We start from the raw sequence: 72,089 nt of genomic DNA, 5'->3' as shown, positions 1-72,089 counted from the left end.
TAAACAAGCAAATCTCTCCCTGACTCAGCAGCAGCTCTCCCTACTCTGCCTGTTTCCGGGGTAGACTGTGACAAGCCTAGCGTCACTGGGTCCTAAATAGACCCAATGATGCTATGCGACCAGCCAGTCACTGTAATGCCACAACCAACATGGCTACGGCATTACAGTGTGTGGCAAGCAATCCCTGCATGTTCATTGGCTCTCTAAAGAGAGCCAAACATGCAGGGCGGGGACCCGAACTCCCGCCCGAGCAACCCGGAAATACTCACCCGAGCTTGTCGAGCATCGTGATGCTCGGGCGAATACCAAGTAGTGGAGAGACCGTTCGCTCATCACTATTTACTACTGTTCAATAGTGCATAAGTTTCTGTCTCTATCAATAGTGTTATATTGCCAGTAAAGCGCTGTTAAAAAAAAAACAGGAAGTTCCTGTTCACTCACTGTGTGTGTAGCTGGAGCACACTTTACTTTCAGTTAGCAAACTGACAGACAAAATGCTAAGATCCTAAGCTATAAGAAATACCCGTTGTAAGCTATGTTATTTTTGTTCGTGAATAATTATATTCACTGTTGAACGACTGGACAGTACAGAGATTAATCCGCTGCCAACAGTTTTGTGGCAAGAGAAAGAGGAAATCGGGACAGAGATAGCGTGATCCTGAAGATCAGACTGAGACAGAGAGAGAAGGACAGTGCCAGCTGAGCGTACTGACCAGAGAACAAAGTGACTAAGTGAGACAGGTCCGGAGAAGGCACGCCTAGCAGCAAGGCCCTGAATAGCTTACGGAGCTTAACCCCTTTAAAGCCCATGACGTACTAATACGCGTCTGTGCCCTGGGACTTAAGAGCCTGACCCGTATTAGTACGTCATCGCGCGCGCACACAGGCTGTGCGGGCGCGATCGCCGCCGGGTGTCAGCTGATTGTCACAGCTGACACCCAGTACTATGTGCAGGGAGCGGTCCCGGCACATTAACCCCCGCAATGCTGCGATCGAAGTCGATCGCAGCATTGCGGTGGCTAAGGGGAGGTGATCGCAATACTCACCTCCTCTTCCGGCCTCCAGCGCGGTCTGCCGTGGCTTCCCGGGTGTTGCCATGATGACCAGATGTCGTCATGACAACATCCGGGTCACCAGACAGCAGGAAGATTGTTTGGTCATGCGCAGTGCATGACCAAACAATCTTCTCACTGTGCAGCGCTGACTGCCTGCATGGCACAGGGATGGTGCTCCATCCCTATGCTATGCAGGCGATCAGAATAAAAAAAGTGAAAGTCCCAGAGTGGGACAAAGTAAAAAAGTAAAAAAACTTTCAGAAAGTGAAAAAAAAAAAATTGTAAAAATATATAAAAAAAAAAATAAATAATCCACCAAAAATAAAAATATAATGTACCCATCACTAAATATTATTATGAAAAAAAAAACAAACAAACAATAAAAGTACACATATTAGGTATCGCTGCGTCCGTAACGACCTGACCTATAAAACTGTCCCACTAGTTAACCCCTTCAGTGAACACGGTAAAAAAAAAAAATGAAGCAAAAAACAATGCTTTATCATCATACCGCCAAACAAAAAATGGAATAACATGCGATCAAAAAGACGAATATAAATAAACGTCATCTTGTCCCGCAAAAAACAAGCTGCTATACATCTCCATCATACGAAAAATCAAAAAGTTATAGCTCTCAGAATAAAGCGATGCAAAAAAAAATTTTTTTCTATAAAATAGCTTTTATTGTGTAAAAGCGCCAAAACATAGAAAAACGATATAAATGTGGTACCGCTGTAAACGTACTGACCCGAAGAATAAAGCTACCTTATCAATTTTACCACACGCGGAGTAGAATAAAAAAATGAAAAAAAAAAAACAATTCCTGAATAGTTGGTTTTTATTTAGTCTGCCTCCCAAAAGCTGGAATAGAAAGCAATCAAAAAATGTCACTTGCCTGAAAATAGCACCAGTAAAAACGTCAACTCATCCCGCAAAAAACAAGCCGTCACATGACTCTGTCGGCCAAAATATGGAAAAATTATAGCTCTCAAAATATGGCGATGCAAAAACTAGATTTTACAAAATGTGTGTCTTTTAGTGTGTGACAGCTGTCAATCATAAAAACCCGATATCATTCTTGTATCTTTGTAGTCGCACCGACCCGAAGAATAAGGTCGTCTAATCACTTATACCGCACTAGGAACGGCGTAAAAAATAAACGCTAGGGCTGGGTTGGGGTTAGGGTTGTGCTAATGTTAGGGTTGGGGTTAGGGTTGTTTTTTTTTTTCAAAAGTATAAAAAAAAAAAAAAAAAGATGACGATATGGCAACTAGTGTTGAACGCAAGTGCTCGCTACTTGAGTTTGCATCGGGTGCTCGGGTATGCATTGAGTATCGCGGGTGCTCGAGTCTCCGCCCCATATGCTTCACGGCCAAAAAAACCTCGCGGGATTGCCTGCCATGCACGAGCGATCCCCGCATGGTTTTTTTGGGGTGTCTAATAACCGTGAAACATGCGGGCGGGGACTCGAGCATTTCACTTGAGCACCCGTGATACATGGTGCATACCTGAGTACCCGATGCAAACTCAAGTAGCGAGCACTTGCGCTCAAGACTAATGACAACTTATTCAATATGATGACCTAATGTCATCAAATTCTGTGTCGTACCTCTGGGTTCAAAATGTTTACTATACCCCTTGATAAAATCCTTAAGGGGTGTAGTTTCCAAAATGGGGACACTTGTGGGGGATTTCCACTGTTTAGGCACATCAGGGGCACATCCACTAATTATTCAAGCAAATTTTACAATCAAAAAGTCAAATGGAGCTCCTTCCCTTCCGAAGCCTGCCGCGCGCCCAAACAGTGCTTTTTCCCCACATATGGGGTATCTGCTAACCCAGGAGAAATTGCACAACAAACTGCATAGTACAATTTCTTCTGTTACCCTTATGAAAATGCAAAAGTGGGGGCTGAAAAACATTTTTGTTGGAAAAATGTGAAAATTGTATTTTTACGGCTCAATGTTATAAACTTCTGTGAAGCACCTGGGGGTTCAAGGTGCCACACATCTAGATAAGTTCCCTGAGGGATCTAGTTTCCGAAATGGTGTCACTTGTGGGGGGTTTCCACTGTTTAGGCACATCAAGGGCTCCCCAAATGCAACATGGCGTCCGCTAATTATTGAAGCAAATTTTACATTCAAAAAGTCAAATGGCGCTCCTTCCCTTCCAAACCCTGCCATGCGCCCAAACAGTGGTTTTCCCCCACATATGGGGTATCTGCTTACTCGGGAGAAATTGCACAACAAACTGCATGGTGCAATTTCTCCTGTTACCCTTATGAAAATGCAAAAGTGGGGGCTGAAAAACATTTTTGTGGGAAAAATGTGAAAATTTTATTTTTACGGCACAATGTTATAAACTTCTGTGAAGCACCTGGGGGTTCAAGGTGCACACCACACATCTAGATAAGTTCCCTGAGGGGTCTAGTTTCCAAAATGGTGTCACTTGTGGGGGGTTCCCACTGTTTAGGCACATCAGGGGCTCCCCAAATGCAACATGGCGTCCGCTAATTATTCAAGCAAATTTTACATTCAAAAAGTCAAATGGCGCTCCTTCCCTTCCGAACCCTGCCGTGCGCCCAAACAGTGGTTTTCCCCCACATATGGGGTATCTGCTTACTCAGGAGAAACGGCACAACAAATTTTGGGGTCCATTTTTTCCTGTTACCCCTGCGAAAATAAACAAAATTGGATCTAAAGTAACATTTTTGTGAAAAAAGTTAAATGTTAATTTTTTTCTTCCACATTCCAAAAATTCCTGTGAAGCACCTGAAGGGTTAATAAAGTTCCTGAATGTGGTTTTGAGCACCTTGAGGGGTGCAGTTTTTAGAATGGTGTCACTTTTGGATATTTTCTGTCATAAAGACCCCTCAAAGTGACTTTAAATATGATGTAGTCCCTTAAAAAATGGTTTTGTAATTTTTGTTGGAAAAATGAGAAATCGCTGGTCAACTTTTAACCCTTATAGCTCCCCAATAAAAAAAATGTTGGTTCCAAAATTGTGCTGATGTAAAGTAGACATGTGGGAAATGTTATTTATTAACTATTTTGTGTGACATATCTCTCTGATTTAAGGGCATAAAAATTCAAATTTTGAAAATTGCAAAATTTTCGCCAAATTTCCATTTTTTTCACAAATAAACGCAAGTTATATTGAAGAAATTTTACCACTATCATGAAGTACAATATGTCACGAAAAAAACAATCTCAGAATCAGTGGGATCCGTTGAAGCGTTCCAGAGTAATTACTTCATAAAGTGACAGTGGTCAGAATTGTAAAAATTGGCCTGGTCATTAACGTGCAAACCACCTTGGGTTGTAAAGGGGTTAAAGGTAACGGGCTAGGACGGAATAGAACGGGAGATGAAGTGAGTGTCCTGGGCGGGAGTTCCTTAAGCGCCAGAGAGCTTGAAGCTAAGTCCGGCCATATTGGTAAACCCTCTCCTCCATTAGGAGATTCAGACGCGGAAAGAGGAAATGACTTTCACGGACTGTACTGTGGTGTTAAGCTGGGTGGTGCTAAAGGAAATTAAACCAGTGGAGGCAGGAACGTGTGAGGCCGAGGAAGTAACATGATTGTATTAAGATACTCTGCATTAATGAAGAAAGGTGAAGGAGTTGTGTAACCCGCTATCCTGTGTACATAGCTGCCACGCAATGACTATTTAGTAAAGGTTCATTTGTTAAGAACTGGTGGTCTCCTTTCATGAACTGGTTAACATCTGGTCCTGGCAAACTAGTGTCATCGGTTGCATGTGGCCTGCACGGGGGTCCACACACCCAGCCAGGACCCCAACCTTCATGTAATGTGCCAGTACGCAACAGACAAGTATCTCGCTCATATTACCCTCACAATAACACATGACATTATACACATTACACTTCACATTGTACACAGCACCAATGTCTTCAAGGGGGAACAGGGCAGTATGTCCATCTTCTTACACATCAACTTCTGTATATATTGCACTCAAGCAGTATACAAGGAAGTGTATATTCAAAAAAAAGAATTAAAAAAAAAATTATGGAACATGTCTAACATGTAATGCACATGTAATGTCAGCAGACATTCTCCACATAGTATGAATATAAAAATACATGCACGTTCTAATAACTGGGCAATGTGTATCTAACCTGTTGAAGTGTACATATAGAATATACAGGTATCACTGTCACTCACTAGTTATTGTATAGAGGAAATACACTGAGATATTACTAATGATAGATGCAATGTGGCAGGTAAGTCAAAGATGGTAACAATAATTAAAGAGCAAAACCCATTGAAGGAAGTACCTTGCCTGATCCAGGTAGAAAGTGTGGCGCCTACCCCACTTTGTATATTGCTTGAGTGCGATATATAGTGAGCAAATATGGACCATTTGAGCAACTGTATATTATAATATCCTTACAATGAGTTGACTACTTCTCCCAATTACATTATCCTCATTGCTGTACCAATTTGTGGGCAGCATAAATCGCAGCCTGGCTGCACTATTGAAGTTTCAGAAAGAATATACTTTGAAGATCCGACCAGGGACCATAGCCGGAGACGAGGCTAGCTCGGCTCTTCCCTGCTCTGCTAGAGGTATAAATACTCATTCAGGAAAAACTCTGTAAAATATGCACATTTTAAAATCATTTTTAAGTGTGTTTTTGATGAGTTTTTACTTTTAGGCTACGTTCCCATTATGAGCTTTTATCGCGTTTTTGACTCTGCGTCTTTTCTCTGCTTCAAAAACACAACGTCTTACAGCTCCATCAAAGTGGATGGATTTATAGAAATCTCGTGCCCGCTGTGCTTCTTGTTTACTCGGCGTAAACTGACCTGCGATGCGCGTTTCAAATCCGCAAGATGGCAACTTCTCTTGAGGCTACGCTGAGTGTTTTGTGGCAGATTTTCCCCATAGACTTACATTATAAAATCTGCAGGTAAAAAATGCACATGCATTTTAAGTGCGTTTCTGCAATGAAAACGCCTCGAAAAGGCATGTAATCAGCACCCAAGAATATCAATAAAGTTCAGTGAAATCAAAATACCAGAAAGTTTAAAAAACAAGACAGCTTTATTTAAAGAATAACACACCAGACAGAAGCAAAAACCGCAGCGTCAAAAATGGGAAAAAACGCAAGTAAGAAAAAGGCAAGTAACCTGATTCAAATAATAGGTGCAGAAATGGTGCAACGTCAAAAACGCACCAAAAGCTCTCTGTGTGTGTCATGCTTTAAATAAAGCTGCTTTATTTTTGAAACTTCCTGTTACTTGGCTTTGGCAAAACTTTCTTGACATACTTGGGTGCGGATTACATGCCTTTTTGTTTCGTTTCTGACTACAGAAAGCTTCATGCTGCTAAGTGTAGGGCTATGTTCACACGTTGCGTTTTTGCAGCTTTTTTATGCTAATTTTCAGCAGCGTTTTACAGTGCCAGCAAAGTCTATGAGATTTCAGAAGCCTCATGCACACACGTTTTTTTTTTCCTGACTGATTTGGCAAACCGCTGCGTTTCTGCAAAATGCATCATGTCGCTTCTTCCAGCGTTTTTCACCCATAGGCTATGTTCACACATCATGTTTTTCTCAACGTTTTTTTTATGCTTTTTTTTAATGCAAATTTTCAGCTGCGTTTTGCAGTACCAGCAAAGTCTATGAGGTTCCAGAAATCTCATGCACACATCGTGGTTTTGTATGTTCAGGATTTTGTGCTTTGCATGTTTTTTTTTGCAGAATAGAGCATGTCACTTCTTTCAGCGTTTTTTCAACATTTTTTCACCCATTGGAAGTAATGGGTAGTGAAAAAAAATGCTGAAAAAAAGCAAGAAAAATCCTAAACAACCTCAAGGCAAAAGATCAGGTTTTGCTGCAGAAAAAAAAAATGCTGAAAAAAAACATGATGTGTGAACATAGCCATAGAAAGCAATGGGTAAGCGCAAAAACGCTGAAAAAAATGCAGCAACGCAGGTATCCGGTTTTGCAGCGTTTTTGGTGCAAAAACCTGAGGAAGTTGCATCATCTTTTTTTATGCACTAACTTTATCAGAATGCACAAGAGACAAATGTACCCTGACAAAAACGCAGAAAAAAAACAGCAAAAACGCAAGGTGTGAACATAGCCTAGCTCACAGAGGCTTGTGTCACAACTATAGCTTAAAAGGATATTGTGACGTAATAATTATATGATGACCATGGTGGTGACCAGTAGTGTTGAGCCACCCCCGTAGTGTTCGAGTTCGGTTCGGTTCGTCGAACACCCGTGTGTTCGCCGAACTGTTCGTCGAACTGTTCGTCGAACACCTTCGAACACCGTTAAAACCAATGGCAGGCAAACAAAAACACATAGAAACACATAGAAAACACCTTCAAAGGTGTCCAAAAGCTGACAAACTGCTCAGAAGACACAACTAACACATGGAAAAGTGACAAGTACATATAGTCATGCGAAAAGAAAAGAGGTGGAGGAGTAAAAGGAGGGGGAGACACAGATATAGGCATGTCATGCCCTTCTAAAATCCAAAAAGTGAGAAGCCGAGACGGCCAGTCCGCTCCTGCCCGTGCCACCTCCGTGTCGCCGGGTTTGTGCCAGAGCCGCGGTGAACCCTGACGGCCAGCCCCCCTCTCCCAATACTGGTGCCTGTCCGCTGGTGGGTCGAGAGAGCCCCCCTGTGGTGGAGGCAGCTCTAAGCTTTTTAATTTAAATTGTCCCTCTAATTTGAATGAATACACTTTAAATCCATTTACAAGGATCTATTGGAGGGCAAGTCTCATGCCAGCAGCCACGTAATTCCAGCTCCAGTAGCGTCCACTAAAGCTGCTGCAGTTAAAAAGCTTTTATAAGGATCGAGCTCGGCTGTCCACCGCAAGGCATCCTAGTGCCAGTCCCAGCCCCTATGCCTTGGGGTGCCTCCTGATGCTCTTCACTGAGTATCCCGTGGTCCCGAAGCATTTCCTTTGAAAAAATTAAGTGTCCAAACTACAGGTGGTGTAGCTTGCTTAACAGCCGGCATAATCCGCTGACTAGCAGACACTGCTACTAGGCACAAAGTATTTCCTGGGCTAGATGCAGTTAAAAATTTGTAAGTAGATACTCTCGTTGGATGCTGAGAAAGCATTCCATAGAGTCTCCTGGCACGCCATATATGATTCTCTTAAAAAGCTTGGGGTAGGGGTCTAGGGGACCCTTTTATAGCCAAAATCACGGCCCTGTATCACAATACGTCACCTAGGCTGAAGATAAATGGAACTGTAGCACCGAGGGCTCGGTTGCTACAGACGTATTGCACCTCACCCAGAGGTGTGATATCTCACTCTCAGATAAGGATGGAGTGTGGATCAGGACCCGACACCTGCATGCATTACACCACATTGCCGTGGGGCAGGGCGACCAATATGCCCCTGAGATGGGCACAACAGTCCCTGTCCCTGGCTGGAGTGGGGGGAGGGAACACTGAGGAAGGGGAACCCTGCAGTGCAGGAGCAGGGAGGAAGCAGTTCCTGGGTGCATTGAGAAGGGAGTATAAAAGGTGGGCACCATCTTAGTTCAGTGCAGAGAAGTCTGAGCAGAAGTGGCAGGGAGCAGGGGCTCTGCATGAGCTCTGCTCCGGAGGCGGGCCTAGTAACAGAGGCCCAGGCCTGCAAGAGGGAGAAGGAAGGAAGAGGAGCGGAGAAGGCTCCAGGAACGAGGAATGAAGGGATCCCAGGGGTGCGGACGGGCGAGTCGCCACCGCACGCCCGAATCCACCTGCGTGGAGGGGTCAGGCCAAAGGGGGAGACCGGTCCCCGAACTAGTGGAGGCAGGAAACGACCCTCAGCTAGAAACCGGAGGCTCTGACATTTTATGTGGCGCAGCCCCTTGCTCCACCCGCTAGGAAGGCACCACATAGGGTCAGGGAAACTGGCGCCAAGTTTACCAAGAGGAGGCCCGAGGCAGCCGGACAGAAGTGTTGGTAAGAAAGGCCAGACAAAGGACACACAAAGGGGGTCCTGTGAAGCGCTCAAAAGTTATCTGGGAGTTGTCTGAGCCCCTCACCTGGTGAGCACAGTACGACGTGGGCAGCCGTTACCTGCAGACGTGGTCTGGATAATAAGAACTGTGAGTAAAGGCCCTGAACTGCATCACTGACTCCGTGTCGTTACTGCTGCTGCCCTGCACCATCACCCCCATCCTCCGCATACACTGCCCTGAGGCTATACTCCTCCCGTGGGGAGTTATGCTACGCTCTGCTGCACCCACAACACCAGCCTTAGCGGTCTGCCCTGTAGCGGCGGTTCACTCTGACCGCAATCCACGGGTGGCGTAGTCAGACATTTAAACATCAAAACCACATAAATAGTTCCGCCACTGGTTTGACCGCCCTGAGCCACGGAACCGGATCGCCGCCACGAAGACTACAACCACCAGCATCCACCAAAAAGGGTCCGGCTCCGGGTGTCCCAAGGCCCAGGGGGTGCGTCAGAACATTTTCATCACCTTTCACAATCACCAATGGGACAAGGCAGGGATGTCCTCTGTCCCCTCTCTTATACATCCTAGTGACGGAGCACCTGCTCTCATCAATTCGCCATAACCCCAATATTAGGTGGATTGAGGTGGGAGGCACCGAGTACAAGTGCTCTCTATTTGCTGATGATGTCCTAGTATATATCACTCAATCACATATATCCATCCCTGCTGTTATGGCTGAAATAGATCACTTTGTTACATGGTAAAATTTTAAAATCAATGCAGCGAAGTCTGAGGCCCTCGATGTCTCCCTCCCTAAATCCATATAGGATTCCATCCAGTCCAACTTTCCCTTTGCCTGGCCCTCACAGGGTATCAAATACTTAGGAATTCCTATTCATAGAGACCTCTCCCATCTATGTTATCTTAATTTTGGGCCCTTTATTGAACAATTCCATACAGACCACGGTTGGCAAGTTAGAACTGTAAGATTCACTACGTGAACCACTGGTGTTTTGTGGAAAAGCACATGTACACCGCGTTCCAAATTATTATGCAAAAAGTGTTTAGGAGTGATAAGGGAAGAATTTGTTTGTTTGTCAGTTAAACTCATTGATGGTGATGTGTGTCAGGGCTCTTTATATCACTGTAAGCAATTGCAGACACCTGTGCTAATTAGTTTGGCAGGTGTGTCCAATGAAAGGCAAGACTACTTAAGAAGGCTCTCTCACATTATTAAGCAGCCTACATTTTCTGCCAAAATGGGAAAGAAAAAGGATGTGTCGGCTGCTGAGAAGCAACAAATTGTGGAGTGTTTAGGTCAAGGCATGACTACAATCAACATTGTGCGATGATCAGGATGAAGTGTCTTGGCAATCAAGAAGTATGTAGCTGATTCACAGTACACACGTGTGCGTGCTGATAAGGGCAAATTGAGGACTCTTTCCTACAGGCAATTACGTCAGGTTGAAAGAGCAGCGGCAAAAAAGCCTTGTCATAGCAGCAGACAAGTTTTTGAAGCTGCTTGTGCCTCCAACGTCCCCCGAACAACAAGATGCAGGGTCCTTCAGAGGTTTGCAGCTGTGCATACGCCATCCTGTCGACCTCCTCTATCCACTTCACACAAGCAGAAACGGCTCCAGTGGGCCAAACATTACATGAAGACTGATTTCAAAACTGTTTTGTTCACGGATGAGTGCCGTGCAGCGCTCGATGGTCCAGATGAATGGAGTGGAGGATGGCTGGTTGATGGACACCCCACGCAAACACGGCTACAGCGCCAACAAGGAGGAGGTGGAGTAATGTTTTGGGCTGGAATCATGGGGAGAGAGATTGTCGGCCCCTTTAGGATCCCTGAAGGCGCTAAAGATGAACTCCATAATGTATGTGGATTTTCTCAAACAGCACTTCCTGCCATGGTTCAAGAAGAAGAACCGTATATTTCACAGCAAGATCATTTTTCTGCATGATAATGCACCATCTCATGCTGCACATAAAACATCTGCATCTCTGGCTGATATGGGCATAAAAGGGGACAAACTTATGGTGTGACCCCCATGCTCCCCTGACCTCTACCCCATTCAGAACCTTTGGAGCATCATTAAAAGGAGTGTCTATGATGGCGGGAGGCAGTTCACATCTAAGCAACAGCTCTGGGAGGGTATTCTGTCCTCATGCAAAACAATTGAAGCAGAAACCATCCAAAACCTGACAAATTCAATGGACGAGAGAGTTCAGAAGCTCCTTTCGAACAAGGGGTCCTATGTGAAAATGTAACATCACCTAGAATAAAGTTTTGAGTTGAAAACTGTTTGATTTCAGTTTCTAACAACCTGCTAATGCTTATAATTTCAAAAATGACCATTTTTTTGGTCTTTATTAAAATGAAAAGGTTGATCGAAAAGTTTGGGGGATCTAAGAGTGTGGCAACCCAGTAGTCATGATTACTTCGAATTCTGACAATATGAGGGTCATGCTGCAGGTAGTGCAGCAAGAAGGCACTTATGTGTCTTGCGCATCTCGGAGCCCCAAAATTATTTTCCGGGCTAGATGCAGCTAAAAATTATTTTTAATTTTAAATCTGGTGAAGCTTATTATAGATGGCCTAATAGGATCAGTGCTGCACACTGCTACAAATCCCAAATTATTTTCCAGTCAAGATACAGATAAACATGATTAGTAATTTGAAAGCTTAAAACGGTTGGTAGGGTGATTTTAACCAATCATCAAGCTTTTACTCTCCCCAGGATGACACAGGGGTAGAAAAGTCGTTTCGGATCCATGATTTGTTCATCTTTATGAACGTGAGTCTGTCTACATTATCAGTGGAGAGCCGCGTGCGCTTATCTGTCAGCACACCACCAGCAGCGCTGAACACACGTTCAGACAGAACGCTGGCTGCGGGGCATGACAAGATCTCCAAGGCGTAAGTGTCTAGCTCCGGCCATTTATCCAGATTGGAAGCCCAAAAAGAGCAAGGGTCCAGTGATACAGTCGTGGCTTCAATGTTTACTTGGAGATACTCCTGTACCATCGTCTCTAGGCGTTGACTATGTGTCAGACTTCTTGTCTCCTGTGGCCTTGCAAAGGATGGGCTAAAAAAGTGGTGAAATGATTCCGCAAAATTGATGTTACCAGCAGATACTGTGGTTCTGTTACGGTTTGAGTGCTGAACACTTGACGGTCCCACGGTTGGCAAGTTGGAACTGTGAGATTCACTACGTGCACCACTGGTATTTTGTGGAAAAGCACATGTAAGATTCTGCAACAGTCTCTGCTGATACTCCTGCATGCGTGCATCCCTTTCTATGGCAGGAATAATTTCTGCAAATTTACTTTTGTACCGGGGATCTAACAGTGTGGCAACCCAGTAGTCAGGATTATTTCTAATTCTCACAATTCGAGGGTCATGTTGCAGGTAGTGCAGCAAGAAGGCACTCATGTGTGTTGCGCATCCAGGAGCACCAAGTCCCTGTTGTGTTGGTGGCGAGGTAACAATCATGCTTCCTTCCTCTGTCCGCTCCCCCCAACCTCGCACAACAGAAATGTGATCAAGGTCTCCCTCATCTGATGAGTCTTCCATCAGTTCGTCCTCCACTTCTTCCTGGGCTCCTGCACCTTCCTCACTAGTTTGGCTGCTACCATGCGCCCTGGTAAAATCATCTCCCCCACCCTCACATGCCTGCCGCCTTGGTGCTGCCGACCGTCTGGACCTTGCAGATGTTAGCCCTTCCGCATACAACTCCTCCTCCTCTACTTCCTCCACCTCCTCTTGTGCCACCACCTGACTCCGAATTCTGTTTAACATGTGCTCCAGCATGTAAATCACCGGAATAGTCATGCTGATAATGGCATCGTCAGCACTAAACATCTTCGTCGCCATTTCAAAACTGTGCAGAAGGGTGCATAGGTCCCTGATCTGAGACCACTCCTCCAGCGTGATTTGCCCCACCTCTGAATCTCGTTGGCCCAGGCTATACGTCAGAACGTATTGCACCAGGGCTTGTCGGTGCTGCCACAGTCGCTGCAACATGTGCAGAGTTGAATTCCACCGGGTAGGCACATCGCATTTTAGCCGGTGAAGTGGCAGGCCCAACGACTTCTGTAGAGATGTAAGTCGCTGAGCTGCGGGATGCGAACGGCGGAAGTGAGCACACAGCGACCGTGCCCTCTGCAGAAGGCCATCTAGTCTGGGATAGTGGGCTAAAAATTGCTGGACAACCAGGTTCAACACGTGAGCCATACAAGGCACGTGTGTGACATTGCCCCGGCGAAGGGCCGCACCCAGGTTTGCAGCATTGTCGCACACGGCCTTCCCTGGTTTCAGGTCCAGTGGAGACAACCATTCATGAAATTGGTTCTCCAGAGCTGACCACAACTCCTCAGCTGTGTGACTCACATTTCCCAGACATTTCAATGTAAAAACCGCCTGATGACGTTGAGCCCTACTGCCAGCATAGTAAGGAGGTGTGCAGGATCCCTTCTGCGCAGTTAGAAAGCTTGTGGCATGACCAGACAGGCTTTGGGTGCAGGTGGAAGACCGAGAGGAGGTTGAGGAGGCAGAAGCAGTGGAGGAACTTTGACATAAAGAGGATTGACGCACAACTCGTGGGGACGGCAAGACTTGGACAGCAGTCCCTTGTCCTGCTGTCACCATAGTTACCCAGTGCCCAGTCAGCGACATGTAACGCCCCTGTCCATGCCTACTCGTCCAAGTGTCTGTGGTGAAATGCACCCTGTCACACACAGAGTTTCTCAAAGAAGCGGTGATGTTGTGTGCGACATGCTGGTGGAGCGCAGGCACACCTTTCTTTGAGAAGTAGTGCCGACTGGGCATCTGGTACTGGGGCACTGCGACGGACATAAGGTCTCGAAAATCCTCTGTGTCCACCAGGCGGAAAGGCAGCATTTCTGTAGCCAAGAGCTTGCAGATGGTGAAATTCAACCTCTTAGCTTTCTCATGGCTAGGAGGAAATGGTCTTTTACTTGTCCACATCTGAGGGACCGAGGGCTGGCTATTGTGCTTAGACGGGGTTGATAAGGGTGTCCCCGGCAAACTGCCGGTCTGTGAGGAAGATGCAGGCGGACATGTTAGGTTGCCTTGATCCAAAGGTGGTGCTATCGATGTCGGACAGCGCTCAAGACCAGCTGGTGTTACCACCTCCAAAGAAAATGATGACCTGCCAATCACGCTGGCTGTTGCGGGTAAAGAGGTGGCAGGTCTGCGCCCCAAAACAGGTGTGACTGCTGTCCCCCCAGTCACAGAGGATGAAGAGGCCGCGGATGCACAAGATATGGCAGACGGTGGTTGGCCCGGCCGGCTAGGCCGCATTGTAGCACACTGAGCTTCCCACTGCAACTTATGCTTCATGTCCATGTGCCGGTTCATGCATGAAGTACTCAAACTATGTATTTTTTGGCCTCTACTTAGCTTTTGCTGACAAATGTTACAGATAACACGAGTTGGGTCATCTTTATCGATCTGAAAAAATGCCCAGGCTATGTAAGGCTTAGCACCCATGCGACCTGAAGAGCCACCACGACTTGTGGTGAGAGGCAGAGTTGTGTTTGAGGATGCAGTTGTTGACGTGCTTCCAGTACTACGTCTCTGTCCAGGAAGGCGCAACCTGACCTCGTCGTCACTAGCATCTTCCTCCACCTCCTCTGCTGACCTCATCTCTTGGCTGACTGTGGGTTGACAGTAAGTGGGATCTCCGACCTCATCATCATCACCCTGTGCGTTATCACACCCGTCGTCCTCAGAGCCAACCTGTTCCTGCCCTGACAAAAAACTAAAGTTGTCGCTCCAATCAGGTATTTGAGTCTTATCATCGTCTTCCTCATTGTCTCCACCAACAGGAGTTACAGTTTGGGAATGAGGGTCTACATTATGGTCAGAACCTTCTGCGTCTGGTCCTGGATCCGACTCATAAAGATTCTGGGCATCAGTGCAGATCATTTCCTCGTCTGGATTCACAGAAGCGCTGGAGTCGACCTCTGATTCCCAGGCTATAGTATGAGTAAACAGCTCTGCAGACTCAACCATCTGTTCTACCTCATACTCAGACGGGCAGCTGGAGATTTGGGAGCTGTGAGGAAGCAAGTGCGATTTGGGTGACACCTTTGAGGACTGGAGTATTTGTGATGTTGAAGTTGATGTGGAGGAGAGCCCACTTAAAGGAGCACTTGATATCCGTTGAAGCACCTGCTGTTTTTGTGCCTCATCTGGAATTTGTAGCGATTGGCGTGGCCGTAAGAAAGGGATCTTATCACATTGTCCGCTAAAAGAAGTAGACATTTTAGTTTGGCTGGAAGATGGTCTTTCTTCTGCACCTACCCCACGGACACAACCTTTTTTCCCCTTCCCAACACGCCTATTCCCCTTTCCACCAGCAGCAGGCCTTTTTCCACTCATTTTGGTGGTTAACTAATTCACAACTCTGGAGTTGTTTGCACAAAAAAACAATGGATGGTAACCGAGCAGAGCTGAGTGGCCAAACTGTGGTATTAGGCCAAAACTATTGGCTGGGTTAGATGCAGAAAAAAATTATTTTTAATTTGCAACCTGATGGAGGTCAGTATAGATGGACTAATAGACCAAGTCCCACACACCGCTAAAAGCCCAAATATTTTTTCAGAGCTAGATGCAGAAAATTTTTTTATTCAATTTGCAACCTGATGGAGGTCAGTATAGATGGACTAATAGACCAAGTCCCACACACTGCTAGAAGCCCAAATATTTTTTCAGAGCTAGATGCAGAAAAAAATTATTTTTAATTTGCAACCTGATGGAGGTCAGTATAGATGGACTAATAGACCAAGTCCCACACACCGCTAGAAGCCCAAATATTTTTTCAGAGCTAGATGCAGAAAAAAATTATATTCAATTTGCAACCTGCTGGAGGTCAGTATAGAAGGACTAATAGAACAAGTCCCACACACTGCTAGAAGCCCAAATATTTTTTCAGAGCTAAATGAAGAAAAAAATTATTTTTAATTTGCAACCTGATGGAGGTCAGTATAGATGGACTAATAGACCAAGTCCCACACACTGCTAGAAGCCCAAATATTTTTTCAGAGCTAGATGCAGAAAAAAATTATTTTTAATTTGCAACCTGATGGAGGTCAGTATAGATGGACTAATAGAACAAGTCCCACACGCTGCTAGAAGCCCAAATATTTTTTCAGAGATAAATGAAGAAAAAAATTATTTTTAATTTGCAACCTGATGGAGGTCAGTATAGATGGACTAATAGACCAAGTCCCACACACTGCTAGAAGCCCAAATATTTTTTCAGAGCTAGATGCAGAAAAAAATTATTTTTAATTTGCAACCTGATGGAGGTCAGTATAGATGGACTAATAGACCAAGTCCCACACACCGCTAGAAGCCCAAATATTTTTTCAGAGCTAGATGCAGAAAAAAATTATATTCAATTTGCAACCTGCTGGAGGTCAGTATAGAAGGACTAATAGAACAAGTCCCACACACTGCTAGAAGCCCAAATATTTTTTCAGAGCTAAATGAAGAAAAAAATTATTTTTAATTTGCAACCTGATGGAGGTCAGTATAGATGGACTAATAGACCAAGTCCCACACACTGCTAGAAGCCCAAATATTTTTTCAGAGCTAGATGCAGAAAAAAATTATTTTTAATTTGCAACCTGATGGAGGTCAGTATAGATGGACTAATAGACCAAGTCCCACACACCGCTAGAAGCCCAAATATTTTTTCAGAGCTAGATGCAGAAAAAAATTATATTCAATTTGCAACCTGCTGGAGGTCAGTATAGAAGGACTAATAGAACAAGTCCCACACACTGCTAGAAGCCCAAATATTTTTTCAGAGCTAAATGAAGAAAAAAATTACTTTTAATTTGCAACCTGATGGAGGTCAGTATAGATGGACTAATAGACCAAGTCCCACACACTGCTAGAAGCCCAAATATTTTTTCAGAGCTAGATGCAGAAAAAAATAATTTTTAATTTGCAACCTGATGGAGGTCAGTATAGATGGACTAATAGACCAAGTCCCACACACCGCTAGAAGCCCAAATATTTTTTCAGAGCTAGATGCAGAAATTTTTTTTATTCAATTTGCAACCTGATGGAGGTCAGTATAGAAGGACTAATAGAACAAGTCCCACACACTGCTAGAAGCCCAAATATTTTTTCAGAGCTAAATGAAGAAAAAAATTATTTTTAATTTGCAACCTGATGGAGGTCAGTATAGATGGACTAATAGAGAAAGTCCCACACACTGCTAGAAGGCCAAATATTTTTTCAGAGCTAGATGCAGAAAAAAATTATATTCAGTTTGCAACCTGATGGAGGTCAGTATAGATGGACTAATAGACCAAGTCCCACACACTGCTAGAAGCCCAAATATTTTTTCAGAGCTAGATGCAGAAAAAAATTATATTCAGTTTGCAACCTGATGGAGGTCAGTATAGATGGACTAATAGAATGATGCTATGCCCAAAAGATTTTACTTCACTAGGTGCAGTAAAAAAATTGGTATTCTATACACAGGTGGTATATCTTGCAACACAGATAGGCTACTCCACTGACTAACACACTCTGCAATAGGCCAAAAAGGATTAGCTTTGCTAGATTCAGCCAAATGCTGTGAAAAAAACTTGCACAGCACTGGCACAGACCTGCCTGGCAAAAACTGATAGGAACTCATGTAACCTAGTCCTGAAAAGGACTCCAATTACAATTAGTCTTTACTCCCACAACCTATCTATTTAAGAGCACAGACCTGCTTGATAAAAGTCGTAGGAAATGCTGTAACCTAGTCCTTAAAAGGACTGCAATCACAACTATTCCCTACTCCCAAGCTATCTGTATATTTGTGCGAAAATTGGCTTGAAATTAACAAGGTATAGCGCACACAGCAACAGCGGTGCCGTCTAACACGCAGCTGCAGCAGTGAGAAAATGGTGGCGACGGGGAAAATGGCTTGGTCTTATAGGGCAAGGACATGTGACATAGACTGCCAATCACACATGCCCTTGCTTGTGTGAAAAAAAGCACTTCGCTCCGTGTGTGCGCTGCTGATGGGCTGACAGATTGCACCTCCCCACTGCAAATGCGGGAAAGAGAAAAAAAAATGGAGATCTTCATTGTTCCTGCAGAGATCCATCCCCTGCCCCTCCCCCCGCCCCGCTGTACACTCAAACTGCGTATTAACATTAATTTTCATCATTACTGAGAAAAAATCCAGTTATGATTTTGGTGCACGAACAGTTATCGAACATAACCTCGAACAGCCGAATTTTTCTCAAATTGTTCGTGTTCGCCGACCGGCTCGAACACCGCCCAAAACAGCTCGAATTTGAGATTGGCGAACAGTTCGAGTAGAACAACGCTCATCTCTAGTGACCAGGACCTAGGTTGTCTCTTTTCTGCAGAGAAACAGCTATAAATCTAGCCAGGGGCGGAACTACCGCCCGTGCAGCCGGTTCATTGAACGGGGGCCCCGAGGGAGAGGGGGCCCCTCCAGCAGGGCCGCCATCAGGGCATGACTGCCCTGACTCCAGTATGGGGCCCAGCCGGTAGGGGCCCCCTTGGGGGCCCCCCTCTTGTGCGTCTCTCTCCTCATGGGGCCCCCGGCCCCATGCTAAGAGCCGGGTCCGGGACATCTCAGCGCTGCGCTGCTGCGGCAGTGCTTTCATGATTCCCCTGACTTCCGGTCATGTGACGGCGCCGTCACATGACCGGAAGTCAGGAGAACCTGGTGTCAGCGATTTGGACGAGCGCCAGGGTTCTGCAGGGATCGCATGGGGGTAAGTATAACAAGTTTTTTTTTTTTTTTAAATACAATTTACTAGGAGTGGGGGGAATGGGAGATGCACATGTGGTGGAGGGGGATGAGAGAGGTGCACATGTGGGGGAGGGGGATGAGAGAGGTGCACATGTGGGGAAGGGGGATGAGAGTTGCACATGGGGGGGATGAGAGAGGGGCACATGGGGGGGATGAGAGAGGGGCACATGTGGTGGAGGGGGATGAGAGAGGTGCACATGTGGTGGAGGGGGATGAGAGAGGTGCACATGGGGGGGATGAGAGAGGGGCACATGTGGTGGAGGGGGATGAGAGAGGTGCACATGTGGTGGAGGGGGATGAGAGAGGTGCACATGTGGTGGAGGGGGATGAGAGAGGTGCACGTGTGGTGGAGGGGGATGAGAGAGGTGCACATGTGGTGGAGGGGGATGAGAGAGGTGCACATGTGGGGGAGGGGAATGAGAGAGGTGCACATGTGGGGGAGGGGGATGAGAGAGGTGCACATGTGGGGGAGGGGGATGGGAGAGGCGCACATGTGGGGGAGGGGGATGAGAGAGGTGCACATGTGGGGGAGGGGGATGAGAGAGGTGCACATGTGGGGAAGGGGGATGAGAGAGGTGCACATGTGGGGGAGGGGGATGAGAGATGTGCACATGTGGGGGAGGGGGATGAGAGATGTGCACATGTGGGGGAGGGGGATGAGAGATGTGCACATGGGGGGGATGAGAGAGGGGCACATGTGGGGGAGGGGGATGAGAGATTTGCACATGGAGGGGTGAGTGCTGCACATGGGGGGATGAGAGCTGCACATGGGGGAATTGGGAGAAAATGAGCTGCACATGGGGGAATTGGGAGTAGGGGGATAACGAGCTGCACATAATGAATGTGGGGTGGGGGACAGTAAATGATAATTGATGATGGGGTGGGGAGAGCACGGACATGATATAATGAATTGGGGCAGGGGGTGCATGTAAATAATGAATGCGGGGAGCAGGAAGTATAGAGTAGGGGGCGTTGCGGATGCAGGAGTGTAACTGGTAACAAATTGGCGGAAAGAGTAGAGGTTCTAATTAAATTATATATTAAGTGCCTATTTACAGTTAATGGGGGCACCGTGGTGGATTACAATTTATATTTGGAATGGTAGGTTGCATAATAACTAACCATATATTGATGGTGGATGCACGTCTGTATTCAGCTGTGTAATGTAGAAGTTGGGGAATGTGCTCTAGATAACTGTGTTATTTTATGCAGAGACGAGTCCTGGCTGGAAGACGTGATGGCGGTCTGTGCTGGATGAAGGAGAAAAGCGTAGCTGAAGGACTTCACCTAGAGACGTCACCAGTGAGTCAGTGTATTACATGTACACTTACACTATATACTATGTACCGGGCTCCTGTGTATAATGTCACTGGTGATCACTGTATTACCTGTACACTATATACAGAGCTCCTGTGTATAATGTCACTGGTGATCACTGTATTACCTGTACACTGACACTATATACAGAGCTCCTGTGTATAATGTCACTGGTGATCACTAGATTACCTGGACACTTACATTATACATACCATGTATAGAGCTCCCGTGTATAATGACACTTATGGTAATATTAGTAATGTGGTGGTAATATTAGTAATGTGGTGGTAATATGTGGTCTGGTCATGGTGTGGCAGTTTTTCCCCCTTCTGTGTGGTATTATTCGGTCACTATGTTGTGGTAATATGTGGTCTGGTCATGGTGTGGCGGTATTCCTTGTATGTGGTATTATTGGTCATTTTAAAAAAAAAATGTATATGACACATTCCCTTAGAGAAAACTAAATAAAAATATATCTAAAAAGAGTATTGGATATTTTAAGAAAATTTTAATAGGTTAGAGTAGGGCCCGGCCAGAAGAGTCTACCTTATCGTGGTGGCGGCTTTAAAAATCTTTTGGCCAAAACAAAAGCTGATGGCTATGTATGTGGCACCGTCACATGGCCGAACGTCAGGAGAGCCTGGTGGCAGCGACGTGGACGAGCGCCAGGATTCTGCAGGGATCGCATGGGGGTAAGTATAACAAGTTTTATTTGTTTTAAATACAATTAATTAACTAGGAGTGGGGGGGATGAGAGATGCACATGGGGGGGTGAGAGATGCACATGGGGGGGTGAGAGATGCACATGGGGGGGATGAGAGATGCACATGGGGGGGATGAGAGATGCACATGGGGGGGATGGGAGATGCACGGGGGGGGGGGGGTGGGAGATGCACGGGGGGGGGTGAGCTGCACATGGGGGGGGCGAGAGATGCACATGGGGGGGTTATGTTTACATAACTTTGTTGCCTTATGAAGCGCAGGGGGGGGCCCCCAAAAATTTCTTGCACAGGGGCCCACTACAGTCTGTGTCCGCCCCTGAATCTAGCAGCATTCAGTCAGAGCTTCCCCCAGAGCTGCGCTCCCTCACACTTCTCCTCGGTCGGCCCCTCCCCCAGGGGGCGTGTCTGTACACAAGTTCCAGCTCTGTGACTGAGAGCGGCTGCTGTCCGGACACTGCAGGTACAGTGCGCACGGTGTATACACGGTGTCTATACGGTGTATGTGTGCTAATGGCGGCCTGTCCGTGCTGTAGGAGAGAGGCCGTTACCGCCTGCCTCTGTGGAGTTACCTGCACGTCCCACCCCCAGGATATCAGGAGCTGCAGGTGGAGGCGAATGTCGTGCAGTGGAGCAGAGACAGCCGCACTTCAGACTGGGGAAAGGTCCGCTGTGTGCAGAGCAGGAAGGTGAAGGCTGCCCTCACTGACCCTTCTGCCTCAAGGCTTTAGTGTGAGACTCTATTAGGAAAACTCTATTATATTACATCCCTGTGTGACGTCTGCGCCATTATTTCTTGTAATAGCACTTTAGGCACATGACCCATTACCACACTATAGTGCTGCTATAGTTACTATGGATTGTATGGGCAGATATGAGCAAGAAGTGTCAGCATTCAGAAGCATGAAGAGGAAGGGTCGCTGCTGTACGTTCAGATGTGCGCCCCAAAATGATCGCTGCCGTATTAGTAATCCCCTGTAATATAAATGCCACATGATGTTGGGGTGAGAACGGGAGGGACTATAGCCCTACTGTGTGTGTGTGTATGTGTATATATATATATATATATATATATATATATATATATATATATATATATATATATATATATATATATATATATATATATATATATATATATATATATATATATATGTGTATATATATATATATATATATATGTGTATATATATATATATATATATATAATTTTTTTTTTTTTTAGACCATAAGTGTTCAAAAAAAAAAAAACCAGGATACAATATAATTAAGAGACAATGTGATGACTAAAAAATAAGTATTTTATTAAACATATTTAATATATGTAAAAAGACACTCATTGTATGATTCCACATATTATCGGACATACACAGTTGGTATCAGATATAAACCAAAGATGCAGTCACATAGTCCAGCCAGAACAATCAATTGGTCACAGCAAAAGGTGTGTAGGTCAGATCACAATAGTAAAGATCATATGGCCCAAACAAAGGTCAAAATAATCAATCAAAAAATCAAATCCTACAACACACAATAATGCAAGTATCACACGAGGAGTAAGGCTGGATAAAGCATACTTAGTAACAGGTGAGAGATAACCACCAGTGTCAGGGGAAGCCCCGACACGTGTTTCCGTACTTCCTCAGGGGGCATATATTTCACTATTATACTAGTGTAGTATTCTGAAAACTTCATATATGCACTATGCATCTATACACTGATATGGATACATTGCTATACAATGCTGCTCAATCACTATATTAACTACACTATTTCTACACACAAAAAAACATGAGGCACTAAAAGGGGTTGTCCTGTGTTAAACTGCAAGTCTGCAGTCACTCTGTACTCTGACTGTAGACTTCTGAATCCTCATATCGCTGCACTGTGAGCTGTGAGGATTCTCTGGGATCGGGCGGTCATACTACCAGGGGCGATTGCATACTACTGGCCACCATCAGACTGGACTGTTTCTGGCTTCGCTCAGTACACTTGCATTCAGAGAGGCCGTGCTCAACTAGCTGGAATGTGTCCGACCCGGTAGTATGCATATTGCACGACCACCTGGCTATGTTCCCACGATGAGCTTTTCATGTGTTTTTGACACTGCATATTTTTGCTGCTTCTTACAGTTGCAGCTGAGTGGATGGGGTTGATTTTAAAGAAATCTCGTGCCCAATGTACTTTTTTTTTTACTCAGTGACCCTAACCTGCGGTGCGTGTTTCAAATCCACAGCAAGTAAATTACTTTTGCAGTTTTCTGTGTAGATTTCCCCATAGACCCGCATTAGATACGGAAAATCCGCAGGTAAAATACACATATGCGTTTTAGTGCGTTCCCATGGTGGAAATGCATCAAAAACCTCTTGTCAAAATCAAATACCAGTAAGTATCAAAAACAAAGCCATTTTATTTAAAGCATGACACATCAAACAAACAAAAAATGCATGGTAAAGAAATGTACACAAACGCAATGAAAAACCTAATTTAAATAATAAGGTGCAGAAATTCTGCAGCATCAAAAGCTCACCGTGGAAATGTAGCCTCACAGCACGCGGGATTCATAGGTCACATAGTGACTGCAGACTTGTAGTTTAAGACCAGACAACCCCTTTAACTTTATCAAAAAGTGTAAAAGCTGTCCAACCGCGTCAAGGTATACCTGTATATTGGGTGATCCCTACCTCTAATCACTACGCATATTAACTTACTACTGTCGGTGTGCAGGTATATAATATTTCTGTTACGCAGATCCTGTCCGCAATTATCCCCGTCCCCCAGTATTTACCCTATAGAGTGAACAGTTGTGACTATTTGAAGCACTGACCGTGATATTATTAGTGTAGGAGTGGGGGCTATGATAGTGTGTGTGTGACTTTAGGAACATCATGCTGAGAGGGTATTGTGTTGGGGGTATTGAGGGGTGTCATACTTTGCTGGAGGCAGTATGTAGTGATAATATTGTACTTGTGTGGGGTGGGGGATTAACTGTGGTGATATACACTGTGTGGGTGAGTTCATGTGTGACATGCAGAGGAAGTGTTGTGCTTCAGAAGCATCCAGCAACTAGAGGGGTTAACACAGTCACAGGAGACAGGGAGTGGTTAGCAGAGCCACAGGGGGTTTGTGGGGGAATTGTTTACTGTTCTTGCTGAAGTGAGAAAGGTGGTGTGTGATCTGTATCTCACAGAAGACAAGGGAACAGAATTCGGGTCAGGAGGGAAGCTAAACAAAGGTCGGATAGACTCCCTGAGCTAGCAGTGCAGAGTATTATTGGGCAGAAAGATAAGGACTGGAAGGAATCCTCATAGGGATTATCTCCCTCATCAACCCCCCCCCTCCATCTCCATGCAGGATAAAGAATGCTGTGTACTAGGGAGTCCTTGTGAAGGAAAAACCTATGGTTGTGTATGCATAGAAGTATGCTGCCAAGAGATATAATCTGTGCTGAATTATGCTACCGAAGAGACTGATGTTACTGTCCCTGCTTTGAGACTGTGCTGTAATGAAGATTGTTGCTGTAATATCCCTGAATTGCACTGGCCGTGCTTCAGATTAAATTCCACTGTAAAACTGTTGAAAAGACTCTTGTCAGATGTGTCTGATCAGCAATTGAATCTATCGTGTGCCTGAGAGAAGCTGCAGCCTATGGTCTCCCTGGGTAACGGTTACCCCAGAATTCCAAAGAATTCATGAAACCCGTCTCGCCCCATCTGAACCTAGCGGCGTGCGTATGGCACATGTTTGGCAGTGTGCTCTATACTGGCCATTAAAGGGGTATTGTAGGTGAGAACAGGAAGGGGCTTCAGTAGAGGGAATAATTACTGTATACGTGCCACAATGCACGTTCTTCTCCCTGTTTTATAAAAGTTGAGAGATATGACCTCACCTACTTTAACACGTTTTTTGGGGGGAGAGAGGTGGGGCCCAAACTAGAACTTTTTGCTATGTTTTCTAGGCACATGTCTGATTGGAAGGCTTCTGATTTGCATCCGTGTCTCATGGATCCACAAAGACTTTAATGTCAGTGTCTGATCTGCAGAATTGGGTAAGAATAGGACATGCCTTGCATCTCCCTCTTGAATCCGTTATTTTAGTGAATGTGTGAATACACCCATCTATATTTATCTAATAACCCCCCCACGACAGCACACTCAGGAAGATGTAACCCCACCCTAATAGGGACAGGAAATATGTAGAGGTTTAAATAGCCCCTCCCACCTCCTCCCTCCAGTGTTATTTCATGTCCCTATCAGGAATGAAGAGGTCATCCCTGGTGTGCTGGGCCGGCGACAGGCACTGGGGGAAAGCTATTAGCTGGGCAGCGGAGGATCGAGCGGTCTTTACCTCTTCTCCTCAGGGCGCTGCTTCCGTCTCCTCCTGATTCAGGATCCCCTCCTGCAGTCCGCGCTCTCGGGCACGGTCTGCAGGATCTTCTGACTGGAGGCCTCTCTGAGTTCTCCGGTCCATTTCCTCCTCCTCTCCCCCTCTGGATGCGCGGGCGATGCCGACTCCCGGATGTGGAGCGCGCGCCGCGACGCTAGAAGTGACGTCGGACGCCAGGCGGTGGATGATGACGTCATTTCCAGCAGTTGCGTTCCACTGTGAACCGCATAAAAAAAACTATGGGGGAAGAAGAGCGGAATGCCGCCGGTGATCAGAAATCTTCACCTGGACACCTGGGGGGAGGAGCCCTCTAAACAGAGGGAGGCACTGGTCCGATCGCCCATAAAAGGAGCCCTGGACAGGATGACATCTACAGGTAGGACAAAACCATGTCTGTTGAAGCTTCTCGCTCTGCATCTGTAGAGCCCAGCGCCGGTCCGTTCCCAGTAAGTATGGCACTGGTAGTCAATCTCCCAGATGCAGGAAATAGTGATTATAGCTCCCCTCCCCTTCTTCTCCCCTCTCTTGTAGGGGGACAAGGAACCTGCATCTGGAGAAAAAGTTAAACCGTCACGCAGATGTCCCATCTGTACAAAAAAACTACCGTCCTCCCATAGAAAGCCCCTATGCAAGGACTGTACGGAGAAGATTATCAGGCAGGAACAACCTTGCTTAATGGAGGAGATAAAGGGGATTGTATGCCAGGATATCAAATCCTCCTTAGCCTTGGTCACTCTCCCTACTCCCTGACCTAGTCAGGGTTCTACATCTACTCCCTCAGCAGCCAAAAAGAGGAAGATTAGCCCGCCAGAGGGAGAGGAGAAATACTCTCAAGATGAGATATATATCTCGGAAGATCTTCCAGAGGAAGGTGAACTAAGTCCAACCCCTGATAGCTCCCAATGAGAGAGATATTATTTTCCATCAGATAGTTTGGAGGAACTCCTCATGGCAGTAAGGAGAACTATGGAGGTCGAGGAAGAAAAAGTGCCCCAAACAGTATAGGATCAGATGTTTGGGGGGCTACGTTCCAGGAAAAAATTGGTGTTCCCTATACACCAGAGTATTAGGGACTTAGTCTTAGAGGTGTGGGAATCTCCAGAAAAGAGATTAAATACCCCTACAGAGTTAAGGGATAGATTTCCTGTGGACAATGACACGGCAAAATGCTGGTCTAAAGTCCAAAGAGTGGATGTCCAAATTGCACGAGTAGCAAAGAAAACCATGCTGCCCTTTGAAGATTCCTCTCAATTAAAAGACGCCTTGGAACGCAAAATGGAGGGACTACTAAAGAAATCCTGGGAGACCTTGGCAACACTATTAAGCACCAATACAGTCTCTACCAATGGAGAGGCATCTATAATATGCCCCTATTACTAACCCCATAGTGAAAGTTAAAAAAAACACCAACACCCAGAATAAAATCCTTTAAAGTATTCTGTCTTTATTTCAATTAAAGGATTTTATTCTGGGTGTTGGTGTTTTTTTTAACTTTCACTGTGGGGTTAGTAATGGGGGCGTCTTATACACGCCTCTCCATTGCTAACCTGGGCTTGATGTCAGCTGGCATTATAAGCTGACATCAACCCCAGCCCTATTACTCCACTGCCACTGCTACAGGGCAGTGGGAAGGGCGAGGCTAAGTGCCAGAATTGGTGCATCCTATGGATGCGCCATTTCTGGGGCGGCTGACTGGTGTTTCTAGCCTGGGAGGGGGCCAATATTCATGGCACCCTTCCTGGGCTATTAATATCAGCCCCCAGCTGTCTGCTTAGCCTTTGCTAGCTATTAAAATAGGGGGGGACTCCACATCTTTTTTTTTTTAATAGCTAGTAAAGGCTAGGTATTCAGCTGGGGGCTGATATTAGTAGCCTGGGAAGCTCCGTGGGTATTACCCCTTTCCCAGGCTTGAAACATCTGCCCCAGCCGTCTGCTTAACCTCCGCTAGAGTCTAAATTACGGGGGAACCCACAGCAATTTTTTTTTTTAATAAATCCTTTATTTTAACACTAAATGACAAGTACAGTAATCAACACTATCACTGTACTTCTTATATATGTGACTGACATGTTTCTATCTATCTAATCTATGTGTGATGCTCTATTCTTTCTGTTCTAACTTATCGGGTACCGATGTATGCCGCTGATGAATTGCCGGCTTTTCATGTTTCACTGTGAGCACTGTTCCCATCGATTTGGGCAATCACTGTAATGCCACAACCACCATGGCTGTGGCATTACAGTGAGTGGCAGACATTCCCTCGCTTGCCAAAAAGGAGTTGGTTCGGAACGTTAACCAGTCTGAGTGTGGAGAGCCCTCTAATCCTTCCTCCCATCAAGGATCTCCTTCTCCAGGGACCGATTCACCATCCGGATCCCGAGAGACTACACCTAACTGCCTGGCTTCTGAATTGCTGATATTAAAGAGAAGAGGCCTCGGAGAGAAAGTCATCAAAACTCTCCAGAAAAGCAGGAAACCTGTAACGAACATCATTTACCATAAGATCTGGAAAACCTTCTTAAGTTGGTGTGCACCCACTTGCCCAGACCCTCATAGGGCTGATGTGGCTCAGATTCTAGACTTTTTACAAGAAGGCCTGGACAAAGGTCTCAGACCTAGTACTCTTTAGGTCCAGGTAGCGACGTTAAGTTCTTCTATCAAAGACTAGCGGAACCTCAGTGGGTGAGAAGATTTATGACAGCAGCCACCCGCATCCACCCTAGAGTAACAGACCTGGTTCCCCCCTGGGACCTTAACATTGTTCTGAATGGGTTAACCCTTCCACCTTTTGAGCCCTTATCAACCATAAGACTGGACAGGCTGACCTGGGAAAACTGCTTTCCTGGTGGCAATAAATACAGCCGGAAGAGTGTGTGAACTACAGGCCCTTTCGATCAACGAACCCTACCTGAGAATCTTGGAAGATCGTCTAATTTTCCAACTTGACCCTTCATTTCTACCTAAGGTGGTCTCAAATTTCCACAGATCTCAGGAGATAATCCTTCCATCTTTTTGTGACAACCCAAAAGACAAAAAAGAGATGGAATTGCACACTCTGGACGTTCGGAGAATAGTACTGCACTATCTTCAGGAAACAGAAGAAGGAAGGAAAGACAAGAACTTATTTGTCCATACACAAGGTCCAAACAGAGGAAAGAAAGCCGCAAAATCCACAATAGCCAACTGGATTAAGAGGGCGATTACGGAGGCTTTCCAGATCCAGGATCTACCTCCTCCAGCAAAGCTCAAGGCCCATTCTACAAGGGCGATATCTGTCTCCTGGGCTGAAAAAGCCAGCGCATCCATCGAACAGATTTGCAGAGCTGCCACATACTTTCTCCAAACACTACTGATTAGACCTAATGTCTGTTGGAGATTTAGCCTTCGGAAGGAAGGTCCTTCAGGCTATTGTTCCTCCCTAGTATATCTTTGTTATACCTCTTGTGTGCTGTCGTGGGGGGTTATTAGAGAAAATAGAATTAGGATTACCGGTAATTCGGTTTCTAATAAACCACCATGACAGCACGGGTAATTCACTCCCCCTCGCTTATTGTTTCTATGACAGCTTGATCAGTAGAAATAAAAATTAATTTGAAGCATCTATACTCTTGTGGTCCTTTGTAATAACACTGGAGGGAGGATGTTGGAGGGGCTATTTTAACCTTCGTATTTCCTGCCCCTATTAGGGTGGGGTTACATCCTCCTGTGTGCTGTCGTGGTGGGTTATTAGAAACCGAATTACCAGTAAGTCTAATTCTATTTTCTCAGTGCTGTCCTACAAAATTTTGGTCAGCACTTGGACATGTCACACAGATGTGAGTGTAGCATTAGGGTGCTTTCACATTGCGTTCTGTGTCCCCGTCGGACATTTTTGGGAGTGTCCCGACTACTGGAGGCGGACACTCAGACGTGGTAGTCTGCGTCTGGGTGTCAGCCTCCAGTAGGCGTATACACCTGGAAATGATGCACGTTAGAGCACACGTTCCCTCTGTCTGCATCATTACAGTCTATGGTCCCGTCGGTGCATATGTCCAGACCCCGTTTTGTGGGGAATCTCGGACATATGCCCCGAAGGGACAGAAAGCAATGTGAAAGCAGCTTTATAATCATGAGGCTGACCTGAAATCAAGAGTACGTCTCTATCCAGACATTCCTCAGACTGTGAATGTCCGAAGTGTAAAGCCAGTCTAAAGCCTCATTCACAGGTCCATATGACACATTTTTTTTCAGATTGAACACATACACATTATGATCTAAGGTGCTATCTACATGTCTGTTTTTCACAGACCGTGTTTCCATGCAAAACTCATGGAGTTTTGTTTATTTTTTCCGGTATCACGAATGATAAGGGTCAATACAAGTCTATGGGTCCATGAAAACCACGTACAGCACACGGATGGCATCCGTATACAATTGGTGTGCTGTCCGTGTTTAACATTGCAAAGGATAGGAGAAGATTTGTTATTTATTTGTCCATCCTTGAAACCACTAATAACACACTGATGGGAAAAAATGACACACAAACTGTACACTGATGACACTGTGTTTAATCAGGGACGTGCGAATGTGGCCTAATACTAAGGAAATCCAGAAACCTAACCAAGTGGTACTTGACTAGAGATGACAAACATTGGGATAGGGCTCCACAGCAGCACTGCCCATGGATTACAGTAAAATCACACCATTACTACAGCTTGCACTACAAATGTAATGTTTCCCTATGGGAGAAAAAAAATCCAAGCAAGATTGAAGGCGTGAGTCATTGCAAGGCTGTGGTTTTACTGTGAATCACAGGTTTCCCTATGGAGCGCTAACCTTTGTGTGCCGCCAAGCAATAATAAAAAATGTTGCTTTTCTCCAAGATTTCTTATCAGTCATCTTGATATTTTGTGGCTTGTCTTCTAGGACTCAGCTGTCATATGCAGTCCTGTGACACACGAACGTTTGCATGTTCCTGTACATACTTCCTGCTTTATGCTGTGGCTCTACATAGAGCTCTCAGTGTGCTCAGTGGTCATGCGCTGTACTTGGACATTAAGCAGAAAAGCCGTTTTAAAGCACATCTGTCAGCGGGATTGTGCTTAGTAAACCACATACACTGTCAGGTGGGCGCCGTTACACTGAGTAAAATGATACCTTTGTTGATGAAATCCATCCAGTGGTTCTTTTATAATCTTTATTTTCATTTCTGACATATGCTCTTGCTTTGGGGTGGCCTGTGGGGAGGGGCTGTAACTGGTGCTCTGCTTATGTATTCATATTTCTGCCTTCTGACAGGTCACTGTGCTTTCAGTGACCTGCCTACTATTTTAAATACTGCCTGTGTAATTTGTGTGGCAAACCTGAAATTTACATGACCCAAAATTGCCCGCACATGCGTAGTAGCATCTATCGCTTGCCGATGCTACTGCTCACGTGCGGGCGCCATTTTTCTAGAGGAAAAAGAAATTTCCCTGCAGCAATATGGCCCCCGCCGCTTGCGCAGTAGCATTTCTCAGTTGCTGAGAGATGCTACTGCGCATACGCGGCGCCATATCGCTGCACCCAAATTATTTTTCTTCAAGCGAAAATGATGCTACTGCGCAGGCGGCGGGGGCTATATTGGGGCATGTAAATTTCATGTTTGCCACACAAATTACACAAGCAGTATTTAAAATAGTAGGCTGGTCACTGATGGCATAGTGACCTGTCATAAGGCAGATATATGAAAATAAATATCACTGCACTCCCTTTGTAGGTGCTCGAGCAGGGGCCGAACCCTTTAGGACACCGTTCAAGAAACCTCGGCACTCAAAACGTCCTTTATATGTGAAAATTTATTTTAGCATGATAAACACACAGCAATATTACAACAAAACGTTTCGGTCATGATGACCTTCTTCAGTTGGCAAATAGAACTGCTGGTGTAGGTAGAGGGATAGGGTCCCAAACGGGCTGCCTTAGAGGAGCGTGCGTTGGCTCCAGTTGCGCATCGCGGTGTCCACCGCTCGATGTCAAGGCAGATATATGAACACATAAGCAGAGCATCAGTTACACCCCCCCCCCCCAAGCACGAGCATCTCATGATGTCAGGAATGAAAATAAAGATTATAAAAGAACCACTGGACAGATTTCATCAGCAAAGGTATAATTTTACTCAGTGTAATGTCGCCCACCTGACAGTGTATGTAGTTTACTGAGCACAATCCTGCTGACAGGTGCGCTTTAACAGGACTTGTCACTTGCTCAAAATAAAAAAATACTTTTTTAAAAAAAAAAATCCCTTGCCTCCCTTTTTTCTACCGCTCTCCTTCTTTTTGTGCTGATATCTGCAGATGGTGAATTCCAGAAGAAACAAAACTGAATATCTAAAATCTCTGCTTTGCAGTCCAACTGGGTATTTCTTCATTCTTCTCTGGGGGAAAATGCTTTCACCCTTCCCTCTCAGACATTGCCAATCGCAGCTCAGCAGCGTCTAAGGCTTCCTTCACATGTCCGTATAAAACTGTACTGGTGTCATCAGTGTTTTTCATCAGTGTGTCATCCTTGTCAGTTTTTACAATTGGTGTGTCGTCCGTGGTTTTCCGGTATGGGTGAAAGAAATACAAAGCTTCTCATATACTTTGCAATGTTAAACACTGACTGTACACTGATGCCATCCTTGTGCTGTACATGTTTTTCACTGACCCATAGACTTGTATTGGCCCTTTTCATCTGAAGAAAAACTGATGTTTGTGTGATTTTGCACGGATACACTGACCGTGTAAAAACAGATGTGCATAGCACCATAGGTTATAATGGGTACATGTGGTATCCATTAAATAAACGAATACCGTGCGTACTGGAAACACGGACATGTGAATGAGACCTAAGACTGTTAGACTGCTAGATCAGCTGCTGACTTGTGACTGACAGCACCTGGGAAGGAGGGGTAAAAGCCATGTACCTAGAAAATACTGGAGAAATGTCTAGTTGGATGGTTTGTAAGCAGAGATTTCATATGCTGCACTCCAGAAGAAACAAATGTGAATATCTCTAGCAGCGCAAAACAGAAAAGAACTCCAGAATCAGGGGAGCTGAGAGATTTTTTTATGTTGTATTTAACTCGTTATTTTGAGAAAGCGACAACTTCTCTTTAATCTTGTGTTCCTTTAGTAGCTGAGTATCTTTCTGTCTGTCTGTATTTTTCATGTTTTGTTGTTGAACTTGGTGCACTTTTTTTTTTTTGCTAAGAGCTGATACTGCAGAAAGCAGATTCCTTCCTTCCCTTTCCTCTGTTTTTAATGGTTGTACATTTATCAGCTGTGTATAGGCAGTGATAGACCGTTCCCCAGTTGTGTATACTATGGGACAGGAGGTGGAGGATTTCTGCAGTTCTGTTATCAGTATGGATGACTTACAAATGTCTGTTTATATGAGGAGATATAATGGTGACAAACAGTCATTTTTAGATCCGCATAATTGATATGATCAATGACAAAAGAATATTATGGCTATGGTTGCTGCATATGCAGCGATTTCAAATCTTTGTTCGATCGATTTTTATGAGTGGATAATCTAGGTGTGTAAATGACCCTCTGTGATTCTGTTACTAAGTTGGAGACATATAAAACATGACGATGGTTACAGCTCACCCCCTCCCTCTCACTGCATGACCACTACTCTGTTCCATATACAGGTGTTTCTCACTAAATTAGAATATCATCAAAGTTAATTTATTTCAGTTTTTCAATACAAAAAGTGAAACTCATATATTATATAGTTGTTACATGTGACACCTTCCAAAACTATAAATAGCTGAACACTAGGGAAATATTAGACTTGTGATGGAAATCTGTGCAGTAGGAGCGACAGTCAACTTTGGATCTACAGGTGCTACTCACAAAATTAGAATATCATCGAAAATTTAATTTATTTGGCTGTGTGCCCACGATGTGTTTAAGTGTTTCCACAGCGGCAAAAACGCTGCAGAAACGCTTAAAAAACGCATGGTAGAAGGCCTGCCATGTTCCCCAATGATAATCCGCATGTGCTGTGCACATGCTGCGGAAATTTCCACTGCGGATTATCATTGCTGAAAAAAACGCAACACTACCAATTATTTTGCGGAAGTGCTGTGTTTTCGCCGCCATTGACTTGCATTGGAACGCATGGAATCCGCATCACTGCATCTGTAGATGCGTATTCCATGCGTTCCAATGTGCGGATGGTACCCGGGTGTGGAGGACAGGAGACTCTCCTCTGGGCCCGGATACCATAGAACCTGAAAAAAAAAAAAAAAAAAAAAAGAATAAAATAAAAAATGTTATATTTACCTTCTGATGGCCCCCGCTGCGCTTGTCCTCCCATGCCGGCAGCTCGCGATGGACTGAAGGACCTGCGCTGATGTCATAGTCATGTGACAGCAGGTCCTTCAGTGCAGTGTACCGTGAGCTGCCGGCAAGGGAGAACGGAGCGAAGCAAGACTGAGGGGGCCATGGGAAGGTAAGTATAGATTTATTTTTTATATTTAACCATTCTTTAAGGTCACAGCATATAAATCCATGCCGTTTGCATGGATTTATATAGTGTGACCAAGTTGACAAGCACTTTCCAAGTGATGCTAAAATCGCTTGGAAAGCGCTGGTCAACCCACATGCGGAAATGCATGTGAAGAACGCTTCACTTCCGTATGTCCCTGGCAGGAAAAACGCATGTACAATCCGCACGTGTTTTTTCTGCTAGGGAGATGCAGAAACGCTCAGGAAAAATCCAGAGCATGTCTGCATCGTGGGCACATAGCCTTTCAGTTCTTCAATACAAAAAGTGAAACTCATTATATAGAGTCATTACAAACAGAGTGATCTATTTCAAGTGTTTATTTCTGTTAATGTTGATGATTATGGCTTACAGCCCATGAAAACACAAAAGTCATTATCTCAGTAAATTAGAATACTTTATAACAACAACAGCTTGAAAAATGTTTTTAAAATCTGAAATGTTGGCCTACTGAAATGTATGTTCAGTAAATGCACTCAATACTTGGTCAGGGCTCCTTTTGCATCAATTACTGCATCAATGCAGCGTGGCATGGAGGCGATCAGCCTGTGGCACTGCTGAGGTGTTATGGAAGCCCAGGTTGCTTTGATAGCAGCCTTCAGCTCGTCTGCATTGTTGGGTCTGGTGTCTCTCATCGTCCTCTTGAAACCCCATAGAGAATCTATGGGGTATTAAGGTCAGGTGAATTTGCTGGCCAATCAAGCACAGTGATACTGTTGTTTTTAAACCAGGTATTGTTACTTTTGGCAGTGTGGATAGGTGCCAAGTCCTGCTGGAGAATGAAATTTCCATCTCCAAAAAGCTTGTTGGCAGAGGGAAGCTTGAATAGCTCTAAAATTTCCTGGTAGACGGCTGCGCTGACTTTGGTCTTGATAAAACACAGTGGACCTACACCAGCAGATGACATGGCTCCCCAAACCATCACTGATTGTGGAAACTTCACACTAGACCTCAAGCTGCTTGGATTGTGGCCTCTTCACTCTTCCTCCAGACTTTGGGACCTTGATTTCCAAATGAAATGCCAAATTTACTTTCATCTGAAAACAACACCTTGGACCACTGATCAACAGTCCAGGTCTTTTTCTCCTTGGCCCAGTTAAGACGCCTCTGTCTATTGGTCATGAGTGGCTTGACACAAGGAATACAACACTTGTAGCCCATGTCCTGGATACGTCTGTGTGTGGTGGCTCTTGAAGCAATGACTCCAGCAGCAGTCCACTCCTTGTGAATCTCCCCCAAATTTTTGTATGGCCTTTTCTTAACAATCCTTCCAAGGCTGTGGTTATCCCAGTTGCTTGTGCACTTTTTCCTTCCACTCAACTTTCCATTAATATGCTTGGATACAGCACTCTGTGAATAGCCATCTTTTTTAGCCATGACCTTTTGTGGCTTACCCTCCTTGTGGAGTGTGTCAATGACTACTGACTAGACAGATGTCCATAAGGCAGTCTTCCCATGATTGTGGAACCTACTGAAACAGACTAAGGGACATTTATAAATGCTTAGGAAGCCTTTGCAGGTGTTTTTTGTTAATTATTCTAAATTACTAAGCTAATCATTTTTGTGTTTTCATTGGCTGCAAGCCATAATCAACATTAACAGAAATAAACACTTGATCTAGATCACTCTGTAATGACTCTATATAATGAGTTTCACTTTTTGTATTGAAGAACTGAAATGAATTAAATTTTCGATGATATTCTAATTTTGTGAGTAGCACCTGTAGATTCAAAGTTGACTGTCGCTCCTGCTGCACAGGTTTCCATCACAAGTCTAATATTTCCCTAGTGTTCAGCTATTTATAGTTTTGGCAAGTGTCACATGTCTAACATTTGGATATAGATCTGGTATGACTGGTTAAGCAGCTTTCATATCTCTCCCCACAGCACAAAGCTGCCCAAATAATTACCGTGTATTTCTATTCAAACGTACCTAATATGTCCAGCAATGGACTTTCCTGATTTGTACAAAACATCCCTTGATGGCTCATTTTCTCTATGAAGTATGACCCCAATCTCCTAAGATGAATGTACTTTTATTTAAAGCAGACCAATCACTTGCAATAAATATTTTACCACCTGGTTTAAATTCCTAAATTCCTGTTCTCCTGAACCCCAATTGTTTACTTTTTTGTTCCGGTGCCTCTCTGTTCCTGAGATATCATATAACTCCTTCTTTCCTTCTATAGAAATCGAGTTTTCTTAGTCAACTGTTAGGGGTCCTCATAAGACTCCACTAAGGAAGCGTTAAGAATCACACCCACTTGGCTATCACGGCTATATTTATGTACAGGCAAGATGGGGTCATATCTCAGGAACTAAGAAAAATCAATTGCAGAGTCAGGAGAACATCAGCATTTACACCAGGTAAAAAATTACCATATTTTTCGGACTATAAGATGCACCTAGGTTTTAGAGGAGGAAAATAGAAAAAAAGTGTAAGCAAAAAATGTGGTCCTGATGCCCTGTTAATGGGGAGGGGGTATGCTGCTGACACTCTGTTATAGGGGTAATGTCCCCCTATTCTTTTAATATCCCCCATCCTAGTATATATGCCCCCCCTCCTTCCTGTTATACATGGCCCTCATCCCTCTTCCTGTTATGTATGGCACCCTTCATCCCTTATCCTGGTATGCTTGGCAGCCTTTATCCTGGTATGTATTGTCCCCTTTCATCCCTCATTCTGGTATGCGTGTGGCACCCTTTCATCCTTCATTCTGGTTTGCGTGTGGCACCTCTTGATCCTCCTCACGCACGCAATATGCAAAAAATAAACCATTATACTCCCCTCCTCTCTGCTCTAGCACTGCGTCCTGCTCTGCTGCCAACAGGGAGATCACTGTGTGAGCCGCGCTTGGCGTAACTGCCAACTCACACTGTGAAATGCTGTGCCAGAATATTCACTGCTCCCCACGTCGGGACTGTGTGCGTGGGGAGCAGTGACCATTCACTTTCCAAAGCGCGCACACTGTACCCGCAGTGCGGCTCCTGCTGCAGCCGGCGGTCACGTGTGCCCAATATTAAAGACGATGAATATTCACTACAACCCACTCCCATGTGAGTGGGTTGTAGTGAATATTCATGGTCTTTAATAGCGGGCACACAGACTGCAGCGCTGGAGCAGAGAGAAGGTGGGTATAATTGTTGTTTTTTTTTTGTGCAACATGATGAGGATCAGGGGGTGCCAAGCATACAAGGATGAGGGATGCAGGGTGCCATACATACCAGGAGCCGCGCTGCAAGTATAGTGTGCGCGCTATTAAGGAAAGTGAATATTCATTTTCTTTAGCAGCGGGCACAGTGTAGGATGCAGCAGCGGGCTACTGCCTCCTGTGCCCCGCTCCTTTGCCGCTGCAGCAAAATTTTGAAGGAAAAAAGTGCGTCTAAGGCTATTTGCCCACGATGCAGAAATGCTCAGGATTTTTTCCTGAGCGTGTCTGCATCTCCCTGGCAGAAAAAACGCATGTGGATTGTGCATGTGGATTGTGCATGTGGATTGTGCATGTGCATGTGGATTGTGCATGCGTTTTTCCTGCCAGGGACATGCGGATGTGAAGCGTTCTTCACATGCATTTCCACATGCGGGTTGACAAGCGCTTTCCAAGCGATTTTAGCATCACTTGGAAAGTGCTTGTCAACTTGGTCACACTATATAAATCCATGCAAACGGCATAGATTTATATAGTGTGACCTTAAAGAATGGTTAAAAATAAAAAAATCTATGCTTACCTTCTGATGGCCCCTGCAGTTTTGCTTCGTTCCGTCCTGGCTTGCCAGCAGATCACGGTACACTGCACTGAAGGACCTGCCGTCACATGACTATGACGTCAGCGCAGGTCTTTCACTCCACCGCTATCTGCCGGCAAGGGAGGACAAGCGCAGCGGGGGCCATCAGAAGGTAAATATCATATTTATTTTTTATTTTATTCTTTTTTTTTTTTTTTTTTTTTTTTTTTTTTTTACAGGTTCTATGGTACCCGGGTCCAGAGCAGTCTCCTGTCCTCCAGACCCGGGTACCGTCCGCACATTGAAACGCTTGGATTCGGCATCTACATATGCAGTGATGCGTAATCCAAGCGTTCCAATGCAAGTCAATGGCAGCGAAAACGCAGCACTTCGGCAAAATAATTGGTAGCGCTGCGTTTTTTTCTGCAATGATAATCCGCAGTGGAAATTTCCGCAGCATGTGCACAGCACATGCGGATTATCATTGGGGATCATGGCAGACCTTCTACCAAGCGTTTAAGTGTTTCTGCAGCATTTTTGCCGCTGCGGAAACGCTTAAAAAACGCATCGTGGGCACACAGCCTTATAGTCTGAAAAATACATATTTATGGCGAGTGACGGGTCCTCGTTAATGTGGTGTAGCCGGAGGCCTGTGCCCCGGGTACTGGGTTCTGACAAGCAAGTACATTTAGATACAGGCCTAGTGTCTGAACTGAATCTGATCCAGTGAAGAAGTACTTAGAACAGTGCAGACCTGCTTGCTTTATTATTACTAGCTGTTTACCTACTTGTGTAATGTCTCTTTTCTGTCCATTCTGTGGCTATAGGTGAGGTAAAATTTCAATGACATCATGCGAAAGGTGCTGACTGTTTTGAAGCCGCCACAAAACAGAGAGACAGAACCCATGTTGAACGGTCAAGGAAATGGGAGTCCTCCACCTTACATCAGTATTAACAGCAATGATGCCTCCACGTCCTGTAATTCTGTAGAAGAGACTGCTTCAGTCACCTGCCCTACCTGCAGAGGAACAGGCAGGATACCCAGAGGTACAGCGGGGAGAAACTATTCAGATATGTCATGAAATATGGAGGCACCCAATATAAATGAGCCCTACTGTTAATAGTATTGAAATTTTAATTGTTTAATCTATTACACTCCTTTCTACTTCTACTCTTTTTAGGCCAGGAAAAGGAGTTAGTCGCTCTAATCCCATACAGTGACCAGCGCCTGAAGCCACGAAGAACGTAAATATCACATTTATTTATTTATTTTTATTTCTTATGTGGGGTGTTCATTCATCGCCTCATTCTTCTCCTCTTAAAATATTTTGCTTAAGAGTTAACTAATATTGAATATGGGTAATAATTGTCTCATCGCTGTGTTTCCCACTGCAAAGACTGCTGTGGTCGCAAGAAGTGGGCTTCCATGTACCACTTTTGAATTAAATGATGGTGACAAATTAGCACTGCCTTTACATTCAAAGAGGTCAATTCATCAAGACCAGCTTTGTTCACGCTGATCTTGATGAGGCGTAGTGTCATGAATTGAACGAGCGGCAGTCGCTATGTCTGTCCTACCCCAGTTCCACCCATTTCGGCAGAAGTGTGAGAAAGTATTGTGAAGATGCCAGAAATCGCAAACCTTAGGTGCAGCTCCCAGTTGTGCCTAAACTTTGCGACTTTTTAAAGCTTTTACGCCAGAGTTCTTACGTGAAAGCTTTGAATCTGGCCCAAATTGTATATGATTGGAAAAGCTAGCCATTCAGTCCTGAACCATCTACATACAAGCTGCATGGAGCAGCAGAGCACATGCACAACACATTTTTCTTAATGTGTAAATGAGCTGTTAAAGGGGTTGTCCAGGCTTTGGTTTCAAGTCTGCAGTCACTTTATGGAAGTGTAGACTTGTTAATCCTCCCAGCGGGTAGGCAATTTGCATACATGTGGTCACGTGCTGACTGGACTTGCATGGCGTCGCTCAATACAAGTGAATTGAACGAGGCCGGATACGTCTAGTTGGAATGTTCCAGGATATACGCAAATCGCATCATAGCGGTCACATGACCGCCAGCACCAGAGAATTCTGACAGCGCACACTGTGATGATTCACAAATCTTGAGCCCCAAGCCTAGACAACTACTTTAAGATCTATTGGCCGGAAAATCTGCCTCCAGATCGTATTTTAAATAAAAGGGGGTGTTACCAGTGTGAGACATGTACAGTCTGCTTTCCTAATCTACATGCCTCATACTGATAACGCTCCTGACATTTAAAATAGGCTGTGGAAGCCCGTTCTCAAGAAGATCTGTGTCCGGCCCATAAATCTTAATAGCTAATCTAGATATTTAAAAAGCAAAAAAAAGTGAATAACTGGAATAAAACATTAAATCGCAGCTATCAAGGTATCATTTTATTCAATGTTCTATGACCTGCATGTCAATTTAGATAGCTTAGGAGGGTTGATCCTACTGTCAGATACCCTTTAAACAAGGCACACAGCACCTTCCTTGCTCTTGTGAATCAGTCACTTATGTACCGAGGATTGTTAATAAGTTGATTGTGAGACAATCCATTTAAAGTAATATTTTTCATTTATATTTATATTGGTCAGATCTTTGTTTTTCTGATTCAGCACTCAAAATAACTAGTATAATTTTGATTAGAGTTACCATGTTGCTGTGCCATTAGGAGTTTGCCGCTTACTGACTTATCGTTGAGTTTTGCTGTATAATAACTAATGGGCATTTTTCTTGCTTTTAACTTTATTTCCAGGAAGTTATATGTGGCTCTTGCTGTTTCCTGTTGCATTTTCATCTTCTTCCTTGTCGTATTCTTTCTGTATCCCCGCTCTGTAACGTTGTACCACGCTGGCGTGAATTCTTCCGTGGTTACCTATGACACCGCCAGTTTAACTGTGACTCTACATACAACAGTAAGTGTTATAGGTAGATGTATTTTGCTAATCTTTAATTGCGTGAAACGATTAACAATGGGAATGGTTTTTGAAAACTGGGAGACATAGCCATGAACAGAAATGGTGAAATCTTGCATGCAGAATTTTGAACAATGACCTCTAAAAATCATTATGCATGCTCTAAATATGAGATCCAGTGTAACCTGGACAACCCATTTTTAAATGCTGTAATACCTTTTAAGTAAAATAAAAAAAAAAAAAAAGTATACTCCCCTCCTGCACCATTTATCGATGATAGTATGGGGTTCCCCTCCGCTAGTGTGATAGTATGTCACATGAGTACTGCAGCCATTCAAGTGCCGCAAATGGGCTACTTCACTCACATTTCTCTTAGACTAAAATCTGACGTCTGGGTGAGGTGGAAGCGCTGCATTCCATTAGTGGCTGCTGATTGGCTGCAATGCTCACATAACAGAACAGTGTCACTCAAGTCCGACAATACTTGTAAGGTGCCACTGCGGGAGGTGAGTGAAAGGGTGTTTTTATAGTCTACATAATGGGACTACAGCATTTTAAGAAGAGGTTGTCTAAGTAGTGGCACCTTTTATGAAGCCAGCAACTGGGTACCTTGGATGGTCAGTCCTTTTTTTGCCTTTTCACTCCTGCCCTCCCACCATCCAAAGCATGGTGTATTGCATGGGGTCTGGACCTCCAGACGGGTAAAACCTCATGCTCCCCAGGGAAGACTAGCTTTTAATCCTACTCCATCCTGGCAGCCAGGCGACAAGGCCTCTAAGTCCAAGGCAACAGAGGGTCCACTCTGTGATGGACTACCCCTCCTCGGGGTCTTCTCTCAGATGAGCAGTCATCTCCTTTTCTTCCAGGACTAATGACTGGGGCAGTCGGTAATGTCTGGATCAGAGAAGTAATTTCCATCGGATTCACTCTCCCACACAACTTTGTTTTGTGCTTTTTTTTTAATATAAATATCTCATCCCAGGACTTGGGTCAATGTGCCGGTCCCACCTTCAATGGTTTCTACTTGAATCTTTTCGTCATACCCAAGAAAGAGGTTTCAGGACCTAAGGCTACTAAACAGAATAATCTGAGTGCATCACTCAATGATAGTCTCTGTGCTTTGTCATTGTGTCCATGGAACTCTGGGATTTTTTGTCTTCAGTGGACATTTGCAATACCTACTTCTACATTCTTCACCCCAGTCATGGCAGTGCTTCAAACCAGAGAATTTGTGGTTATTCTGTACCTGGATGACATTCTCATCAAGGCTCCTTCCTGCTCAGAGATTCTACAAATTTGTCTTAAACACTCTGACTCGCTTCGGGCCTTAACAAGGCAAAGTCATCTGTGTTCCCAGCGCAATGCCTGCTTTTTCTGGGGAAATTCAACACCATTCAGGGGAAAGTCTTTCTCCCAGAGGAGAAGGGAACATCTCTTCAATCCGGCATTCGGTCTTTTAGTGGACCATTGTGAAACCCCTTCCGGTTCTGCGTGAACTTCCTAGGCAAGATGGTGGGAACTTTCAAGGCTATTCTTTTTGCGCTGTTTCATTCCAGATCTTTGTAGAGGTCCCTTTTTGTCTTGTTGAAACACGTCCAGTCTCTCCTTGGATTGGCCAGTCCGTCCATCTTTCCTCATCCCACAGATCATTAACATCGCCACTGTTTGTATTGTGGACACTCCTTCCCTATCCAGTGGCTGGTTCTGACGGTGGACGCATACTTCCTCAGATGGTGAGTGGTTTTCTGTCAGTTCCTCCATACAGGGCTTTTGGAAGAGACAGGAGAGGCTTATTCCAATCAATGTATAGCCATACGCCTTTCGCTTATTCTTCGGCAGCATCTGGTTTCGTGTCTCTCTAGATGCAGTCTGACAATGCAATTACGGTGGCATACATCAACCATTGGGGTGGAACTCTATCAGCAATGGCATAGGTCACAAGAATTCTGAGTTGGGAAGAGAGCAAAGTGTTGATCTCATCAATCCACAAACCCAGATTGGACAATTGGGCCGCAGATTTTTTTAAAGCACCACTCCAGCGTGTTTTTTTTATTTATTTTCTTTTTTTATTTCACCGCTGAAGTGGTGCTGAAAATGCAAGTCCCCTGTCTGATACTCTCCTTTTGCCTTTTTCATTGTTCTGGCTCTCAGACTTCCATTGAGAGCTTGTGACGAAGCTTCTGACTTCCAGCCAGTCAGAAGCTGCGCTCCTAAGATGACGGCGCCAAAACTGGTGAAGACGCCGGAGGATGAGTATATGACCGGGGGCAGGGGACTTGCATTTAAAGCACCACTCCAGTGGTGGAAAAAATGCCAGCTAGAGTGGTGCTTTAAGCTGCAAGTGGTTATCTGCAAGAGAGGTTGCTTCATCCAGAGGTCTTCAGCCAGATTTGTCTTCGTTAGGACACACCAGATGTCAATTTAATGTCATCCAGACTAAACGTGAGGTGCAGAGGTTTGTGAGCAGGACTCGTGATCCTCTTCCAGCGCCGGCTGACACATTGGCATTCTCTTGGTCACAGTTCTCCCTCCTGTACCGGTTTCCATCTCTGCCTCTTCTACCCAGGCTTCTCGAGAATATTAAATCAGCCATTAAGTGCGGAGAAAGATGCGGGCTCAGGTGCGCAGCCCACATCAAAGGCAGGGACACGGCCAAGACGTAAATAATAAGTCATCTGTCGTGAAGGGGTTAAAATTCAGGATTAGGGCAGGAGTTGGGAGCAAACATGTATGTCTTGCTGCAAGTTTTCCTGAAACTGGAGCTACAGTGCTCCGTAGAACTTTGTCACCAACTGTCATCTCCTATCTCAGTAATGGGAAAGCCTGACTTCACTGAATACAGATTTTACCCATGAATTGAGAATGATCAACCCAGGAGAGAATAATAAGAGATATTAGAAGGTTTTTTTAATTTCATCTGTACTACTGATTTCTGAAATAAAAATTTTAAATTAAAGAGCAAAAGGGTAGGGGAGCAGTTGCTACAGGGAGCCGAGAGCAGTACATCCTCTTACTAAATTTTGTATTTATAGGAGCCCCCAAATCAAACTTAATTTCCTCGCTAACTGTACTGCTAAAGCACTATAAAAAGTATGCTTAAAAGCTTGTATACTTTTCATATTTAGCTTTATCAGCATTTTTGTCAAAACTATTATAAGCTGTTGAGACTGTTTAAAGGAAATTTGCCATCAAAAAATGACCCGTTATTTAAATAAAAATTTTTTGCTAAAAATACTTTTGTAGTTTTTTTTTTTTTTTTTTGTCGTATCAAAATCTATAGTAGAAAAAAAGATTAGAAATGGTGTGTTCACACTGGTCACTGGGAGACTTTTAGATTTTTAGACTTGTGCTTCTGGTTCTTTCTTTCAAGAAGTAATGCATGCGCATTAGCAAAAAACACTATTAGAAAGGGAGCAGGGTCAGCTGTGACCTCGCCTATTGTGAATAATAAATGGTGTTATTAGCTATGTATAGAGGGGATACTTGCCATTGTAAACCTGTCTGTGATGCTAATGAGAATTTTGAAATGTCAGCTGTGCAGAACATGAAGTCTGTGTCTTAAATGGCCCTGGTGGCCAGTGTGAACATTGCAAGATTTTGTTATGAATTTTTTTTTTTTTTAAATACATTTAATACAGAAACCTGTTTTTAAACCAGTTGTTTTCTGAGCCTACATTACCTCTAAGCGCTGCTGTTTCATCATTTGTTTTTCATACATTATGGCAGGGCACTAAAATACAGGCCCATTATCTTGAATGGAGCAGGGTTTCAGTTCTGTGTAAAGGGTCTGGCCAGAGAAAACTGCATATTCTTGTTCTCCCAATTGACATGTTCCAAAAGTCAAATTCCCAAATATAACGTTATTTAGGTACCATTATGAAAATATTTGAGTCTATTTGATATTATTTGAATGAAACTGGCAGTTCCATAAATGTATAATCCTATTGAGATAGAAGACCCATCAATTGCTTTAAAAGGAAAAAAAACCTGGCATATGCTGATCAATGTTAGTCCAGCTGGTTAGTTGATATGGGAAATGCATCAATGGACTGCGTATTCATGACTAAATATCTATAGATGTGCTTTGAGTGACGCGGGCTCATACAGCAGCCCAGAATTGGCAGTTTTCGGACTGCATTGCCAAGGCCCCAATAGTGATGTTGATTTTGTGTACCCATTGTTCAGCCACCTGCTCCTTGTTCACAAATTTGAGTATTCTTCTATATATTAATAGACTGGGTAGCTTTTAAATTAATGGTGAGCTGCTGCCCATGTGTACATTTTATATTATGTGTACTGCTTTATGCAGGGGTTGGGGGTTCACCGAGGGATTCACGTGTTCCCATGTGGGGCAGTCCTAGCCTGGTGGTGTCTATGCTCTGCTCAGTTACAGTTCTGCTCATCATTATTGGCACCCATGAAGTACATAATGTAGAATATCTCCTGAAAAAATGAAAGCGGTGAAACCGTTTTTTGTATAGAGCACTCATGTTAAATACAAAACAGCAAATGATAAACAATATAAAAAAAAACAAAACAAAACAATGGTAGGGAAAAAATAGAAAAACCTAAAGCTTGCTGTGTCACTGATATTGGCATCCTTTACATTAATTTAGTATGGAAACACATTTTGACTCGCCTGTGGTAAATAACAGAAGAAATTCACCTGTGATTCTGTGCCTATGTGACATGAATTGGCCAATGAATGATGACTTCAGTGTTTTAAAAAGCCACATGGTAGGCCCTGTTCCTTTGTTACAGTGGTGAAAACAAAGGAGCTGTCTGAGGACATCAGAACTGCTATTTGCAAACAAGACTTCCAAAGATTTCAACAGTGCGCAATATTAAGAAGTTTGCAAAGCATGGAACCCTCAAGAACCTCCCTGGAGAAAGAGGAAAATTGACGAGACGTCTTCCAAGGTTGGTGCGAGTGGTGGAAAAAAACACCACGTCAAACATCCAAAGACCTGAAAACCAACCTGGAACAGTCTGGGGTCATGTTTTCAACAAATACCATACGCCGCACACTAAACCAAGCAGAGCTTTATGGGCTAAGGCCAAGGAAGAAACCATTGCTGAAGAAAAGACCTAAAAAGGAACGAATGATCTTTGCCAAAGAGTATCTTGACAAACCATAATCCTTCTGGGAAAATGTTCTGTGGACTGATGAAACAAAAATAGAGCTTTTTGGCAATGCAAAATACCAGTTTGTTTACAGACGGCGCAATGACGCTTATAAGGAAAAGAATACCTTACCAACAGTTAAGCATGGTGGAGGATCCATAATGCTGTGGGGTTGCACCTGGTACGGGAGGCCTTGACCGTATCACAGGAATCGTGAAATCGGAGAATTATCAAGAGATTTTAGAGTGAAATGTCCTACCCAGTGTAAGAAAACTTGGTTTGAGTTGAAGATCATGGGTCCCTCAGCAAGACAATGACCCCAAGCACACATCCAATAGTACACAGGAATGGTTGAAAAAGAAATAATGGACTGTTTTTTAAAATGGCCAGCAATGAGTCCTGACCTCAATCCCAGTAAAAATCGTTGGGGTGAGCTGAAATCTGCCATTGGGAAAAAGAACCCTGCAAATATTCAAGCGCTTGAATAAATTGGAAAGGAAGAGTGGGATAAAATTCCAGCTGAGAAGTGCAAGAAGCTTATAGATGGCTACAAGAAACCTTTTGGAAGCTGACAGTAATGTCAAAGAATGTGCAACCAAGTATTAATTAGGGGTGCCTTTATTGCTGCACATGCTGTTTATTCTGTTTCTTAGAAATTGCAACGCAATATGGAAGATGAAAAACAATGTTTTATTTTATTGTTGTATTACTTTGGACCACTAACTAAAAAATCCTGAGGACATAACTTTGGTACACTTTCATTTTATTTCTGAAGCTATTGTCCAGTTTATGGAAAAAAATGAAGGGATTCCAATAATGGTTAGCAGCACTGTAGGACAATAACTGAAAGTTCTTGTGATGGAGAAAACCAGGTTCTCTGGCTTTATTGGACCTGTGCAAAATTGCCATGTTCTGTAATTCATTTTTTTTTTTTTTTACTTTTACAGAATAAATTGAACATAAGCAATAACAACCTGTTTGGGATTGAAATTTTGAGTCTCAACGTGGAGGTTCTTCACATATCTGTTGTAGTTGGAACGCTTACCTTGAAGGAGGTTAAAAAGATTGGTCCATTAACCACTGAACAGGTAATTGCATATTCTTATAAGACAAGGGCTACATGATGACTGTAGTCGTGCAACCAAAAAGTGTTTTGTCTACGGCTTGCTAGTGCCTTGAAGTTGCATGGCTTTTTCCTGGTGCTATTTTGGCTGCCAGTCACTTGCCATTTCGGATTTGCAACACGCATTAGAATAAACATGTCGTGTAGTAAGTGAGTTACATGAAACTTGCATTAGTCTATACTGGAAGCCATTTGCGAGCTGTGACCAAACATTCAGCAGGTTGATTTTTTTTATTTTTTTTGAAGGCTGTCATGTTGCTGGTGTATCACGTTGCATCTAGTAACATGACCACATCCTCAGTCATTACATCTGGCTGTTGTGGGATAAAAGTAAGGGAATACTTGGGCTAACGCAGATTGGAAGATTTTGGTACATTGTCATTGCCAGGTAGCCAGCCATGGCTCCTAGTTACAGTTGAAAAAAGACAAACATCCAAGTTCAGCAGAAGGATGGGAAGGGTAAAAGGAAGGGCTATATGTACAGCCACAATGCATGATGTGGTCTCCTTCAAAACAGCTAATCTTACCCTTGTGATTCCAATTGTCAATCCAATAGACTAAACATTCTGAGAAGAACTTTAGGCATTTCCTCCTAAGATCCTCCATGACCCTTATCAGTTTTGTGGCTCTCCTTTGTACTACTTCTAGCTCGAGGGAATCTTTTCTATGAACTGGTGCTCAGAACTGAACTGCTTATTCCAGATGAGGCCACACTAATAAATCGTAAATTGGTAGTTTTAGGTCCCAGCTCTGAGTTTGCACCTCTTTTAATTCTTGACCATTTCCTGCTGGCTTTAGGAGCAGCCGATTGACATTGCATTCTGTGATTTAGTTTGACACCATGAAAGAAATGGATGCATAACTAAATATACCAGCAACTAGGGTGCTACCACTGCAAAGAACCAATAATGATGAGAAAGCGGGAGAAAAGCAGTACAGAAAAGGTGCACACTCAGAGATGCAAATCAATAATTTTTATTATTAAACACCATGTAACTCCACGATGAAAAGCATGACCAATTGAATTATGGAGTTACATGGTGTTAAATCACCTAAATCACATCCATAATTATGATCTACAACTACACCCAGATCCTTCTCTAAAAGGGACTCTCCTGTTTTTTCTCCCCCTAGAACATATGATGCCTGTGTGACTCCTCTACTCAGAGAAGCCCGTGTGTTACCCTGGGTGTTGGGGGACTCTGTGTCGGGCCCTATGATGGAGAGGTGGGATGCAGCCGTGGCCCGGGCCCGACCCGTGCTCAGGGCCGTCACATTAGAAAGAGATGGTGTGGGCTTGTCCGGGTTGAGTGGCTGATTAACGACTAAGCTACCTGTGGTGCTTGGTGAAGGGTCACCAGCGCCGCTACAGTCCGCTGAGGCCCGGTGTCATGGCGGCTAAAGTTCTCACCGCTCCCCACAGGCGGAGCGAGGCCTCAGGGCAGAGGGACAGGAGGATGGGGGTAGTAGTAGAGGAAGACGGGCGCCGCGTATCGCGGTGTGGCGCAGAATAAACAGTCCGGAGGCCATAGGGGTGAACTTCCAAGGCTTTACTCACTTTAGAGATGGCAGAAGGAAGGCGACTCCCTGCTCCTCACGGAGTCCTGCGGTCACCAGGGACGGGGGTCCGACAACCTCCGAGTAAGTCCAGCATTCAATCGAGACCTTACACCAGAGTGTTCCTGAACTACAGACCAAATCCCTTCCTGTCCGTGTGTGTGCAAATAGGCCGGGTCTCCCTCTGAGCTCCTCTCAGAACAAGGGTACGGGTGGCAATTCCTCTCCATCCGATACCTGGTGGGATCCTCTGGGCATAACCAGGCTTTCCCGACCAGGACATGGAGTAGCAAGGTCGGGTGTCGGGGGCCGGTACCCCTCTTGCAGCCGGAGTCCCTCTGAATATATCAGGTTGGCGTGGACAGGTGGCGTATACCGCTCCGTCTGCATCCTGCCTGGGATCCATTTGCTGTGGAGCCACACTCTTAAGCTCCGGGCCTTCTTGATCCTGGTCCTTGGCCGGGTTGAGACATTCCTTGTCTGCAACCTACCTCTCGTCCAAAGGCTCGGGTACGAGGGCTGTGTCCCTTGCCGGTGCAGTCCCACAGAGGATCTGCGCTCCCGGAGGGAGGTCACATTAACACACAGTACATGACAGCACACAGCAACCAAGGCAGACTAGCCAGGTTGTGCCAAGATGCACCAAAGACTAGCAACAAGACCGCTTGACAGCCAGACTGCCAGAGACCAAGATCAAAGATGGCTTTCTATTAAATAAGAAATTTAAAGTGTAACTAACTTGTACGTCCTCCACCCTCACCCACTAACTGGTTCCTACCACTTTGTGTTCCTCAGTCTCCCTGTAACCAGGGGAGCAGCACCTAGTGCATACTAGCTCCCCCTGGTGGGAAGTGTGGTGTTGGATGCAAAAGGTTAGGTCACGACTATCACACTGGCCTTACCTCAGAGGAGGAACACTACACTCCATTAGAGAAGTGCAGCATTCCTGTGGCGGTCGAACCACCCTCAGGGGCGCCACACCTGCATATTATTAACGCCTTGTGCATAACTTTACATTTCCCCACATTGAACCTAATCTGCCAAGTACATGCCCAAACATGGCAGGTCTAGTCATGTAAAGTGAGTGCATTCTTTTAACGCCCTAATTGTGAAATCTTGGAGATCATATTGAGAAAAGGAAAGAACATGGTCTGAGGTTGGTTGCCATCTATTTTGGAGAATCTGAAAGGCTGTGGCGTACCGCCAATGGCGGCAGGCCACGCCACTGCAATGGGGCCCGTGAGCCGGGAGGGAACCAGTAGAGATAGGTAAGTGTTGGGAGGAGAGGCTGCGGCAGTGGAGGAGCGGTCACACCCTGTAGCTGCTGCTGCAGCTACGGCGTTTGCCTGCTCCTAAAGGGACACGAATATTCATTCTCGTAAGTAGCGGGCACGGAGGAGCGCTGAGCTGCAGCTCCTGCTGTCAGTGCCTGTTGCTAAAGAGAAAGTGTATTCACTCCTCTCCACACCCATAGTACCAGCATGGAGAAGTGTGAATGTGCCAGCAGCAGCAGCTCACCTCGGCGTCTGAGATCGTGCGCCGCTCAGATGCCGACATGAGCTGCTGGCTGACAGGACACAGCAGCGCTGGAGCAGAGGTGAGGAAGGAAGGTGAGTATAAGTGTTTATTATTTTATGTGTGCAGTGATTGGGGTCATACATACCAGGATTGGGGAGGCCACACATACCAGGATTGGGCGATGGGGGGAGGCCACACATATCAGGATTGGGCGATGGGGGGAGGCCACACATATCAGGATTGGGCGATGGGGGGAGGCCACACATACCAGGATGGGGGGGGGGGGGGGGCACACACATCAGGATTGGGCGATTGGGGGGGAGGCTTTACAAATCAGGATTGGGGGGGAGGCCACACATACCAGGATTGGGGAAATTTACCAATAGCTGCTGCATTACCCACCCTAGGCTTATACTCAAGTCAATACGTTTTCCCAGTTGTTTGTGGTAAAATTAGAGGCCTCTGCTTATACTTGGCTTGGCTTATTTAAAATATGCGGTATTTTAAAATCTGTGAGTACGTGGTGCCCATAATACTGCAGGACTGTGGGGTGCATTATACTATATGGGGGCTGCATTTTACCCTATGGGGTGTGTAATATACTGTATGGAGGACTATGGGGAGTGCATTATATTCTATGGAGGACCATGGGAAGTTCATTATACTATATGGAGGACCATGGGAAGTTCATTATACTATATGGAGGATTATGGGGGAAGTTCATTATATGATATGGAGGACCATGTGAAGTTCATTATACTATATGGAGGATTATGGGGAAGTTCATTATACTATATGGAGGATTATGGGGAAGTTCATTATACTATATGGAGGATTATGGGGAAGTTCATTATACTATATGGAGGATTATGGGGAAGTTCATTATACTATATGGAGGACCATGGGAAGTTCATTATACTATATGGAGGACCATGGAAAGTTCATTATACTATATGGGGGAAGTTCATTATACTATATGGAGGATTATGGGGGAAGTTTATTATACGATATGGAGGATTATGGGGGAAGTTTATTATACGATATGGAGGATTATGGGGGAAGTTTATTATACTATATGGAGGAAGTTTATTATACTATATGGAGGATTATGGGGGAAGTTTATTATACTATATGGAGGATTATGGGGGAAGTTCATTATACTGTATGAAAGCAATTTATACATTGTGAAGGGTTGTATGGGGTCCATTATACTGTTTGGAGGGCTAGTGCGGGCCATTATACTGGGTTGGGGTCACCATACTTTGCCAGGGGAGTTGAAGTGGGGTACAATAGGGTCATTATACTGTGCATGTGGAGGAATGCACCATGGGGGTATCATACTGTGTTTGGGGGGCACTTTTGTTGGAATCACACTTTATGGGGCAATGAAAGAGGAATCTAGGACTTCAGCAGGAGGAAAATTACTATGTAAAGGCTGGGAAGTTGTGAGATCTGCTCTTCTGTGACACAGACAAATATTTTTTTTTTGGGGGGGGGGGCCCAATTAGAGCTTCTGATATGGGGCCCCATGACTTCTATGTATGCCCCTGCTGAAAGGGGTCATCCTATTTTCTTATTTTACTTTCTAAGGTGTTCAGAGTGGCAGTTCAGCAGCGTTCAAGTTGCTCTGATCCGTTGTTTGGGTTGGAGGTCCAGTACAATGGTAGTGGATTTGTAGTTTCAGCTTCATGCAGGAAACAGCACTCCTCCGCCTTTCACTTTGTAGCTCAAACCTGGGATTCTTTCAGACTGTACACTTCTTCAAAAGACATGCTAACCAAGTAAAAATGTAGGAATGTCTGTGCTGATGTCCCTTCGACAGGGCAGTGTTTTGGAGGCACTGCACCATGTGACCTATCAACGTTACTTCAGCAGAGCACTTCACAGCAAGCGCTGGCACAGTCATGCAACCAGTAGGCACTGCTCAGGATTGGGAGACCAAAACTAATTAAATGCATTTGTAAAATTTACTGACCGGCCACGTGGGACACAATGCCAAGGAAAACACTATAACAAGACCATCTCTATAACCCCTTACCAACATTAGACTTACTGGTACGCCCAATACTGGCTCCCTGATGTTGATGCGGATCCATTTCTTTGCCAGCAGATGATGGCTGTTATTCAGCCATCATCTGCCTCTAACAGCTGTGTGTGATATGGAGCTTCGCCTGCAGCTGTTAAATGCTGCTGTCAATCTGTGGCGATGACATTTACAGTGTGCCTCCCTGGGGGGGTGGCCTGTTCTACCCACATTGGCGCCCCCCCCCCCCCCTCTCCTGCAGATGATTTGGAATGCCAGCCGGGAGTCTGCTGAAGACCACTATGCCTGTCGTGCCATTACTCCTATGGAATCTTGCATGTGGCTGTGGTGTTCATAGGAGACTGTGAGTTTTCTATATACTGTGATATTGCTGTATACAGCCCAAATGATCAGATGATCGCAGGTTCAAGTCCCTTAAGGCAACTACAAGTATAATGAAAAGTAGAAGGTGAAAAAATGTGTGAATTTTCTGTTAAAAAAAGATGCAACACTTGGATGCTAGAATTCCTTGTCTTTGGGTTTTTTGGCTGCTGCTTATCAACCCAAAAATGGTGGTGAGAATGAAAATAATAATAAAGCATATACTACTGTGACTTAAAAATGAAAAAGTTTTGGCTCTTGGAAGAAGGGGAGGCAAAAACTATAAAGTAAAAAGAGCCATGCGCGAGTAAAGAGTGTACATTATGTTCAGGAACCTTTGGATGTGAAATAAAGTAGAGGACCGTTAAGTGGACTGTAACTTTCCATGGTTAACTCCAGTTGTTTTGTCTAACAGATCTTTTATACTGTGGAGAGTCAAGTCCAGGATGTCAGCACATAGTAAGTCAATGGGTGAGACCAGCTGGTTGTTGCTAACAGTCCAGTATAGTAAAGTTGTTGTTTTTCTGTTTGTTTGTTTTTTTAAACCGAACACATTTCCACATACATTCACTGATCACGTGAACTTTTTCTTAAATTTTTTTTTTTTTTTTTTGCTGAGTCTTTGTACTAAACACCATTCCTTTAATTTCAGTGATGTTTGCACTTGGGAACGAATACACGTCCACAACATTCTGCTACATGTGCAGTAAGTATACAGTGCAAATCATAGATATATTCTTACATTAGATTTTATTTAGCAGTGACCGTATACGGTGTGAACCTGGTGAATGATTTTGCCATTCATTTAGTGTCATTTGTAGTGTTGAGCGATACCTTCCGATATCGGGAAATATCGGATCGGATTGGATCGGACCGATACCCAAAAAGTATCGGATATCGCCGATTCCGATACCGGAAACCAATGCAAGTAAATGGGACACAAATATCGGAATAAAAATAAACCCTTTCTTTCCTTGTTGGTTAATTCTACATGAAGGGAAACAACTAAGAATAATGTAGAATGTATTACATGAAAACTTGGCAATTCAGCAGCGGCATACACCGGTACCTGACAATTTAGAATAGAAAGAATAGAGAATCACACATACATTAGATAGATAGAAACATGTCAGTCACATATATAATAAGTACAGTGATAGTGTTGATTACTGTACTTGTCATTTAGTGTTAAAATAAAGGATTTATTAAAAAAAAAAAAAAATTGGCGTGGGGTTCCCCGTAATTTTAGTCTCTAGCGGAGGTTAAGCAGACGGCTGGGGCAGATGTTTGAAGCCTGGGAAGGGGGTAATACGGAGCTTCCCAGGCTACTAATATCGGCCCCCAGCTGAATACCTAGCCTTTACTAGCTATTAAAATGGGGGACCCCAAAAAAAATGACGTGGGGTCCCCCCTATTTTAATAGCTAGCAAAGGCTAGGCAGACAGCTGGGGGCTGATATTAATAGCCCAGGAAGGGTGCCATGAATATTGGCCCCCTCCCAGGCTAGAAACACCAGCCGTCAGCCGCACCAGAAATGGCGCATCCATAGGATGTGCCAATTCTGGCACTTAGCCTCGCTCTTCCCACTGCCCTGTAGCGGTGGCAGTGGGGTAGTAGGGCTGGGGTTGATGTCAGCTTATAATGCCAGCTGACATCAAGCCCAGGTTAGTAATGGAGAGGCGTCTATAAGACACCCCCATTACTAACCCCATAGTCAAAGTTAAAAAAAAACACAAACACCCAGAATACAGTCCTTTAATTGAAATAAACACACAATTCTTTATTGTTCTAAATTAAACCATACTTACCATCACGCCCATTCCAGCTGAAGCCAGCAATCTCCTGCAATAAAAGTAAAATAATAAAGCAACCTCATCCTTACCTTTCCATGGTTCCCACGACGTCTCCAGCTTTGCTACATTCACATGACCGGCTGGATCGCAGCCGAGAGCTGCCATCCAGCTTGCCATGCCGCAGACACTGAGAAGCGTCTGCGGCATGGCAAGCTGGATGGCAGCCTCTCCATGGCAAGCTGGATAGACGCCTCTCCATTACTAACCTGGGCTTGATGTCAGCTGGCATTATAAGCTGACATTAACCCCAGCCCTATTACCCCACTGCCACCGCTACAGGGCAGTGGGAAGAGCGAGGCTAAGTGCCAGAATTGGCACATCCTATGGATGCGCCATTTCTGGGGTGGCTGACTGCTGGTGTTTCTAGCCTGGTAGGGGGCCAATATTCATGGCACCCTTCCTGGGCTATTAATATCAGCCCCCAGCTGTCTGCCTAGCCTTTGCTAGCTATTAAAATAGGGGGGACCCCACGTCATATTTTTGGGGGTCCCCCATTTTAATAGCTAGTAAAGGCTAGGTATTCAGCTGGGGGCTGATATTAGTAGCCTGGGAAGCTCCGTGGGTATTACCCCCTTCCCAGGCTTCAAACATCTGCCCCAGCCGTCTGCTTAACCTCCGCTAGAGACTACAATTACGGGGAACCCCACGCCAATTTTTTTATTTTTTTAATAAATCCTTTATTTTAACACTAAATGACAAGTACAGTAATCAACACTATCACTGTACTTGTTATATATGTGACTGACATGTTTCTATCTAATCTATGTGTGATTCTCTATTCTTTCTATTCTAAATTGTCGGGTACCGGTGTATGCCGCTGCTGAATTGCCGGCCGGCTTTTTTAAAGAGACGGTGAATGAAAACACTATATTATATTTTTTTAATAAATCCTTTAACACTAAATGACAAGTATAGTAAGCTGTGCGCTGCCATCCAGCTGGTCATCCTTCAGAGACACTGCAGAGCGCAGGCATTATGGGAACTTCCGATTCCGGTATTCGATATTCTAAAAGTATCGGAACTCAGTATCGGAACTCCGATACCGCGAATATCGGTCGATACCCGATATTTCAGTATCGGAATACTAAACACTAGTCATTTGTAAATATTAGGGTTCCAAATTTTCCTATTTTCACATTCGGTGTTTTCTTGCATAATTTTCATGTATCTTCTATATCCGCAATTAGAAATCTAGAAAATGCAAGAACACGCCTCTAAAATGGTTTATGAAAAAAAAAATTATACATAATTAGTATCACAATTTCCATAACTACTAGTACTATAAAAATAATTCCTCATCTTTTCTGTATGGTAAACATCATGGGGGTGGGGGGAGCTGTGGAATTGCTCCCCTCAAAAAACAAACCAAAAAAAAATGGAATGAAAGGGGATGATAGTCACATGCACCTCAAATAATGCCAATCAAAACTACAGCTCACCCAGCAGAATTATTATTTTTTTATTTAAACTGGGTACCACCTCCAACTGCCACTGTTCCACTGATTCTGGAACAGTTATTGTTTTCCTTCTGTGCCCCTCTGTTCTAAAGCCCTTTTAATTCCTGTATCTGATCCCCATGACTAAATGCATTGTTGATAATACAACCCCTGGCAAAAATTATGGAATCACCGGGCTCGGAGGATGTTCATTCAGTTGTTTAATGTTGTTGAAAAAAAGTAGATCACAGACATGGCACAAAACTAAAGTCATTTCAAATGGCAACTTTAGGGCTTTAAGAAACACTAAAAGAAATCAAGATTAAAAATGTGGTACTCAGTAAGGTTAATTTTTTTCACACCAAGCAGAGAGAATAAATTATGGAATCACTCAATTCTGAGGAAAAAATTATGGAATCATGAAAAACAAACACACAAAAGAACACTCCAATACATCACTAGTATTTTGTTGCACCTCCTCTGGCTTTAATAACAGCTTGCAGTCTCTGAGGCATGGACTTAATGAGTGACAAACAGTACTCTTCATCAATCTGGCTCCAACTTTCTCTGATCTGTTGCCAGATCAGCTTTGCAGGTTGGAGCCTTGTCATGGACCATTTTCTTCAACTTCCACCAAAGATTTTCAATTGGATTGAGATCCGGACTATTTGCAGGCCATGACATTGACGTTATGTGTCTAATTTCAAGGAATGTTTTCACAGTTTATGCTCTATGGCAGGATGCATTATCATCTTGAAAATTGATGTAATCATCCCCAAACATCCTTTCAGTTGATGGGATAAGAAAACTGTCCAAAATATCAATGTAAACTTGGGCATTTATTGAAGATGTAATGACAGCCATCTCCCCAGTGCCTTTACCTGACATGCAGCCCCATATCATCAATGACTGTGGAAATTTGCATGTTCTCTTCATGCAGTCATCTTTATAAATCTCATTGGAACGGCACCAAACAAAAGTTCCAGCATCATCACCTTGCCCAATGCAGATTCGCGATTCATCACTGAATATGACTTTCATCCAGTCATCCACAGTTCATGATTGCTTTTCCTTAGCCCATTGTAACCTTGTTTTTTTCTGTTTAGGTGTTAATGATGGCTTATGTTTAGCTTTTCTGTATGTTAATCCCATTTCCTTTAGGCGGTTTCTTACAGTTCGGTCACAGACATTAATTCCAGTTTCCTCCCATTCGTTCCTCATTTGTTTTGTTGTGCATTTCCTGTTTTGGGGACATATTGCTTTAAGTTTCCGGTCTTGACGCTTTGATGTCTTCCTTGGTCTACCAGTATGTTTGCCTTTAACAACCTTCTTATGTTGTTTGTATTTGGTCCAGATTTTAGACACAGCTGACTGAACAATCAACATCTTTTGCAACATTGTGTGATGATTTACCTTCTTTTAAGAGTTTGATAATCCTCTCCTTTGTCTCAATTGACATCTCTCATGTAGGAGCCATGGTTCATGTCAGTCCACTTGGTGTAACAGCTCTCCAAGGTGTGATCACTCCTTTTTAGATGCAGACTAACGAGCAGATCTAATTTGATGCAGGTGTTAGTTTTGGAAATTTCCATAATTTTTTCCTCAGAATTGAGTGATTCCATAATTTTTTCCCTCTGCTTGGTCTGAAAAAAATTACCCTTACTGAGTACCACATTTTTAATCTTGATTTCTTTTAGTTTTTCTTAAAGCCCTGAAGTTGCCATTTGAAATGACTTTAGTTTTGTGCCATGTCTGTGATCTGCTTTTTTTCAACAACATGGATCAACATGTTAGGCTATGGGTTGAACTAGATGGACTTAGTAACATAGTAACATAGTTTTTAAGGTTGAAGGAAGACTATGTAACATTAAACAACTGAATGAACATCCTCCGACCCCCGTGATTTCATAATTTTTGCCAGGGGTTGTAGATAATTTTTTTCCGTGCACCCTATCAGCAGTAATAGTGTCCGGACCTTTTAGGAACTGGAAACGCTGGTTTTAAAGCAACTTCAGGTGGCTACGTGTGAGCATGAAGTGTTGTTTCTAATTGACCAGATGGCTTCAAAGTTTCCTAACACTTCCTCTATCTTTAGCATTTTCATTTCTGCTTTGTTTGAACCACAACATTTTTTCTCCCCTGATAAACAGGTGCTGATTTCAATTTGAGAAATTCACTATCCAACACTTACTTGTAGATTAACTACATACTTAATAAATAAAAACAGTATTAATGTGTGTGGGTTAGCTTTACCAAAATGTATATGAAACAAGCAGCCTTAAAGTAGAAACATGCATTTACAGTGATAAACTTGCACTATGCGTCAGCACACTGTGATTAATGAATACATGAGCTCCAATATTACGCAAACTTTTAAAAACTTTAAGTTACTTAGTGTTTTTTTGATGAAAAAAAACATCCAACCACATCTAAGTATGTATGGTCCCTATCAATCCAACCTCTCCATGTGCCAAACCAGGCCTCATCTACATATCCTTCCCAGACAAGGATTTAATTGCGAGCTACACCTGGTTCAATCACTTCCCCATTCACATTAGGCCTGGTATAGTGCATGGAGAGGTAGGACACTAAGTGATGGAGACCATCCTTATTTAGGTACACCTTAAGAGCTTTTGCACTCTTTGATCAAAATAACTACCTAAATACTTTGCGTTTTTAATGTTTGCAGCAACAGTGGAGTTCACAAATTCATTAGTCGCAGTGTGTGGACACATTGTGTATGTATATGTTTGTATATTGGCCACAGAGCGTATTTGTGTATTTGTACAGTAATTTAATGCTAAAGTTTGTGGGCCATATTTTTTTTTTTAACTTGCATGCATATACAGTGTCACGTAGAATCCAGTAATATAAATGTAACGGGCACCGGAGCGCAGGGCCGAAGCCCTCTAGTATGCTGGGCATGGGTCGGATCCTCTCTGCGGTCCCCTGGCCGCAAGGTCGGCGGTGGCTGTGCATGACGCCTGGTGCTTCGGAGGTCACAGTTAAGGACAGGTGGCTGTGGGTGCATGGTTAAATGCTGCTGTACTGTTCCCTCTGGGTTGTGAGATGTAGTTGGCGTTCCCCGTGATATTAGATGCAGAAGGAGAACAGGAGATGAGAGAGACACAGAGGCATGTTCACGTTGAACAGATTAACTTTACTTCGCACAGCCTTGATGGTAACAGCCATAGATGGTACATCGTGCAGATGGTGAAACAGTTCCATATCACAGGTTGCCTTTGGCAAAACGGAGACAGAGTGGTGGGTCAAATGAGGAGCTTGAAAATAGGTCCCTCCAGGTGTCGAAAGTCTGGTGTCTGCTACTGACGATACAGCGATTTCTTGCAGAGTCTCCATCCATCTTAGGCCTCACTGCCAGTTTAGGCCTCACTGTCCCATGCTCACTAACCATCATGTTCCATGACGGGGGCAAAATGCGACTGGACGATCGCCACACGGTCTGGCCATGCGTAACCACTAGTGTTGAGCAAGCACTAAAATGCTCGGGTGCTCGAAGCTTGGGCCGAGCTCACCGTGATACTCGGGTGCTCGACCCGAGCAACGAGCCCAATGTTAGTCTATGGGAGACCCGAGCATTTTTGCAGTGGCAATCTGTAGAAAGCCTAAAAAGTGCCCAAAACGATAGTGACAGTGCTCAAATGGCATGGGGACAGCATGGGGATTGCCCCAGGAAGCATTTCTGACCCCCAGGTCACTGCTGTCAACAACGAGGTATTAAGCCACTTTTACGGGCTCACAATAAAACGTTCAAAAACTAAACTGAAACTGCTTTCCTGTGAAACATCCTTTCCAGGGTAAAGACTTGTGTATAAGGTAAAATAAATAACCAAAAACAAAAATACTCCTCCACACCTTGGGCTATGTTCACAAGTAGCATTTTTTATGCATTTTTGCACTTTTGTATTGCTTTCAACAGTGACAAATGCATTCACCAGGAAATGTCATTTTAACATTTTACAACCTTATCTGGCCATGTGCTGTGTGACACATGCATACAGTGCTGAAAAGACATAGGAACAGCATGGGGAAGACCCCTGGAAGCATCTGACACCCAGGTCACTGCCTAAAAGTGTGCCCATCAGAAGTGATCCTTGCCGCATCAGAAGATGCAGACTTGCAACTATCCTCGTGCAAGTCCTTGTCCCAGGGCAGTGTTCAATTGTACCTCCCCCATTCCTTGCAATGCAAGCGCAAGTATGCAGCCTGCCACCCACCCACCCCCAGGCTGCAATACCATACTGCTTGCTTGCACTTGAAATTGGGCCTTTTAGGCATGTGGAGGTGGAATCTGGCCACCACGTCATGGCTGCGTCGGCGGCCTGATATCCATACTCTGTCCCGAGCCGCCTCATGGCCGGATGCCCACACACGGTCCCCAGCCGCCTGGGGGCGGCTGGGTGTCCATAAACTGTCCTCAGCCGCCCTTACTTGTCCCGGTGCCCCTTGTACATAAGCGCGCATACCAAAACATTACCTGTGCCCTCCCCAATGTATTTAGTGGGAAGGACAGCCTAACCACAAACACGTGGACAAGTGAATGTGGCCAGGGATGGTCCATCTCACTGATGCCTTCACACTGGGTTAATATTGTGGAAGCCGGGACACAGTTGGACACCGGGATGCAACACGTCCTCAAGACTTAGAGGATTGCGGGTCCTGGGTCAATCAGGCTTCAACACAAAGTTCAGAAGGTAAACACAACGACTAAATTATTCATGATCATGAGGCCATCCATCTCCTTAGCTTTCTGTTCCTTGGAATGCAAGCGCATGTATGTAGTAGCGGCTAGGCCTGAGGCTTTTTGGCGCATATCCTACCTCCTCCGAGGATTGCTGGATGTTTTCCTGCTTCTATCTGTTCTATGACTCCCGTTAAAACAAAGCTTCAGGTGATGAATGATGGATGAGATAGTGGCAAAGGAGAAAGAGCAGGAGTAACAGGGACCATTCCCATCAATATCAGGCCAGTCAACCACACATGTCTTTGTAGGATATGTATCTGTACCAAAAAGAGCGGTTCGGCTACACAGTTATAGGGCATACAGTGAGTGCAATGCCTACCAAAAATTTCGAGGCACTCAAATACCCCTTGGAAGTGACATGGAGGTCAGAGGGCCTTAACTAAACCGTTTTTTCCATTTATAGCAACTGGGTCTCCTGTATACTGTTGGCCTAGGCAGTGAATGGAAGGCTTTCCAAAAATTGAGGAACTGCAATGCCCCTTGAAACAGACGTGGATTACAGCGTACTAAAAACCTTCTACCCATTATTGGGGAGTGGGTCTCCCTTAGTGTTCGCCTATGCATTGAAAGGCAAAAGCTGACTAAAATTAAAAGGAAATGCAATGCCCGTTGGAAGAGTCGTGGAGATTAGAGTTAATTAAAAACATTTCAATGCCCCTTGGAAGAGCTGTGGAGTTCAGAGTGGTTTAACAAGACGGTTTTAATGCCCCTTGGAAGAGACGTGGAGGTCACAGTAGCTTAACAAAACTATTTTAATGCCCCTTACAAGAGCCATGCAGTACAGCATATTAAAAACATTATTCCCATTATTGGGGAGTGGGTCTCCCATAGTCTTTGCCTATGCCTTCCAAGCAAAAGCTGCCAAAAATTAGGAAGGAGGACTTGCAATGCTGGCAACACGGACCACAGTCACCCTGGTGGTATAGTGGTGGCGGAGGCTGAGGATAAGGAGAAGAGCAAAAAACAGCCAAATTGAGGAAGTGTATACCCATGTGTGGGTGTGAAGCGGTGCATGGGAATACACCTCCCAAAATAACACAGTGGATTTCACTTTGTTACTCTGCTGTTAATTGGTGGTGATGAGAAGTCTGGCCCAATTTTGCCCTTGTTCATTTTGATAAGGGTCAGCTTGTCAGCTGACAGGCGAGTGCGCTTATCAGTTACAATTCCCCCAGTGGCACTAAAAACACGCTCCGATAACACGCTAGCGGCAGGGCAGGCCAGGACCTCCAAGGCATACAGAGCGAGTTCATTCCAAGTGTCCAGCTTGGATACCCAATAATTAAAAGGCACAGAGGAATCACGGAGGACGCTGGTACGGTCGGCAAGGTACTCCCTCACCATCTTTTGAAACTTTCCACTCCTTGTGAGAGTACCCCACGCCTCAGGGCCTGTAATCTGGGCGGGTCTCAGAAAGCTGTCCCAGAACGTTGACTGTGTTCCCCTGCCTCTGCTGGATTGGAGTTGCGTCTCTCTCGCCTGTACGCCTTGGTTTCGCAACCAACTGTGACCTCTGCCGCTAGTGTTCAGATGGGAATTTTTTTAACATTTCTGCCGCAAGGGCCTTCTGATACTGCCCCATTTTTATAGACCTCTCCACCTCAGGAATAAGAGAGTGAAATTTCTCCTTGTAGCGGGGGTCTAAAAGTGTCACCAACCAGTAATGACTTTCACCCAACATTTTGACAACGCGAGGGTCACGGTTAATGCAGCGTAACATAGTCAGCCATGCGTGCCAGACTGGTAACGGGTAAGACTTCCGTGTCCTCACCAAGATGATGACTGACCATGCTCTCCTCCTCCTCAGGCCACCCACGCTGAACCGACTGTATGACAGTTGTACAGGTACTACCGTCTACAGCGCATGATACCAGCTCCTGTTCTTCCTCCTCCTCCTCCTCTCCCTCATTGTCCCCCAATGCACGTTGGGATGAAATGAGGCTGGGCTGTGTGTTGTCACCCGCTACGGCTTCTTGATCCATCTCATCATACTCTGGCTGCAATGCCTCCTCTTTAATTCTCTGCAGAGAACGTTGCAAAAGACAGACAAGTGGGATGCTTATGCTAATGATGGCGTCATCGCCACTCACCATCTTGGTGGACTCCTCAAAGTTTGTCAGGATGGTACATATGTCAGACATCCAGGTCCACTCCTGAGGTCTTATGTGTGGAGTCTGACCTGACTATCGACAGCCTTGTTGCAGCTGGTACTCCTCAACTGCTCTCTTCTGCTCACAAATCCTTTGCAACATGTGGAGGGTAGAGTTCCAACGTGTGGGGACATCACACACCAGTCGGTGTGCCAGAAGCTGCAAACGCTGCTGCAACACAGCCATGGTGGCGGAAGCTGTAGCCGACTTCCGAAAATGAGCTGACACGCGGCGTACTTTGACGAGCAGATCTGGCAACTCTGGGTACGATTTAAGAAACCGCTGAACCACGAGGTTAAGCACATGAGCCAGGCATGGTATGTGTGTGGCCTCGCCTCGCCTCAGAGCTGCCACCAGGTTACGGCCATTGTCACACGCGACCATGCCTGGATGTAGGTTCAGCGGTCTCAGCCACAGATCTGCCTGCTCTTTCACAGCTGTCCACAACTCACAAGCAGTGTGAGGTTTATCACCTAAGCTTATGAGTTTCCGCACAGCCTGTTGCCGCTTGGCTGAGGCAGTACTGCAGTGCTTCCAGCTTGTAACTGATGTGATATCTGAGATGGAGGCTGAACATGAGGAGGAGGAGGAAGATGATGCACAGGAGCTGTACACTGTGGGGGCAACTCTGACTGACATAGAGCCCGCAATCCTCGGTGTGGGGAGGATGTGTTCCGTCCCAAGGTCCGACTGGGTCCCGGCTTCCACTATGTTTACCCAGTGTGCTGTCAGGGAGATGTACCTTCCCTGGCCACAAGCACTTGTCCACGTGTCCGTTGTCAGGTGGACTCTCCCAGTAACTGCGTTGTTGAGGGCACGGCAGATGTTTTGGGACACGTGCTTGTGTAGTGCGGGGATGGCACACCGGGCAAAATAGTGTCGGCTGGGGACCGAGTATCGAGGGACAGCCACCGCCATAAGGTTGCGGAAGGATTCCGTCTCAACCAGCCTAAAAGGCAGCATTTCCAACGCAAGCAGTCGTGAAATGTGCTAATTTAGGACTCCTGGCCTGTGGGGCGTTGGCTGCGAATTTGCGCTTTCGTTCAAAGGTCTGGGATATGGACAATTGAATGCTGCGGTGGGACATGGGCGTTGATGCTGTTTCTTGAGAAACTGCCATAACAAGTGACGACTGAGAGGAGGGGGCATCTTTGCATGCAGTATGGACAGAGGATTGCCTTGCACGCACAACAGCGGAAGAAGCAGTGGTGACACCCGCTGACACTGGTCGTGGACCCTGGGGTTCACCCCACAAAGTCGGGTGCTTTGCTGACATGTGCCTGATCATGCTGGGGGTGGTCAGGCTGGTAGTTTTGTCACCCCTGCTGATGCTGGCCTGGCAGGTGGTACAAATGGCCTTTTTGGGCTTATCAGCAGAGTCTTTAAAAAAATTCCAGACTCTGGAAGACCTACCGGTTGTACTGGCAACGTCCCTCGTGTTGGTGTTACGGGGAACGGTTGCCCGCCTTCTGTCTGCGGCCACCACACTACTTCTTCCTGCCTGTTAGGGGGAGGGAGGCAGAGTACCCCGTGTGCTGCTGGCCTCGCTCTGCGTGTCCTCCTGCCACGTTGGGTCAGTTACTAGATCATCCACCACCTCCTCCTTTTCCACTTACGCACCCTGGTCCTCCTCCTCACTTCGTGGCAATTGTGTCTCGTCATCGTCCACCTCTTGTGACAAATTGCCGTCGTCGCCTTCCTGTGGCTGTTCAAATATTTGGGAATCGCTACATGGGATCTCCTCTTCCACCACTTCAAGCGGAGCAGGCGAGGGGCCCAAATATGGAAATGGACCAGTGAACAGCTCTTCAGAGTGTCCAAGTGTGGGATCAGTTGCTGTCTGACGACACTCGGCATGGTGGGAGGAAGGAGCATCAGGGTGAGGAGGAGTATGCAGTAGAGACTCACGGTTACTAACACTTGACCGTGTGGAAGACAGACCGGAGGTGGTGGTGCCCAGGTGACTGGAAGTATTATCTGCTATCCAATTAATAACCTGTTCACACTGATCAGTTCGCAATAGTGGTGCTGTTGTGTGCTTCCCTAGTAATTTGGTCAAGAAGTGGGAGCGAGAAGATGTTGCTGTTGGTTGTGGCACATTTTCACCTTGGCCACGGCCCCGTCCTCTGCACGCACCATCACCAGAATGTCCAGTTCCACTTCCCTTGCCACGCGCCTTGCCCATTGTAAATGAAGTAAAATAGCTGACACTCGAACTATCAATGGCAAAAGGGTAATAAAAAGGAGATTTGAACCGTGGAAGAGGAAAACTAGAACTGTGGTTATCTGGCCTAAACCAGACTCTTTTAAACAGATATATTTGTGTCTGAACACTCAGACACACTCAATTTTTTTTTTTTTTTGAGGGGGGGGGGGGATACCAAAAGGTTAATAAGACAGGTATTTGTACAGTCTGACTGAGGGAAAAAAAAGAGGGTTTAGATGAAAAAAAAAGATTTTTCCTGGCCCTTGAGACCTGGGGCTAAGTCTAGCAATTTGAAAAGCAGCACACAGGACTGTAATGCAGTGTTTGTTGGTATAACCACTGCGTCTCCTATACAGTCTGCCTGCCTGATATCTGGGATGGATATTAGTCCTCAGAAGGACTGTTTGTTTGATTTTGCAGGCTTTAGAGACCCTACACTACCTATTTCGCAGTATAAATCTCTCCCTAACTCAGCAGCACTCTCCCTACACCGTCTGATCCGGAGCTACTGTGTCCAAGATGGCGGCGCCCCGTTTTAAATACTCGAGGTGACGCTGTGCGGCCAGCCAATCACTGTAATGCCCACAAACAACATGGCTGCGGCATTACAGTGACTGGCTGGCAATCCCTGCATGTTCATTGGCTCTGTAAAGAGCACCAAACATGCAGGGCGGAGACCAGAGCTCCCGCCCGAGTAACCCGGAAATGCTCGGTGCTCGCCGAACATCCCGAGTAGTGAGATGCTCGGGCGAGTACGGAGCAGTGTCGAGCATGCTCGCTCAACACTAGTAACCACCAATGGCTTAATGTAGCTCCTGCATCCTAGGCACACCTTCACTTGGCAGTAGACTGTTGTGTACATGTGAGGATCAGGCAAACACCCCACTGGCAGACGTCTTATTCCCTCATAATAGGTTCTCAAGTTAGCCGTTCCCAAAGCAGTCCAGTAGGAACAGGAGAATGGATTACCTCACATGCTGGCTGGTTGCTGTGGTGCTTCTCTGTGTGATGTTATCTCATCTCAACCTGGATCTGATCTCTTCAGACTAAACTGTACTTAGTGTAACTTGTGTAGCTAGCTCCACCCACCAAAGTGATCCGTAGCAACTTATTCTGGTGTGGAGAATTAGCACTTACTACACTAGTTCAGTAAGTAATTAGTTGAGTCATAGTGGCATAGAACATAATTCATCATTCTTATAATACACTAATGTAATCCCAGTTTTGGGGCATTACATAAACCGCTATATACATCCCAGATAAATTAGTTTTATAATGTTTATGCCAGCATCCCAGGTGGTATATGGGGTATGAACTACTTAGACCACAATGGATATAGAGATTAACCACTTGACTACATTCCAGATAATCTAAGTCTATGACAGTGTTAGCTTCTATATTAGTGATGAGCAAGCATGCTCGTTTAACCCTTTAATCGTGCACGCTCGTGTGTTTGCTGAGTATTTTCAGTGTGCTCTGCATCTATGTTTGAGCTGCCACGGCTGCTTGTGTCACAGCTGTTAGACAATCCCTGCATGCATCGCAGCTGGCTAACAGCCGTGACACATGCAGCCACGGCAGCTCAAACATAGATGCAGAGCACACCGAAAATACTCGGCAAGCACACGAGCGTGCTTGATTAAAGGGTTAAATGAAAATGCTCATTCATCACTATTCTACATCCATGATGTTCTATCATGGACGTACATAGAAATCACAGGGCCCCAAAGCAGACGTTCTAACTCTCACCCTCCCCACCCAAAAAAAAGTGCCCCCACAAACACTGTAAGATACTCCCACTGTGAATTCTTTCAAAGTACCCTCCACACGCACAGTATGATGACCCTACTGAACCCCACTCCTAAACTCACCGTGAAAGCTATGGTGACCCCCTACACCCCCTGATGTTGGGTGACCCCCTAACTGTGAACACACACACACACACACACACACACACACACACACACACACACACACTGCCCTCTACATTGTAGAATGGCCCGCAGCGCTGAGACGTCAGACGCCGAGGAAGAATGATAGGGAGGGAGTGTCAGCTAATGCTCCCTCTTTTCTTCATTGCTGATACAGTTGAACTTGCAAATGACCGGCTGGTGATGTCACCGGGTTCCCCCAACTCACGGGTTCCATAGTGGCCGGGTGCCTGCCACTATTCCCAGTACGCTACAATGTTCCAAGTCAGAGACCAACGTTAGTTTCTATGTCCCTGGTGGTCTAAGTGGTAATACTTAGTCCAGTTGATCGAATGTAGTGTAATGATTTGCATCCTTGGTGGTTTAAGTCAATGAAGGCGTTAGTTGCTACATACTTGATAGTCTTGATGGTCTGCCAGGACTACTTCTCATGTGCAGAGCAGTCAGGCTAATCTGTGTAACCCCACCACTGATTGGCAGCTTCCCGTGTACACTGTGCAGTGTAAGCAAGCTGCCAATCAGTTTTGTGGGCGGGATTATATACAGAGCAGATGACTTGACTCTGCTACACCTACATCAGACAATACAGGTATTCTATGAAAACTACACCGAGCAGCCCAGTAAGTGAGATATCCCTGGAATCTTGCTTTCTTGCCCTATGCGATGCTTCTCTCAGATTAGATAACAAAAACATGCTGACAGATTCCGTTTAAGGAATAGGAAGGTTGTATTTTTTTCAGATGAACTTTTATAGATGAGGAAGACAAAGATCTGTTGGTGTCAATGGCTAAAGATTTTATACTATGTAAGATTAATCTAATTCAGGGGTCTCAAACACTCTGCCTCTGGGGCTGCATCATGTGGCCCGCAGGCACTGAAGCTCCCATGATGATCGTTGCTCGGTTCTTGGGACAGTGATTCTTTGCAGTTGAATGTATGTCCTTGGCACGCATTTAATCGAAATATATCGTGGCGCAGACACCTGCGCTCTGCGGCGCAATACCAATACAAGCCACCTGCCCATCAGAGACCGGCAGCTGACTTTGGCAGGCAGCATGTGATGTCACTGTCATGCACTGCCCGGCTGTGGAGGAGAAGAAGACTCTGTTCGCAGAAGGAGCAGAGGTCAGGTGAGAAGGACTCTTTTTTTTTTTTTTTTTTTTGTGTATCTGTGCATGGCAGAATTGGGGAAATTACTACAAGATGGTGAATAGGATGGGACATTACTACAAGAGGGGGACCAGGATAAGGGACATTACTTCAAGAGGGGCACCAGGATGGTGGACATTACTACAAGAATGGGAAACTATTACAAGATGGGGACATTACTATAAGATGTTGGTCAGAATTACTATATGGTGCGAATTGTAATACAGTAATTTTGTATGTGGCCACTTGTGGAACACACCACAAGAAATAAAAATTGTAAAAAAAAAAAAAAAAAAATTCAAAATAAAGTAACCAAAAAAGTGCATGTTTGTTATCGCCGCACCCTTAATGACCCCAGCTATAAAACTGTACCATAACCCCTACAATGAATGCCATTTTTAAAAGGATAAAATAAAAAAACAAGCCGAACATGTTAAAAAAAAAATGATCAAAAGGAGTATAGAAAAAATATTGTATCACTAAAAATGTCATCTCATCCTGCAAAGAATGCAGCCCTTCATATTCACATTTTTTCTATGTGCTCCCCATATACCCAGCAGAGTTTGAGACCCCTGGTCTAATTGGTCAGAAATATTTGTTGTGTAAATGCAGCTCTAAGGGAGAACTCTGAAGCTATGGGGGGAGAAGACCTTCACTGGCCCGAGGGAAGTAGCATAAAATTGTGTGGCTCTGTAGCTACAAGGTTAGTTCCTCTTGGCAGAGTGTTTTGAGAAGGAATTCAGCTGCATCAGCTTTTACCCTTCGCATTTCCTTTGAAGTAAAAAAAAAATAGTCATGTGATTTCATTACTTGACCACATAACATCCTGTTGTGGAGGAATTGACCCTTGTTCATTCACATAACAGCTAGGAGCAATTCTGAGTAAGCAATACATTGAAATGGTCAATACCAAATCTAACTGCTGTTCTCCTTCTCAGGGGTTCCTTGAATTGTTCCTACCTTGGTCATCTGGAGCAGATCACATTTGATGGTTATGAGTACCTGGATTGTCACGGCAACTCTTCAGTCCCTCACTAAATTCTTTATGCTTCAGGCTTCTATAGAATGGTATAAGATTAGTGATAAACTCGTGTGCTGACAGACTAGAGGTGAAGAATTCCAGCAAAATAGACGGTGTAGAAACTTTTCAAGCACAAAATTATTCTATTTGCCACTGACTTAATACTGCTGCTGATTCCTGTATAGTTGATTTCTTGTGCAGAGCATCGATAATGGCTCCAAAGTATGGGAGTCCTCCACATCAGATTGATCTACTGACTTTTATCTAATGTATAATAAGGAACCCTCCAGAAAAACGTATATACAATATCTCTATAAATCTATTCATGCTTTGTCATGTCATTTTTGGGGGTGGGAGGAATAGCTGTAAGCCAAAAGAGCAATCCACTGACAGCTATTGAAGGTGTATTCCACAATCAGTGAGACTTTGAGCTCTGAGTTATGGGAACACAACTATTTTTGCTATTCATGTCAAGGGGTAAAGTATGCACAGAAGATGCCACTGATATGTATTGTTTCCCATAGGGATAATCATGATTTTAGAGGTACAAAAATCACGGATGACCCTCTAATACCTTTTATGATTTACGAATTGTGAGAGCTAGCAACCGATAGTCATACTTTTATTGAATTTCAGCATTTTCATGATTTGTGGTTTTTCAAGTTTATGAAGGAATTCTTCTACCAAGGAATCTGATGCAGTCTGTGTACCCCTTACAGTATTGGAGCTGGTGGTCTGCAAATTCATTATTCCTGCCCTACCACCTATACAGTTCGTGCCAACATAATTTCCTTGGGATATAGTATTAGTTAGTGATAGTGCTAATGGTTGGAGGAAGGGTCCCGTTGGATCACTCTGGTTATCTACTTTGGTGATTTTCTTCCTTTTCTATAAATGTGATTGGTACATCTGTAAGAAAATGGTTATTACTACTGAATGTAATTTTATTTCATTTGATTCCAATAAAGTTGCATTTTATTTCTACCTAAAGTGATTCTCGTTGTTACAATATAATTAAAGTTCTGCCTTTTTGCTTTGTTGGCTAGCCATGAATCGTTTCCAGAGCCGACCCCTTCACAATTAAAAATATCCCCACGGTGGTAGTTACAGGTGCCAAAGATAGAAACCATAACTGGTCCCAGACACCCAAGTGGGCTAAAAGGCCAATATTTAGCAGGTGCTGTACATGATCGAAAACTTACTTGGTTTTCAATATCTTTATTTTCCATATTTAGTAATTTAAGTTACTTCACAGTAACTTTCAAAATAACTTTTCCCTCTCATATAAAGTGATAGCACAGGTCTTGGATATCTCATTATGATTGATCGGGGTCTGACTTCTAGGATTAAATCCTGAGCTATAAAGGTAAGCAGTAGTGTTGAGCGATACCTTCCGATATCGGGAAATATCGGATCGGATTAGATCGGACCGATACCCAAAAAGTATCGGATATCGCCGATTCCGATACCGGAAACCAATGCAAGTAAATGGGACACAAATATCGGAATGAAAATAAACCCTTTCTTTCCTTGTAGGTTAATTCTACATGAAGGAAAACAACTAAGAATAATGTAGAATGTATTACGCGAAAAGCCGGCAATTCATCAGCGGCATACACCGGTACCCGACAACTTATAACAGATAGAATAGAGCATCACACATAGATTAGATAGAAACATGTCAGTCACATATATAATAAGTACAGTGACAGTGTTGCTTACTGTACTTGTCAGTTAGTGTAAAGGATTTATTAAAAAAAATAATAGTGTTTTCATGCACCGTCTCTTTAAAAAAAAGTCGGCTGTTAATTCAGCAGCGGTACCCGACAATTTAGAATAGAAAGAATAGAGCATCACACATAGATTAGATAGATAGAAACATGTCAGTCACATATGTAAGAAGTACAGTGATAGTGTTGATTACTGTACTCATCATTTAATGTTAAAATAAAGGATTTATTTAAAAAAAAAAAAATTGGCATGGGGTTCCCCGTAATTTTAGGCTCTAGCGGAGGTTAAGCAGACTGCTGGGGCAGATGTTTGAAGCCTGGGAAGGGGGTAATACCCATGGAGCTTCCCAGGCTACTAATATCAGCCCCCAGCTGAATACCTAGCCTTTACTAGCTATTAAAATGGGGGACCCCCCCAAAAAAATGACGTGGGGTCCCCCCTATTTTAATAGCTAGCAAAGGCTAGGCAGACAGCTGGGGGCTGATATTAATAGCCCAGGAAGGGTACCATGAATATTGGCCCCCTCCCAGGCTAGAAACACCAGCCGTCAGCCGCCCCAGAAATGGCGCATCCATAGGATGTGCCAATTCTGGCACTTAGCCTCGCTCTTCCCACTGCCTTGTAGCGGTGGCAGTGGGTTAATAGGGCTGGGGTTGATGTCGGCTTATAATGCCAGCTGACATCAAGCCCAGGTTAGTAATGGAGAGGCGTCTCTAAGACACCCCCATTACTAACCCCATAGTCAAAGTTAAAAAAAACCACAAACACTCAGAATAAAGTCCTTTAATTGAAATAAAGACACAATTCTTTATTGTTCTAAATTAAACCATACTTACCATCACGCCCATTCCAGCTGAAACCAACGATCTCCTGCAATAAAAGTAAAATAATAAAGCAACCTCATCCTTAGCTTTCCATGGTTCCCACGACGGCTCCAGCTCTGCTACATTCACATGACAGGCTGGATCGCAGCAGAACGCTGCCATCCAGCTTGCCATGCCGCAGAGACTGAGAAGCGCAGGCATGCTTGCGCTCCTCAGTGTCTCGCTGTGACAGCATAAAGATGAGCTGAGGTCATGTCCAGTGAACTCAGCTCACCTCATGCACGTCACTGACAGCGTGGGAGAATTCTGTCTGCCTAGCCTTTGCTAGCTATTAAAATAGGGGGACCCCACGTCATTTTTTTGGGTCCCCCATTTTAATAGCTAGTAAAGGCTAGGTATTCAGCTGGGGGCTGATATTAGTAGCCTGGGAAGCTCCGTGGGTATTACCCCCTTCCCAGGCTTCAAACATCTGCCCCAGCCGTCTGCTTAACCTCTGCTAGAGCCTAAAATTACGGGGAACCCCACGCCAATTTTTTTTTTTAAATAAATCCTTTATTTTAACACTAAATGACAAGTACAGTAATCAACACTATCACTGTACTTATTATATATGTGACTGACATGTTTCTATCTATCTAATCTATGTGTGATGCTCTATTCTTTCTGTTATAAATTGTCGGGTACTGGTGTATGCCGCTGCTGAATTGCCGGCCGGCTTTTTTAAAGAGACGGTGCATGAAAACACTAATATTTTTTAAAATAAATCCTTTAACACTAAATGACAAGTACAGTAAGCTGAGCGCTGCCATCCAGCTTATCCTTCAGAGACACTGCAGAGCGCAGGCATTATGGGAACTTCCGATTCCGGTATTCGATATTCTA

The 72,089-nt window shown here is 44.6% G+C and overlaps 1 protein-coding gene across 5 annotated transcripts; it reads left to right on the top strand.

The window, feature by feature from the left end:
- The first annotated feature begins 21,194 nt into the window (after positions 1 to 21,194).
- Positions 21,195 to 69,642, top strand: TMEM106A (transmembrane protein 106A). 5 transcript variants are annotated; one of them, XM_073683651.1, is made up of 9 exons: positions 21,195 to 21,318; positions 21,392 to 21,544; positions 38,311 to 38,530; positions 38,665 to 38,728; positions 40,256 to 40,415; positions 46,487 to 46,627; positions 52,557 to 52,600; positions 52,794 to 52,847; positions 68,570 to 69,642. In XM_073683651.1, exons 3-9 carry the CDS (start codon positions 38,335 to 38,337, stop codon positions 68,667 to 68,669), a joined length of 759 nt encoding a protein of 252 aa, XP_073539752.1. In that variant the 5' UTR covers positions 21,195 to 21,318; positions 21,392 to 21,544; positions 38,311 to 38,334; the 3' UTR covers positions 68,670 to 69,642. The 5 variants fall into 5 exon arrangements, with proteins under 5 accessions (XP_073539752.1, XP_073539751.1, XP_073539747.1 ...); XM_073683650.1 differs by having other exon boundaries at positions 21,392 to 21,587; XM_073683647.1 differs by lacking the exon at positions 21,392 to 21,544 and adding an exon at positions 24,814 to 24,903 and having other exon boundaries at positions 21,242 to 21,318.
- Positions 69,643 to 72,089: the final 2,447 nt, after the last annotated feature.

Source organism: Phyllobates terribilis, unplaced genomic scaffold, assembly GCF_046119375.1.
Source record: "Phyllobates terribilis strain yellow unplaced genomic scaffold, ASM4611937v1 Scaffold_5__5_contigs__length_657084704, whole genome shotgun sequence".
Classification (NCBI taxonomy): domain Eukaryota; kingdom Metazoa; phylum Chordata; class Amphibia; order Anura; family Dendrobatidae; genus Phyllobates; species Phyllobates terribilis.
Note: the sequence above shows the minus strand (reverse complement) of the source record. Positions and strands in the feature narration are given on the sequence as shown.

What these genes read in the sequence shown, in the direction of transcription:
- TMEM106A (XM_073683651.1), top strand. Translation starts at nt 38,335, where the DNA reads ATGCGAAAGGTGCTGACTGTTTTGAAGCCGCCACAAAACAGAGAGACA. An exon ending in GTCCATTAACCACTGAACAG is followed by an intron (nt 46,628 to 52,556) that starts GTAATTGCATAT and finishes TTTGTCTAACAG; the next exon opens with ATCTTTTATACTGTGGAGAG. An exon ending in AACATTCTGCTACATGTGCA is followed by an intron (nt 52,848 to 68,569) that starts GTAAGTATACAG and finishes TCTCCTTCTCAG; the next exon opens with GGGTTCCTTGAATTGTTCCT.